At 41.0% G+C, this 72,089-nt stretch overlaps 1 pseudogene; it reads left to right on the top strand.

The window, feature by feature from the left end:
- Positions 1 to 41,146: 41,146 nt before the first annotated feature.
- Positions 41,147 to 52,440, top strand: LOC136379554 (keratin, type I cytoskeletal 19 pseudogene; annotated as a pseudogene).
- The last annotated feature ends 19,649 nt before the right edge of the window (positions 52,441 to 72,089 follow it).

The raw sequence follows: 72,089 nt of genomic DNA, 5'->3' as shown, positions 1-72,089 counted from the left end.
TAAAGTATGTTTCTAGTATGTGATCTCTCCCCACCACATATCACAGAGGATCAGGTTAAACAAAAAACAAACCAAAAAAACAAACAGCAACAACAACAAAAGCAAACAAATGAAGAACTAGTCTGGGGACAGATCTGAGTCAATCTCATTTTCTTCCCTTCAGAGTTAGAGTTGGAACACCAAGAAATGAGTCAATTTGACTTAGCCACTAGACTTTCCAGATTCATGTGTATTCTGAGCCAGAGAGTCTTGTTGGGGAGGTCTGACAAACTAAGTAACAGAAAGTTTGTTCCACCGAGAGAGAGAAGACTAAAGCAAAGACATGGAGAGCAGCGACTATGCCAGCCTGCAAAACCTGAGAGATGGGAACAGTGCTGCCTCAGATCACATAACTTTCAAAGCTCTAAGACTAGCTCTTTATAAGTAGAGTAACCACACAGTTTGTCTTCTAAGCCAGGTGTATTAGGTTCTTAGGGCTGCCAAATTACTACAATGTTGGTGGCTTAAAATAACAGAAATTTATTTTCTCACAGTGCTGGAGGTCAGAAGTCTGAAATCAGTATCACAGCAGCAGGGTCACACTCCCTCTGGAGACTCAAGGGGAGAATCTGTTCCATGTCTCTCCCAGCTTCTGGTGGCTGCCAGCATTTCTTGGCTTGTGGCCACACCATTCCAATCCCTGTGTGCCGAGTTTCCATCTATCTCCTCCTTATAAGGAGGCTTGTGATTGCACTTATGGCCTACTGAGATGTTGGGCAGATAAAATACATACATTATGCTCACTTTGTTAAAGATGGCGCTGCCCATGTGGAAGCCCGTCACCCAGGTGATGGTATTGGTTGCCCTTCTTGCTTGGGATGGGCATGATTATATTAATGTGTGTTGAGAGTGGGCTGTGGGCAGGCAGGATCCGTGTAGCCTGGGGCTTGGTTTTAGGACTAAGCCTTTCCCACCCTTTTTGATGTGGGGTGGTGCACTCTCATGAAGAATCCCATTATGCCTCAGATAAGTGACTTTGTATCAGAGACTTCTTTGTTTGTATATTGGATTAAAGGTTTTGAATCTATACTATAAAGTGGGGCAGACTGGGAGCTTGCTCTCCCTCGGTTCCTGAGATTAGCATTAGAGAGAGCAGAGAAAGGCCATGTGGAGGAGGCCAGAAGAAGCAGCTAAGATGGTAGAATGCTAAAGGAGAAGCCAGTTTGTGCAGAGTTTGTGCAGAGAGAGAAGATGGGGACAGAGGTGAATAAGGCTAGTGAGCTAGAAACCTTTGATTCTAGGAAACATGGATAAGTCAGTAGCTTTGTGAGCATGAATGAGTGGGTTTTGGAGCCCAGTATGTGTTTTTACTTGTCCGCCAGGTGCAAACTAGGATTAAAGCTAATGGCCCACCAGTTCTTGACTCCATTGTTTCATTACCAACTGTCCAAATCTAATGCAAACTTGCATTGGCCAGGCGGTTCTGATGGTGCCCGTGGCTACTGGCTTTACAGGAAGTAATCCAGGAGAGCCTCTCTATACCAAGGTTCTTAATAATCATATCTGCAAAGACCTTTTCTCCTTATGAGGTAAAATTTAGTTTCTAGGGATTAAAACTGACCTGTTATTTGGGGGGAACATTATTCTACCTACCATACCAGCACATCTTTGAGAGAACATGTGAAATGAGGACCAATTTTTAATTCTGTAAGGATAAAAGACAAAATTCAGGTCTGTCCCCAACAGTCTGGATGTATGTTTTCCAAATACACATACATGGCCTAGAAATAAACTTGTAGCCTCTAAACCATAACAAGTCCCATTATCTTGCCTCTGCACTGACTATAATGTTCTCCATGAAACTGCCACAGCCGGTAAATACCAAATTCACTTTCCATCCCTAAGTTCTATAAGAGACTGCCATATCTGTTTAATATATTCTCATTTGTTTTTATTAAACTAGTTAGAAAAATGTTTGTGCTTTACCGTCCAATGATTCCTGGTTAAGACACGAAACAAATTCTGAAGAGTTCAATTCCATCGCCTCTCCCATTCTTTAATATATGGTCACTTCCTTGAAGGAACCCACATAATAAGTTATGTTAAATTACATGCTGAAATCTCTGTTTAATAAAACAAACAAATAAATCCTCTAGGTGTGAGCAAACAAGTGAGGGGGGGAATTTGCAATGACAAAAAGACTCCCTAATGTTCCATGGAATGATGTTATCCAGGGACCTGGCCTCTGGCCACCTGAGCTAAGGCCATGTTCATTGAACTACATGCAAAGCCAGTAATTTTCCCTTCAGTGACTATATCATGATAAAAAGAAACTGTTTTGTGTCATATTGCTTCTTTGTGCAGTAATTTGATTATCACATACCAAAAATCATCACCCATAGCACATTATAGCACCCTTCAAGGCACAATGAACAAATACAGTGGTCTCTCATCTGGGTAGGTTCCAGAACCCCTGCAACAGGCGAAAATCCGCCAAGTAATGACCTTACATCTATTTTATTATTTATATATTTTTAAGGCTTTATAAACCCTCCCCATACTCTTATAAATCTTTCCCACACTCTTATAAACACTACCTATGCTCTTAAACACTTCCTATACTCTTAAACCTACATAATTTTAACAGCATATAAAATTCTATATGGGTACTCAACAGTGAATACTAATGTTTTAATTAATATTTTTATATTGTTTTCAATTTTTTAAGCTAGAAAAGGCTTATTTTACTGCAAAAATAATTAAACTAATAAATATATGAAAATAGCTATAGACCGCAAAATCCTGCAATATAGCGAAATATTCACAATACAAAATTATATATATACAATTTAAAATCCACATCACAGTGAGACCACGAAAAGTGAACTACGATATGGTGAGGGATGACTGTACCACTCTCTGGGAAAACTGCAAATACATTTGCACAACAGAAGATATAAACATAGCAGAATACACAGAAAGAAAGAAAAGCTTTTACTACATTCCCACAGCTTTGAAAACTTAAGCTACATAATATTTTCATTACCAATACAATTGTATACAGTATACCACTGCATGTATTACTCCAGTGGTCACTAAAATGATAATTCAAAGAGCCATTCCAATACAGCCTTCTCATTAAGATTACTCTAATCCTATTAGTTTCATGTTTAGGGTCATAGCATAGCAAAGAGATACCCCTACCTTCTTTCTATGATCAGAGCTTGCATTTGTTTGATATAAAGCACCATTCATGGCTCATCTTTTCATGTTTTCTCCCATTTCTTCTTTTGCAATAACACAGGTTAGGACTGTTGAGTAATTAAAAATAGCTTTAAGGTACTAAATGAATCAGTGTTACAGTTTCAGCTGAAGAACCCAGAGGTTTTTATTCATAGAAAGGCACATTATTCTAATAAAGTTAAGAAATCTTTAAGAAAAAATAAAGTGCTAGGTAAAAAATAATAATAGTAACTGTTTCTTTTCTTGAGAATATAATTTGAAGCATATTTCTTTAGCCTACTCAACACCATATATTATTCTAAGACAGAGATAAAATCTCCTTCCATGAGGCATTTGCAAAAACTTAAACAGAAAAATCTAAAAAAATAAATGAATAAAATATATTGGGTTGTCAAATCTCCAAAAAAGAAAAACACATATTTCTGAAGTACCAATGACTCTCAGTCTTCTTCTTTTTTTTTTTTTAAGAGAGTGAGAGAGGGACAGATAGGCACAGACAGATAGGAAGGGAGAGAGATAAGAAGCATCAATTCTTTGTTGCAGCACCTTAGTTGTTTATTGATTGCTTTCTCATATATGCATTGACTGGGGGGCTCCAGCCGAGCCAGTGACCCCTTGCTCAAGCCAGTGACACTGGGCTTCAAGCCAGCGACCATTGGGTTCAAGCCAGCAACCATGGGGTCATGTCAATGATCCCATGCTCAAGCTGGCCACCTTAGGATTTCAAACCTGGATTCTCAGCGTCCCAGGCCAATGCTCTATTCACTGAACAACTGCCTGGTCAGGCTCAATGGCTCCTCAGTCTTTAAAACAGATTAAGGAATCAGTAAATTACTGTAAATTGAGTAATACACCATGTACAATGTTATATGGCAATTGCCTTTAAAATGACTTAGAAATGTCTGTGAAAGTTCACAGGTGGGAAAAATTACATTGGTTTGGGGAGGTTCAGTCAGGTGACATTAGGAAGGGAGAGGTTCTGTGCATCCCAGTCCTACACAAAATTGAATCCTAAAAGGAAGGTAAAATTTACATCTTGATACAGAAGCACTCAGGAGAAATATGGAAGTTTCATTCAGTACATAGAGGCTAGCTGTGCTAAAACCTAGGATGGAGTATAAGGTTAATAGAGGCTAAGAATGTAAACACCAATTGAAAAGAGACTATGTAGGCTCTTCTGAAGTACACTGAGTTAGGACTGTCTTCTAATATAGAGCAACAAAACTATCAGCCAGGCTAGGAGCAGGGAGGCCTGCATTTAAGTCCATATTCACTCACTAACTAGATGTAAAAATTGAACCAGTTCATTCAGCCACAGTTTATCTTCATTAAGTAAAAATTGGATTAAAAATTGGCATTGTTTCAGAGTCTTCACAGTAAAAAAAAATAAATTATTTGAATAATTATAATTATACTTTGCAAGAAATGCTGATTGAAAAATGTAATAAAAAAGCTATTTTGAACTTAATGCTTTTTAACATATGTCTGTTTCATTGTCCAAAATAGCATCGACATATTCATTTAAAGGGCTTATCACATTACCTTTTTAATTTGCATTTCTTTGAGTAGTATTGAGATTGTGCATCCTTTTGTGTACTTACAGGCCTTTTTGAGCCTTCTTCTATGGAACGCCTATACATGGGGGGTGTGTGTGTGTGTGTGTGTGTGTGTGACAGAGACAGAGAGAGACAGAGAGAGGGACAGATAGGGATAGAGAGACAGGAAGGGAGAGAGATGAGAAGCATTATTTCTTTTTTTTGGCATCTTAGTTGTTCACTGATTGATTTCTCATATGTGCCTTGACTGGGGGGCTACAGCAGACCAAGTGACCCCTTGCTCAAGCCATCGACCTTGGGTTCAAGATGATGAGCTGTGCTCAAACTAGATGAGCCCACACTCAAGCTGGCAACCCCGGGGTTTTGAACCTGGGTTCTATGCATCCTAGTCCTACACTCTATCCACTGCACCACCGCCTGTTCAGGCTCTTTTTCTTTTCATCTTAAACTTTTTATTTGTATTTTCTTTTTTTATTTTTACTTATATTTTAATTTTTTTATTAATTTTATTTATTGTGTTAATGAATTCAAGAGTCCCACTCAATATAAAACCCTCACTCCCCAACCACGTACCCCCCATTACATCCCCTTTGACCCTTTCCCCCTAATTCCCTCCCCTGCTCATCTCTGGGATTTGCTGTCCTGTTATCTGTATCTATGTGTCATGTGTATATAATTTCACCAATCCCTTCACCTTCTTGGTCCCATCTCTTCATTCCTCCTCCCTCTGACAGCTGTCCCTCTGCTCCCTGTGACCCTGCCTCCTTCTCTATTCTGTTCCTCAGTTCACCTTGTTCATTAGATTCCACATATAAGTGAGATCATATGATATTTGTCTTTCTCTGACAAATGGCTTATTTCACTTAGCATAATATTCTCCAGGTCCATCCATGCCACCAAAAAAGGTAAGACTTCCTTCTTTTTCACAGCCATGTAGTATTCCATTGTATATATGTACCACAGCTTTTTAATCCACTCAGCCACTGATGGACATTTGGGTGGTTTCTAGATCTTGGCTATTGTAAACAATGTTGCCATAAACATGGGGTTGCATATCTTCTTTTGAATCAGTGATTTGGTATTCGTAGGATATATTCCTAAAAGTGGGATATCTGGGTCAAAAGGCAGTTCTATTTTTAATTTTTTGAAGAAATGTCATACTGTTTCCACAGTGGCTGTGAGAGTCTGCATTCCCATCAGCAGTGCAGGAGGGTTCTCTTTTCTCCACATCCTCACCAGCACTTCTTGTGTGTCGATTTTTTAGACGAGATCGGGCGCGTTCAGGGTGGTATGGCCGTAGACGTGTGTCGATTTTTTAATGAGCACCATTCTGACAGTTGTGAGGAGGTATCTTATTGTGGTTTTAATTTTCATTTCTCTGATGATTACTGATGTTGAACATTTTTTCATGTGCCTATTGGTTGTCTGTATGTCCTCTTTGGAGAAGTTCTATTCAGTTCGTTTGCCCATTTTCTAATTGGTTTGTTTACCTTCCTGGTGTTGAGTTTTAGAAGTTCTTTTATAAATTTTGGTTATTAACCCCTTATCAGATGTATTGGCAAATATATTCTCCCATTTTATGAGTTGTCTCTTTATTTTGATAACAGTTCCTTTTGCTGTGCAAACAATTTTTAGTGTGATATAATTCCATTTGTTTATTTTGTTCTTTATTTCACATACCCATGGAGATAAATTGACAAAAATATTGCTGTGAGAGATATCAGAGAATTTACTGCCTAAGTTTTCTTCCAAGATGTTTACGGTTTCACAACTTACATTTAACTCTTTTATCCATATTGAGTTTATTTTTATGAATGGTGTAAGTTGGTTGTCTAGTTTCATTTTTTTTGCATTTATCTGTTCAATTTTCCCAAGACCATTTATTAAAGAGACTATCTTCACTCCATTGTATGCTCTTACACCCTTTGTCATATATCAATTGACCATAAAACTGTGAATTTATTTCTGGGTTCTCTGTTTTGTTCCATTGATCTATATGCCCTTTCTTATGCCAGTACCAGGCTGTTTTTAGTATAACTTGATATCAGGAAGCATGATACTTCCCAATTTCTTCTTCATTTTCAAGGTTTCTGAGGCAATTTGTGTTCTTCTTTGGTTCCATATAAATTTTTGGAATATTTGTTCTATATCTTTGAAGTATGCCATTGGTAGTTTAATAGGAATTGCATTCAATTTATATAGATTGCTTTGGGTAGTATAGACATTTTAATGATGTTTATTCTTCCTATCCATGAACATGGTATATGCTGGCACTTGTTTGTATCTTCCTTGATTCCTTTTTTAATGTCTTATAATTTTTGAGTACAAGTCATTTACCTCCTTGGTAAAATTTACTCCTAGGTTGTTTATTCTTTTTGTTGCAATAGTGAAGGGAATTGTTTCTTTAATTTATCTTTCTGACAGTTTATTATTGTTGTATAAAAATGCCCCTGATTTCTGAATATTAATTTTATATCCTGCCACCTTGCTGAATTCATTTATCAGGTCTAGTTGTTTTTTTACTAAGACTTTAGGGTTTCCTATGTACAGTATCATATCATCAGCAAATAATGATAGTTTCACTTCTTCTTTTCCAATTTGGATTCTTTTTATTTCTTTTTCTTTTCTGATTGCTGTGGCTAGGAATTCCAGAAATATGTTGAATAAGAGTGGTGAAAGGGGGCACCCCTGCCTTGTTCCTGATCTTAAGAGGGTTGCTCTTAATTTTTTCCCTTTGAGTATGATGTTGGCTGTCAGTTTGCCTTCATTATGTTGAAGTATGTTCCCTGTATTCCTACTTTGCTGAGAGTTTTGATCATAAATGGGTGCTGGATTTTATCAAATGCTTTTTCTGCATCTATTGATATAATCATGTGATTTTTTTCTCCTTCCTTTTGTTTATGTAATGAATCACATTTATTGATTTGCAAATATTGTAACAGCCTTGCCTCCCTGAAATGAATCCCACTTGATCATGATGTATGATCTTTTTAATGTATTGCTGGATCCAGTTTCTTAATATTTTGTTGAGAATTTTAGCATCTATGTTCATCAGGGATATTGGCCTATAGTTTTCTTTCTTTGTAGTGTCTTTACCTGGTTTTGGAATGAGGATCATGCTTGCCTCAGAAAAAGAATTTGGAAGGCTTCTCTCCTCTTGAATTTTTTGAAATAGCTTAAGAAGAACAGGTGTTAGTTGTTCTTTGAATGTTTGGTAAAATTTGCCTGTGAAGCCATTCAGTCCAGGACTTTTGTTTGCTGGGAGTTCTTTGTTAACTCTTTCGATTTCATTTGTTGTAATCGGCCTGTTTATGTTTTCTAATTCTTCCAAATAGAGTTTTTGAAGATTGTATCTTTATAAAAATGTATCCATTTGCCTAGGTTGTCCAATTTCTTAGCATATAGATTTTCATAGTATTTTTTTTACCATCCTTTGATTTTCTGCAGTGTCCGTTGTTACTTCTCCATTTTCATTTCTAAATTTATTTATTTGAGCCAGCCCTCTTTTATTCTTGATGAGTATGGTTAGAGGTTCATCAATTTTGTTTACCTTTTCAAAGAAGCAGCTCTTGGTTTCATTGATATTTTGTAATTTTTTTTTTTTAGCCTATATTCATTTATTTCTACTCTGATTTTTATTATTTACTTCCTTCAACTTCCTCTGGACTTTATTAGTTGTTCTTTTTCTAGTTCTTTTAGATGAAGAGTTAAGTTGTTTATTTGAGCTTATTCTTGCTTCTTTTGGTATGCCTGTAATGCTATGGACTGCTTTTGCTGTGCCCCATTAATTTTGAGTTGTTGTATGTTCATTTTAATTTGTTTCAAGGAAATTTTTTATTTCTTTCTTGATCTCATTATTAACCCATTCATTATTTAATAACATGCTATTTAGTCTCCAAGTGTTTGAATATCTTTCAGTTTTTTTATTGTAGTTGATTTCTAGTTTCATGCCATTGTGATCAGAGAAGATGCTTGATATGATTTCAATCTTGTTAAATTTGTTGAGACCACTTTTGTGCCCTAACATGTGGTCTATCCTAGAGAATGTACCATGAGCACTTAAAAAGAATGTATATTCTGCTGCTTTAGGGTGAAAGGTTCTGAAGATATCTATTAAATCCAGTTGATCTAGTGTGTCACTTAAGGCCACTGTTTCTTTGTTAATTTTCTGTTTGAAGGATAAATCCATTGATGTTAGTGGGGTATTAAAATCTCCTACTATTATAATATTGCTGTCAATCTCACCCTTTATGTTGATCAAAATCTTCTTTATATATTTAGGTGCTCCTATATTAGGTGTATAAATATTTACAGTGGTTATATCCTTCTGTTGGATTTCTCCCTTTATCATTCTGTAGTGACCTTCCTTATCCCTTACGAAAGCCTTTGTTTTAAAGCCTACTTTGTCAGATATAAATATTGCTACCTCAGTTTTTTTTCATTTCCATTTGTATGAAAACTCTTCCATCACTTCACTTTCAGTCTGTATCTTTTGTTCTCAGGTGGGTCTCTTGCAGACAGCATATGTACAGGTCCTGTTTTTTTATCCATGCACCTACCTTATGTCTTTTGATTGGAGCATTTAATCCATTTCCATTTATTATTGATATATACTTATTTATTGCCATTTTATTCTTTAAATCTATAATCCTCTTATTATTATTTTTTTCCTTTGGACTTTTTACATCAGGCCCCTTAACACTGCTTGCAGTACTGGCTTGGTTGTAATAAGTTTCTTGAGGGTTTTGTTGTTGTTGTTGATTTTGTTTGTTTGTTTTTTGTCTGTGAAGCTTTTTATTTCTCCTGCAACTTTAAACAATAGCCTTGCTGGATAAAGTAGTCTTGGTTGTAGGTTCTTGTTTTGCATCACTTTGAATATTTTTTGCCAGTCATTTCTGGCTTCAAGTGTTTCTGTTGAGAAGTCAGATGTCATCCTTATGAGGTCTACTCTGTAGGTAATTAACTGTTTTTCTTGTATTAGGTAGCACTGTCTGACTGAAATTTGTTGTGGTGTCTTTATGAGGAAAATGGGCTCAGTGGTACTAACCTCCAGGCCACCTGATTTCCTTGCTCTGGAAATTCTTCTTGAGGGTAGTATTTTCTCTCCTGTTGTATGGCCAATGCAGTTGGTCCTTTTGTGGGTACAATTATTCCTTCAGGCTGGCTGGCTCTAAGGGTCAAACGTGATCATGTTTGTTACACACTGTGCAGTGTTTGTCCTATTGGGTGCATTTGTTCTCCACAGTGTCTGGTGCCCACTGGACTCATCCTTTGTGCATGCTGCTTGTGTAGTTAGCCTAGTGTAGGGTTGTTACTGTCTGCCTCACACTTCTGGTTGTTTTGATTGTAGGTGTTCTTGGGTTGGCATCAGCCATTGTTTGTAACCTGCTGTGGGTTACCTGTCAAGCTACTGCTCTGTTCACTATTTGTGTCTGCATTTCCTGTACCTGGGTAGTGTGGGAGGGGTCAACTCTGTATAAGAATCAGCTTCCTCCTGCTTAGAGATGAAAGCATCTCCCTAAAAGCCCAAAGCTCTGTAAGATTTGCCTCCACTTTTCAGCTGTTCCACTTTCTCTTGCAGCTGCCTGATCTTCCCACATAGTTTTCTGTAGAAAGACTGTAGTGAGGGCTCAAATTGGCCTCACCCAACCAACCCATCTATAGGTTGCAGCTTTTTGGGTTAGGGCATCTGAGGTTGGGAATACAACATTATTCGAACCCCCTACTTTAGGAGCTCAGTATGTGGAAAATGGCCCCTACTCCAGAGCCTAATCCCTCAGCCACTGCTGGATTTTCACTTTTTACTCGTATATTTCTTCCCAGCATGGTGAGCAGCAGGTTCAGATCAAGTGGGGCTGACAGTCCCCTTGCAGAAGTTTTTATAGCTGGTAAGATCCTGGTCTCAGGGAGAAAGACTGAGAGAGATCTCTCCTGAGGCTGACCGTGTTTCCTCAGCAAGTAGCTAAGCCCCTCGATCAGACCCAACAATAGGCTCACAGGGACCCACACTTTAAATGTCCATACACTTTAAATGTCCATGCTTCAAGCTTCTTTCCCTTCTGCCTGTGGAAGCTAGTCCAACAGGGCAGGATATCCAGCACCCAGGCCAGTTGACTGTGAAGCTCCACCCTATCCAATGTTCATGAGCTTTTATGCTGGTGCTGATCACAGAGAGTAGAACTCACCTCAGCTGGGCCAGGTGTAAGAAAAGCCGTCCTTAGGACACATCACTAGCAAGGGTTGTTAGGTCCTGGACCAATGCCCTTTGCAGCTGGCCCCTGGATGTGCCATCTCTGGGCCTCCCTGGAGGAAACCCGGCACAGACCAGTGGGGATCACTGCCCGTGACTGGCCCTCAGCAACCTTCTTGGAGCTACAAGCAATCCAGAGTTTGTGGCTGCCTCTGCTGGGCCCCGGTGCACATAGAAATACCAAGCTGCACACCTAGGCTTGTTTTTACCCACTCTGAGCCTGGGAGAAGGTCCACTTTAAAGGCCAAAGTTTCCTGAGTCCCACCTCCTGCATCCTCTGTCTTTTTGCTGCTTATTGGGCTTGGCCACAGAAAAACACTTTTGGTAGAGTTTAGAGCCCGTGGCAATACAGGGATTAGGAAGGGTGGTGGGTGTGGCTCCACTCCTTGGCCCCAGGGGTCAGTCTGTCCAGACATTTTTCAAAGACCTCAGTAGGTTGTGGCCTCAGGAGTCTGGTGAGTGTGGCCGCTGAGAACCAGAAGTGTGGTCTGCCTACAGTCTGGACAGTTTCTACTGACTCTCCCATGTGGCGGAAGCACTAGTTTTAGACTTGCAAGCATGTGGTGGAAAACTCTGGCCTCAACATCAGAAAACTTAGTCACTGACACAACCCCTGCTCCCTGGATGACTTCTCAGAATGGCCAGGTCTCCATGGAGTAGGCAGGACAGACACCCAAGGGTGAGACAGTTGCTTTCCCCCCGGGCTGATGCCCCTCAGAGGGGAATACTCCACCCAAGAAAGATGGTGACTGCAGTACTGGAGAATGACTCAGCACAGGAGTTCTGGTGGCTATTCCCCGGTGTCTCTCCCTCAGCCACCAACTACACACTCTCCTCACACAATTCTAGTCCTCTCAGCTCTCCCTCACCAGAGCCCCAGGTAAGTGGCTGTGAACGAGATTTTCTGTACTGACTCTTTAAGATGAAGCCTGAGTCTCTGAGAGCTCCTGTTTCTTTCTTGCAGACAGAAACCATAGCTCTTTTCACTGCCAAATGTTGTGTGGGTGCCTCTTCTAGGCTCTGGGCTCTAGGCTGGGGCTCCAGGCTTGGGGCTGAGGATCCATACTTCTCAGGGTGACTCTCCCCCCAGTGAGGATCCCTTCGGACCTTCTCTCACCCCACACTCCTGGGAGAAGGGTGGCCCTTTCCGCATCTCCACCATTCCTACCAGTCTCGGTGTGGCTTCTTCTGTGATCTTTGGTTACAGACTGTTGGGCAGATAAAATATATTATGCTCACTTTGTTAAAGATGGCGCTGCTCATGTGGAAGCCTGTCACTCAGATGATGATATTAGTTGCCTTCTTGCTTGGGATGGGCGTGATTATATTAATGTGGGTTGGGGGTGGCTGTGGGCAGGCAGGATCCTTGTAGCCTGGGGCTTCATTGTGGGACTAAGGCTTTCCCACCCTTTTTGATGTGGGGTGGTACACTTTCATGAGGAATCCCATTATGCCTCAGATAAGGGACTTTGTATCAGACTTCCTTGTTTGTATATTAAATTAAAGGTTTTGGTTTCTACACTATAAAGTGGGGCAGACTGGGAACTTGCTCTCTCTCAGTTCCTGAGATTAGCATTAGAGAAAAGAACAGAGAAAGGCCACATAGAGGAAAGGAGAGGCAACCAAGATGGTGGAGTGCTGAAGGAGAAGCCATTTTGTGCAGAGTTTGTGCAGAGAGAAGGAGATGGGGAACAGAGGTGAATAAGGCTAGTGAGGTACAAACTTTTGATCCTAGGAAATTTGGATAAGTCAATAGCTTTGTGAGCACTGAATGAGTGGGTTTTGGAGCCCAGTGTGTGTTTTTACTTGCCCGCTAGGTGCAAGCTAGGTGTAAAGCCAGGAACCACCATCGTGGCCATTCACATGCAGGTTCACATTGGATTCAGACAGTCGGTAAAGAAACAACGGAGCCACAAACTGGTGGGCCATAGTCTTTAATTCTAGCTTGCACCCGGCGGGCAAGTAAAAACACACACTGGGTTCCAAGACCCACTCACATTCAGTGCTCACAAAGCCACTGACTTATCTGAGTTTCCTAGAATCAAAGGTTTCTAGCTCACCAGCCTTATTCTCCTCAGTTCCCCATCTCCTTCCTTATCCCAGATACAAACTCTACACAAACTGGCATCTCACTCAACACTCCGCCATCTTGGCTGCTTCTCCTGGCCTCCTCCACGTGGCCTCCTTCTGCTCTCTGCTCTGCTCTCTCCTCTAATCATCCCAGGAACCAAGAGGGCAAACTCCCGTTTTGCCCACACTTTATACTGTAGCTTCACAACCTCTAATCCAATATACAAAGTAGGGAAGTCTCTAATACAAAGTCACTTCTCTGAGGCATGATTGGATTGTACCACCCCACATCAAAAAGGGTGGGAAAGGCTTAATCCCAAAACCAAGCCCCAGGCTACAAGGATTCTCAACACACATTAATATCACCTGGTCTACGGCCTCCATCTTTAACAAAGTGAGCATAATACATTTTATCTGCCCAACACTAGGATTAAAGGTAATGGCCCACCAGTTCTTGGCTCTGTTGTTTCATTACCATTTGTCCAAATCAAATGTGAACCTGCATGGGCCACGCAGCTGTGATGGTGGCCATGGCTACTGGCTTTACAGACTCCTCTTCATTTAGTTCAAAGTTGGTTTTTCAAGATAATTTTTTTATAAAGTTGTAATCCAATTTAGTTCTGAGAGGTGGAAGTTGGAACGTCTACCTACTCCGTCACCATCTTGGAATCTGCCTATGCATATCTTTTGCCCATATTTTTAATGTGTTGTTTCTTTATGATTTACGTGAAGGGTACTTTTTATATTCCGCATACAAAATCCTTTTCAATTTTTCCCTTTGCAAATGTTTTCTCCAGGTTTGTTGATCATTACTTTCTTTATAGTGTTCTTATAATGAAAATAAATTATTCATTATTTTTTCTCAAGAGAGAGACAACAGGAAAAAACAGGAAGGGATAGGGAGGAAAAGAGAGGGTGAAGCATCAAATTGTAGTTGCTTTCACTTTAGTTGTACCTTGAGCTTCTTGTATGGGCCTTGACTGGGACTGTGGCCAGCGACTTTGGGCTTTTCATGCCAGTGACCTTTGGGCTCAAGCTGGAAGCTATCTGAATCATGTAAATGATCCTCTGCTCAATCCAGCAACCTCACGCTGACAAGCCCATGCTCAAAGCCAGCAACCTCAGTGTTTCAAATCAGGGGCCTCAACATTCCAGGTGGATGCTCTGTCTATTGTGCCACCACTGGCCAGGCAGAAATTCTTTATTTTAATGGAGTTAAATCTATTATTCATTTCCTTTATGGTAGGTACTCTTTATTTTCTTAAGCAATACTTTCTTATCCCAAAGTCATAAAGACATTCTGTATTTTCTACTAAAGACTTTAAAGTTTATTTTTCCTATTTAAGTCCACCTGAGATATGTTTGTTATAGTATAAGATAGGTATGCAAGTTGATTTTTCCACACAGATAATAATTCTACATAATTTTTAAATATTCTTTCTTTCCCCCATTGATTAGAAAAGTCACACATCTACTTTATAGACTTCTCTGTTTGCATGGATGTGTTTTAGCACTCTTTATTCTCTTCTATTGTTGTAGTTATTTATATCTCTGCCAGTACCATACTGTTTCAATGGCTATAGCTTTATAATATTCTTGATATCTGCCAGGGAAATCCCTCAATATTACCAAGTTTTAATAAATCTTGTTAAAAATGCACAAAAATTCAGATACATACACTTACCTCACTAATAAGTATGATATATCACCTTCTCTCTTAGCTTAAAGTTTTTGTTGGGAGGAAGAATAATGAATCAAATTACTAAGTTTAAACATACTCTCATGTGGATGGAGCGCAGAGCACATTCCTAGCAGCTGAAGCTGATGCAATGCTGTGAGAATACTCCAGCTCCCAGAAGCCTCCTGGGCATACCCAGAAAGGAAACTCGTCCACTATAAGGAAGTGACTTAACACTAACCACGCAGCTCCCTGATCTTTTCAGTCATTGGCTATGAAGGACATGCTGTAACACCCTATAGGCTGAACCCATGTATATAAGCTAGCTTACTTCCTGAATAAAGTGGATCTGCATCACTGAACCTGGTCCCCAGAGTCAGGTCTTTGCGTCTCCGTCATCCTCACCCCCGGCAGGATTTGTCCACACTCTCACTTACAAATAACTGAAAATTGATTTTAGCACATCTCTGGGCTCAGAGTCTGAAAATGCTTTTGCCACTCACATAACCAGAAGAAAAAAGTAATGGCTGGTACATCTTAGTCACTTACATGAGAGACATTCCAAACAATAAGTCTAACCCAAGAGGAAATATTCCAACTTTTTTTTTTCCCAAGTGAGAAGAAGGGAGATAGAGAGACGGACTTCCACATATGCCCCAACCGGGATCCACCCTGCAACCCTCACCTGGGGCCAATGCTCTGCCCATCTGGGGCCATGCTCATAACCAAGCTATTTTTAACCCCTGAGGTGGAGGCTGCATGGAGCCATTCTCAGTGCGCAAGGCAGATGCACTTGAACCAATCAAGCCATGGCTGTGGGAGAGGAAGAGAGAAAAAAGAGAGAAGAGGGAGGGGGAGGAGTAGATAAGCAGATGCTAGCTTCTCCTGTGTGCCCTGAGTGGGAATCGAATCCAGGACATCCACACTCTGGGTCAATGCTCTACCACTGAGCCAGCCAGCCAGGGCTGGAAATATTCCATCGTTGGAGACAAGAAAGGTCTTTATTTACCTTCTCATTAAGGTGATGAGCTCAATAAGTGGTGAAAAAAATTTGAAATATCCAACACATCAAAAATGGTTTTTTTTGTTTGTTTGTTTTGTTTTTTACAGAGAGAGGGATAGACAGGGACAGACAGACAGGAATGCAGAGATGAGAAGCGTCAATCATTAGTTTTTCGTTGTGGGATGCAACACCTTAGTTGTTCATTGATTGCTTTCTCATGTGTGCCTTGACCGCGGGCCTTCAGCAGACCGAGTAACCCCTTGCTCAAGCCCCTTGGGCTCAAGCTGGTGAGCTTTTGTTCAAACCAGATTAGCCCGCGCTCAAGCTGGCAACCTCGGGGTCTTGAACCTGGGTCTTCCGCATCCCAGTCTGACGCTCTATCCACTGCAGGCTCTATTTTTTTTTAATAAAACTGCCCAAGGATTACTACACAGACTGAGTTGCTAAAGAGATAACATGTATGAGTTCCTTTTGACCATATCATTTACATGGAAATGTATGAAGGGCATTATTTGAAAACAAAACCTTGAATAAAGTTCTGCTTTATCCTAATATAGATGGCAAACTCATTCAGTCATTTTGCGACGAATTCTTTTCAAATAATATGCCTCTCTACTCATTCAAGTGCCACATTTTTTCTAAAGATTAAACAATGAAAGGAATTATAGTTGAACACATAATTCTACTGGAATAATCAAGCTCATTTGGGAAGTCATTGCTAATGTCTGCAGCTGGGCTGGAAAGGCATTAGTGGGCTCACAGCTACAAGAGCGTCAATGTCAGCAGGAGAACACTCGGATCCTGGGTAACATCTTCCCTTCACAGCAGCTCGCTGAGTTAAGTGGAATGTTGTACTCTAAACTAAATTACCTCAAGTCTATTTGTGAAACTCGGTTGGGTACATGTTTCTTATATAAACAACGGCTGGAGATAAATCTGCCAAAACTGGCATGGTGATTTGTATTTTTAGTTATGTAAAACTTTTAAACCCAGAAATGAAATCCAAGAAAAATATGTAATTTTAGTTTCCCAAATTTGTTGGATATTTAATTGAATACATTACAATGTTTAATACATATATTTACTGTTAGTCTCTTGGTAGTACAGAAATTATACTTATTTCTCTTAACTGCCCCCCAGTGACCAACTTACTTCCAGGGCATTTCAGCTGCTACCAAGTAGAAATTGGTAACAAGGGAATTTAAATAAGTCGCCAAAACTTTTCAATATTGAAGACAACAAATAAGGCACAGTGAGGCCCCTTCTCAAGGGATCAAGACTTAAATGCAGTTAGAAACAAAGGAAATCTCTTTCTAATGTTTTCATACATTTGAGGAAGGGCATAGTTCAAGAGTTTGTGAGCTATAAATTAGACAGTGCACTATAAGGGCTTCACCTATAGAGATATAATGACAAAAAAAAAAATTTTTTTTAATAATTCACCTGACCAGGCGGTGGAGCAGCGGATAGAGCATTGGACCGGGACACAGAGGACCCAGGTTCAAAACCCCAAGGTTGCTGGCTTGTGTTTGGCTCATCTGGTTTGAGCACAGCTCATCAGCTTGAACCCAAGGTCACTGGCTCGAGCAAGGGGTTACTCGGTCTGCTGTAGTCCCAGGTCAAGGCACATATGAGAAAGCAATCAATGAACAACTAAGGTGTCACAACAAAGAATTGATGCTTCTCATCTCTCTCCCTACTGTCTGTCTGTCCCTATCTGTCCATCTCTCTGTCTCTCTGTCTCTATCACAAAATAATAAAATAAAATAAAACTGAAAATATTCAAATAATATTGATTTCCATTTAACAGATAAAGGAAATATGCAAAATTGTGGCAGGAAGGAAGTGAGGTCTTAAGAATGCCAAAGGCCTGTGATGTAGGATAAATCATTCCAATCTCTTCGGGTAATTCTTTTAAACCTCGCTCTATAGTTTCCAGTGTATTTATCACAGACTCCATCATCTGTGCCCCAACCCTCTACCTCTAAGCCACTTTTATCAGTAATGATCCCAGACAGCCCCAACTATTTTTCAGAGAGAACAGAAAATCCCCTACCAGCATAAGCGAAATTGAAAGTGGGAACAGTATATATTTTAGGAAATTGCTCTGTACTCAGGACCTAACTGATAGGAGGAAAAGAGAGCATTTGCTATTAGGTGTCAAGTGTTCTCCTGGCTATAGGTAATCCTTTCCACATAGCATTCGATTTGATAGATGGGAGAATTGAGAGAAGTAAGTACATTGGCCGCTCCTTATACCCCTCCTTCCTCTGACAGATGGTGGGTTTACTGTTTTAGCACCTGTTTCAACCCCCTCCTAGCATGCCACAGCAGGGAAGCTGGAAGATTGTATTTCCATGTCTCTCTCACAGCCAGCATTCTTCTTGGTATTCATCGGCCACCAATCAGGTGTTCTTGTGCAAGACCCTGGTTCAGAACTGAGGCACTTGGAGAGAAAAGCGCTTGTTTCAGACTTTCATAACCTGGGATAGATTTACACAAAGCAAGGCACAGGATACCTATTTTCCTGGTACTGAGGCTGGCAGAGCTGATGGGCTCTGGTGTCAGTAACTATGGTGGCAGCTGCCTTGGTAGGCCAGCTGGTCCTCCACTCTGGTTCTGTCAGTAGTTCAGCCGGAGTGTGCTTCTTCAGAGTTCTCAATGAACCTTTGAGCTCTTGAAATTATTTCTCTGAATAAATATCTTCTGCTTAAACAAGCCACAGTAGATTCTGTTATGTGTATATATTAAAACTCTGGCTGCTAACATAACTTACAGATCTATGAAATATTTTAGAGGTAAACAGACAAGAATCATTGCATGAAATAATCCACTTACACTCTGAAAATTAACAGTGGGTAAAAAATTAAGCCTTGTTTTCTAAAAATTGGTTTACATAGCTATGCAAAAATATCTATAAACTAGAGATGAAAGAGAAACTTTGCCTTATATGCCAAGCAACTAAAGCAATCTTAAAATTATAAGCAAATTATATTCTTAAATTAATTTTCATTGGAGTGGTTATGACCTTGATTGTATTTGTATAGAACAGTAGCGTTCTAAGCAGTGACTAAATTCCTAAGTTATCTCAAAAAATATTGCATAACTTTCACTGGAGCCAAAATACCACAAAATCGTCCTGAGCAGTGGTGGCACATTGCATAGAGCTTCAACCTGGGACTCTGACATCCAGGTTTGAAACCTCAAGGTTCCTGGCTCATCTGGCTTGAGTAAAGGCTCACCAACTTGAGTGTTGGATCACTGACATGATCCCATGGTTGCTGGCTTGAGCCCAAAGGTCACTGGCTTGAAGCCCAAGGTCGCTGGTTTGAGCCTGACGTTGCTGACTTGAGCAAGGGGTCACTCACTTTGCTGTAGCCCCCAGTCAAGGCACATATGAGAAACCACCAATGAACAACTAAGGCACAGCAACTACGAATTGATGCTTCTCATTTCTCTCCCTTCCTGTCTGTCTGTCTCTCTCTCTCTCTCTCTCTCAAAAAAGATAAAGAAAAGCAAATAAATACAATATTGCCATAAAAAATAAATAAACTATCACATCATGAAACTCATGATTATACAAAACAAAAAGAATTTATATAAGAAAATTTAATTTACTGTGAATGCTGGTTCTTGAGAGGACAAATGAGTTTCATTAGATGAAGAAAACAGAAATTGTTATTGAGCTTCTCAACAAAGTATTAGAAGTCATGATACTGATTAATTTTTTTTTAATTTTTTTTAATTTTATTTATTCGTTTTTAGAGAGGAGAGAGAGAGAGACAGAGAGGGAGAGAGAGGAGAGAGAGACAGAGAGAGAGAGAAGGGGGGAGGAGCTGGAAGCATCAACTCCCATATGTGCCTTGACCAGGCAAGCCCAGGGTTTCGAACCGGTGACCTCAGCATTTCCAGGTTGACGCTTTATCCACTGCGCCACCACAGGTCAGGCCTGATTAATTTTTATGTCAAGTTTTTCTTCAGTAAGAAGTAGTACATGTACACTAAAATTATACACAACTTTTCATCTATCATTAGTGAGATTTTTAGGACTCATAAGTATAATAGAGAAGGGATGGCCAAAGATATAGAAAAGGAAACTTTTCTTAAGCAACTGTTAATCTAAAAATGAAAGAAGCTATTCCGTGCCTGAGGGGTTAGCTCAGCAAGCTTGGGATGCCAAAGCCCATATAGTCTAAAGAAAGCACTGGCCCTTAACTGGCTCCTGGGAAATAATATCTAAGCCCTTGGAATATCTTTCCTGGTAAGATTGGCTTTGTATACCTGGGACCTTGGACCACACCAGATAGTTTATGCCAATAAAGATTTACATGGGTGCCTATTTCCATTCTCCTGGGCCCCTGGGCCATGCTATAATAGTTTGACCTCCAAGGGTGAGGGGAGTTAGGTAGAAATTGAATAGGTGTTCCAAGCCTACATGACTGACACCCATAAAAAGCCTAACACCAAGGCTCAGGTGAGCTTTCCTGGTAGGCAGTCTATCACACATGTCACACATTATTGCTGGGAGAATTAAGAGCTGTGTGCCTGACCAGGCAGTGGCGCAGTGGAAGCGTCCCCAAACTATGGCCCGCGGGCCGCAATGCGGCCCCCTGAGGCCATTTATCCAGCCCCCACTGCACTTCTGGAAGAGGCACCTCTTTCACTGGTGGTAAGTGAGAGGACCACTGTATTTGGCAGCCCTCCAATGGTCTGAGGGACAGTGAACTGGACCCCTGTGTAAAAACTTTGGAGATTCGGACTGGGATGCGGAAGAACCCAGGTTCGAGACCCCGAGGTCACCAGCTTGAGCGCGGGCTCATCTGGTTTGAGCAAAGCTCACCAGCTTGGACCCAAGGTTGCTGGCTCCAGCAAGGGGTTACTCGGTCTGCTGAAGGCCCACGGTCAAGGCACATATGAGAAAGCAATCAATGAACAACTAAGGCGTCGCAATGCGCAATGAGAAACTAATAATTGATGCTTCTCATCTCTCCATTCCTGTCTGTCTGTTCCTGTCTATCCCTCTGTCTGACTCTCCCTCTGTCTCTGAAAAAAAAAAAAAAAATCAATGAGCAACTGAAGTGAAGCAGCTATGAATTGATACTTCTCATTCCCCCACCCCTCTCTCTCTCTCCTCTCTGTAAAATCAATAAATAAAATCTTTTAAAAAAATAAAATTTAAAAAAAAAGAGCTGTGCTTGTGACTCCACCAGGACAGAACTGGAAGCTTGAGCCTGGGTTTTCCAAGACTCTGTCCTTTGCATTCTTCCCATGTGTTCATTTCATTTTTTTTATTTCATTTTAAGTGAGAGAGAAAGAGATAAAGATAGGAAGGGAGAGAGATGAAAAGCATCAACTCATAGTTGCAGCACCTTAGTTGTTCATTGATTGCTTTCTCATATATGTCTTGACTGGGGGGCAATAGCAGAACCAATGACCTCTTGCTCAAGCCAGTGACCTTGGGCTTCAAGCCAGTGACCTTTGGGCTCAAGCCAGTAACCATAGGGTCATGTCTATGATGCCACAACTCAAGCCAGCAACCACATGCTCAAGCTGGTGAGCCCACACTGAAGCCAGTGACCTTGGGGTTTTGATCTTGGGTCCTCAGCATCCCAGGTTAACACTCTATTCACTGTGCCACCACATGGTCAGGCTAATTTTAATCAGTATTCTTTCCCTGTAATAAACTGTAACCATGAGAAACAGCTTTTCTAAGTTCTATGAGTCCTAGTGAATCACCAAAACTGAGTGGTTTGGGGTCCCCCGACATAGAAAATTTGATAAAGATAATGTATGAAGTGGAGTTAATAGACAACAAGTCATGGAAGAGAATAGCATAGGCCCGTTTTATCCATAGATGGAGAAAGAAAATTATTTAGATATTCATATGGCCTCAAAGTATCAGCCACAGATTACTTCATTATTACAAAGAGGCAATGTATGTCTACAATAGAGAGCTCTGGTGGTAACTACCTTAACCAAGTGATCAAGTTCTGCACCAATAATGAGAAGGCCTGATGTGATGCAGTGAGAGGTGGATATATAGAATTTGCACTTGTGTACACAAGAAAACCGTATTCACACACATATAAACACACACACACCTGTCATTATTATGTGTACAACTTCTGCAATCCAATTATTCATAACATAAAGGTTGAATTTACTATCAAAAATGTAGGAATTTTGAAAGAGTGATTGCAAAAAATGTATAAGACGACTACTATCTATAGTAGTCTTATACATAACTATACAGCAATTGAGTTTTTTAAGTGGAATGAAAGCATGTGCAAAATTATAAATTTCTTTCATTGTATAACACATAGAATTATGTCTTTGAGCTAAATGAAAGTTTGGAAATTAGTATCACTGCAGAATTACATCCAAAGAGCTCTCTCTTTAGTTAGAGTATTATGCTGGTAACAATTGTGAAAACAGGATGAGATACATTTGAAAAACCAAAACAATCTAACCCATATTCTGGAGAAACTTTGATTCTGGTTGGAAAGATATGACACATTGCTTTGGTAAAGGCTATGATTTGAAAGATTACCAGGATCTGGAAGAATACACACAAAAGTATATGTGAAATCTCCCTTGAAAGACTAAGTTATTGATTTTTCAATCCTAGTGCTCAAGTGTCCAATAAACTTGTGCAGAGAAACACGATGAGAGGTTGAAATGGAATTATGTTTGGAGGGTTTCTACACTGAAAATGTAACAACTGGAAGACAGAAAAGAACTCTGGTCAGGTCCCAGCTCTGCAATGAGTGTTTCATGTGGAGGAAATTATCTAGCATCTCTGAGCCTCAGTTTTCATTATACAGTGATGTTCACAATGATAACTCTGAGGGATGTTATAAAAATAAAATAGCTAAAACATGTAGAAGTCTTTGTCATTAGTTCAGAACTCTGCAAATAGTAGGCTAGGAAAATTGAAGGAGGTTTTGAGGGTTGATTCCCAGCCATATACTACTCCCACTTCTACCTTTCCCATTTCTTCCCGATCTCTACCTCCTTTTACTCAGAGTAGAAAGTGTTAAGGGCTCATGTTAATATTCAAGAAAGCAGCATTTGATCAATCAAAGTTCTAAAGGCTGCAACAGGAGAGGTAAGAACAGACTCATCCACATCAAACATGACTTTGGTAACAGGCAAAGTGCATACCTATACCAAACTCAACTAGACGAACAAGGAACTATTTTGTTCTGACTGATCACCAAGACCGTATTATACTGGATACTTTCCAAGACATCAAGAACTTATTTATTATGAAGTGTTTTTAAACTGAAAAACCATAGTCCTGTAAGTTTTCTAGGAAGGAAATACATTTCCCAAGTTCACTTATTATTTTATAAGGGTGCTTGAATATTAACAAGAAGTGTAGCTATTTAGATAAATACTCTTCAGCCCAAGAATGATAACTGGATCAATTCTATTAAAAAAAAAATTCAAAGCAGCCAAAAATCAAAACCTCTGGCTCAATATAAATTTTTTTAGAAGTATACATTCATTCTTACAGGGGAATCAGGTCTGTACTGATGGAAAGAGAATTGGACAGAGAGCCAATTTGCTGGGCTTAGTCCAAGACTTGGCCGTGGACTCACTTGACTTTAGACAAATCACTTAACTTTTGAGAGTCCCACTTTTCTCTGGGTAAATTAGGTACATGTAAAGCCTTTTCAACTGTAATATTCCATGTATATCATTATTTTAAATTCCTAGTCTAACCTCAATTTCATTTACAATTCTGCCTTTTCTAAAACTGGAAAATTTTGAGTTGGTTCTACAATATAATTATTTCCCATCTATTTGATTGAAATAGATTTTACTTCAGAGTGGAATGCTTTTATGCCTAACCTTTGACATAGAGTGCAGTAAAATTTCTCATCAGACTACCAAAAAGCCAAATACATACTGAGTTTCCCTCAAAAAATGCAATTATCATTGAATACTAATTTCACCAATCAACAGAAAATACCGTGAACTGAGATAGTAAATGCATTTTTTCCAACTGTAAAGTAACTTCCAAAATGACTCCTTTATTGACTTTATTGCAGATTAATGTGTCTTCTCTAAAACCAGTACGTCTCTTAATGCACCTGTTTTAACTGCCATGGTGCCTTTCCTCTGCTTCAGCCTAAAAAACTATATTCATAGCTCTGTCCCATCTTGCCTGACTTGCGGTGGCGTAGTGGATGGAGCGTCAACCTGGAATGCTGAGGTCTCCGGTTTGAAACCCTGAGCTTTCCCGGTCAAGGCGCATGCAGGAGTTGATGCTTCCTGCTCCTCCCCTTCTTCTCTCTCTTTCTCTCCTCTCTCTTTCTCCAAAAATGAATTGATATAAATAAATAAAATAGCTCTGTCCTATCTCTTACCTGTGGACAACCTGAAAGGAAAACAAAAACAGAGGGCTTGATTTCTATATTTAACCTCTCTGTGGTTCTCTCTGTTCTTCTCTAAAAGGGGATTATTAACACCTGCAGCATATATTAAGTCAAATACTTGTCAACAATATCGTTGCCTTTTAATATTTTAGCAAACAATTCACTCAACATCAAAACAATACTCATTATCTGTTTCATGATATTTACCCTTTTTTCTGCAACTTCTGCCTATATTCTAAATAGAAAAATGCTCATCCAATGCCGAGTACTATTTGCTAAATGAAATCTAACCAAAAGGTTTCAAACCTTTACCAAGTGGCCTAGATAACAAGCATCATGCTAAACTCTGGAGATGTAAAGATGAAGATGATACTAAGATACTGCCCTTATTCTCATAGTGTTTCTATTTAGGGAGGAAAATATATCCATAAGTAAAAATTATTAGAAGTATATATGTGCAAATATGTATAGTATTTATTTGTTTATTATGATAAGCGCTACAAAGGCACATTCGAAATACTGTGGCAACACCAAGGAGGGGACAGTTCCTAATCCTGGCGAGAGAGTTCCAGGGAAACTTCACAAAAAATGTGACACTTGAACATTAAAGAAATTACCCAGAGATCTCTACCGAAGGTAGATTAATCAACATGAGCAAAACAGCGGAGGTCAGCAAGTGTGTAGTGAAAGGGGAAGATGAGCGTGATCAGAGTGAACAATTATGGGCAAAGTAATATGAGATGGTCTGATGTCATGCCAAGGATCTTAAATAACATCCTATAGAGAATGTATAAGGAGCAATGCTTTATAGCCAGAGTTATTACATGATCAAGTTTCTGTTTGTTTCAGAATGCTAACTCTGATGACAATATTGTAGGCCAACTGTAAATGAATAGACTGAATATAAAGTATAAAGGAGAAAGACTAAGGAGATATCCTCTTGGGGAACGATAGAAATAGAGAAGCCAGATTCTAGAAACATTGAAGAGGTGAACCTCACAGCACTTGTTGATCAGATGAGCGTACAGATTAAGGTGGAAGGAATTAGAAAGAGGGAAGAACCAGAACTGACTCAAAGATACTAAACTTGAGAAATAGTGGAGAAGGAGCAGTGCTAATGGAAGAAGTGTGGAGGGCACTATTAGACATATAGATTATAAGGTGTCTTCAACACCTCAAAGGGAAATATTCTGTTATTTGCTAGAATGATGCAACTGAACTTAATGAGAGGTGGATTCTAGAGAGATATTGATAAAATATTTGAGACTCACTGGTGACTAAGTAGCATGAGGGTAGGTATGATAACCTAGAGAGAGTTTATATGGGAAGGAAAGAATAGGAATAATGACAGGGAGGGCCCTGACAAATATCTACATGGGAGGAACAGAGAAGGAATAGGAGCTTACGAAGAAGACTGAGAAGTGTTTGAAGATGCTGGAATAGATCTGAGTCTCTGAATGAAATGGGAAAGGATTGAGCATATCATAACAAAAAGGAGTGTGAAAATCTGTTCCAAAAAAAGGTGAGGAAAACACATTTGTGGTTGATTGCTTTGTTTACCAAGGAATTCCCAGAAACACATACCAAAGGGAGAAGGAGAGCTGGACCCATTCAGCAGGTCATAAGGCCTGTACTAACTCTTAGAAAGCTGGACTGTCAGTAATGAACAATTGAGGGAAACCAGCCTGATCGGAGAGGGGCTGGGAGAGATGTCCCTGAGGAGGTGAGGACGAGGCTGAGATCTGAAGGAGGAATGAATGTTAGCTGGGTGAGAAGGAAATGAGATGACACTACAAAAAGAGAAATTATCAGGTTCAAATTCTTTATGGCAAGAGAGACAAAGCCTGAAAGAAAGTCAGTGAGACTTGAGCTCAGAGCCTCGCAAGAAGAATAAGCAGGTGAAGTTGAAGAGGCATCAGAGGAGCAGACCATGGGAGGACCCAGCAGATCATGGTAATTAGAGGCAACTAAACTGGAATTAGGTAGGGAGAGGGATGAAGTTATGTTTGCATTTTGAATTGATCCTTAGTTGGGAAATTTAAGGTGCTCTACAAGTATAGGAGTGTGATTTTCAAAGATGATGAATTCTTAAATGATTCTTTGTAAGATGAAGGTTTGAAGCTAAAAATACTCAGGATTTACACAATGAAAGACAGTAAGAAGGGTGTTTATCTGCCCCTCGATTCATCCCAGGGGCAAAGAGCAATACCTGTTTGAAATGTGGAGGCAAATCATTGGTGTTAGGAGCTACGTATATTTTCTGAAGGACCAGGTAATTATGCCCTTGCTTCCTTTAGAATCCATAAAGGAATCCTTGGAAATAAATGAAAATTGGAAAGCTTCTTCATAACCTCGCTCTGCCTCCTTCTCCAACCTCACTGGCTCCTCTTTCCCCTCTTTACCTATCACTGCAGCCTTACGAAGCCACTTGGTCTCCCATTGACATCAGTCTCTCTCATTTTAGGATCTTAGCCTCTGCTCTTCTTCTCTGCCCAGGTAATGCTTATGCATCTGTGCTCTGTGTCACCATTTAAAAAATGCTCCTTTTAATAAGTCTTTTCTGAATCTTCAACATTGAAATAAACAAATACCCTATACTTATGTCCATGTGCACCAAGTATATTGTTTGTTTCCATCCTGTAGGTAGCCAATTCCACCTTGCAGATGTCATTCAACTGGAAGCTGTGGAGAAGGCGGAGGAAATCTGATAGGCTCTGGGCAAGTAGAGGTCCATATAAGGAAAGAGAAAAATGGTCAGAAGCCAAGGAGATCAGGAACAAGTCAGGAAGTGAAATCTATTAGTCTGTTGTTCAGAGAAATCGTAAGGGATTATTTTGTGAACATAATGCTCATCTATTTTTTTTAAAGCCCTTAGAAGAGTAACACAGTAAAGGGAAGACCATCACCAACCCTCTGCCAAAATCCAGTTAAGAGCATTCACTAGAAATCTTTCCCATTCCTTCAATAACTGATTTGCAAATAGAAGTCTAGCTAGTCATGTAACTGAAGTTGTGTGGAGACTTCAAGGAAGGTAATACTTTACAAATAGAAGAAAGGGATTTTGCTTTCTAGGTGTTTCAGTGAGGGTTGCCTGAAAATAACAAAAATTACAGCCAGTTCGCACCAGTTTGGCAGAACCGATACCCAATTTATTGTTGAGTTCAGTGAACCGGTTGTTAAAATGGCACTTGTATTCAGGGTTCTCTCTAAAGTGGGCACCTGGGCAGCAGCACAATGTGCAAATCACAAATTTATATTTCTTACTCTTTTTAATTTTTATTTATTTATTCATTTTATAGGAGAGAGAGAGAGAGAGAGAGAAAGGGGGGAGGAGCAGGAAGCATCAACCCCCATATGTACCTTGACCAGGCAAGCCCAGGGTTTTGAACTGGCGACCTCAGCATTCCAGGTCGATGCCCCATCCACTGCGCCACCACAGGTCAGGCTATTTCTTACTCTTTTTTTAATGTTTATCTGTGCAACAGTGTATTCTAAGCACCCATAGTAAAGTTCGTTCCATCCATAGTGGAAAAAAAATTGTAAGTGAAGACTTCAATCAAGAAGCAATATGGAGCCTGACCAGATGGTAGCACAGTGGATACAGCATTGGACTGGGACACAAAGGACCCAGGTTCAAAACCCCAAGGTCACCAGCTGGAGCGCGGACTCACCAGCTTGAACCCAAGGTCGCTGGCTGGAGCAAGGGGTCACTGGTTCTGCTGTATGTTAGGTTCAGGGAGGTGTGTAGTGGCTGCCAGAGTTTAACTCTTGAAGGAGCAGGAACAGGGAAGGGCTGATAGGGTCCCTGTGAGGCTGAGAACAAAGAGATCAGCACAAAGCTGGACAACATCCTGCATTCTATTGGTTAGAGACCCTTATCAGAAGTTTATGTTTGAAATTCTACACTAAGCTAAACCCTTCCCCTGTTGCTATGCTGCACTCGACCTCCCTAGAGAATAGCTAACTGCCACATCTGCGTCTGTATAATGCTTGCTCACTTAGGATATATAAGGACCTTGTTGAAAGCACCAGGCACAACTCTTGTTTGCAGCCCCTTGTGGGTACGGTGTCTCCAGACACTTTGAGAGTTCATCCCTGCGCAGGTTAAACTTGGCCAATAAAGTAAGATCTAAACCCCTGAAAGTCTGCGATGTTTGTTCTCGCGCTTGGTGAATGCAACATTGTAGCCCCCAGTCAAGTCACATATGAGAAAGCAATCGATAAACAACTAAGGTACTGCAACAAAGAATTGATGCTTCTCATCTTTCTCCCTTCCTGTCTGTCTGTCTGTCTCTCTCTCTCTCTCTCTCACACACACACACACAAAAGCAATATGGAAATATCTTAAATAACAGTTTTGTTGTTTTTTAGGTATTATTTAATATTTTTATTAATATTGTTAAACTCATAATCTAGTTTTGTGTACCTCTCTTATTGTTGTTATTTAAGTATTAAATGCATGAAATAATAAACTACCTTTCAGTATATCGGTTTTTAATACTTAAAACAGTTGTTAGAGCAGAGAACCAGTTGTTAAATTTTTTGAATCCCACCACTGCTATGGAGGGAATGAAATACCACCTCTGCTCTCATAAGCATAGTGAAATTTGGAGAATAACACTGTGATTTATTGCAACATTTTGATGTTGAGCTGAACTGTGGTTTTTTTCTTTCATTGCTCTCTATAATTTATTATTTTTGTTTTAGATGCATACCACATCACATAACCACACAAACTGGTTACCAATACTAACAATAATACCATTTTCAGCAAATTCTTATACTTATTTGAAGTAATAGAGAAGTCAGACTCTAGCAATTCATAGTAATGTGACCATACAATTTACCAAGTGAGATAGGGTCAGATAGTGATATTGAAAAATCAGTTCCAGAACTTGGAGGATTTTACTAAAGTTACAGAGAAGTTAAAACTGTCAAACTTCCCAGCAACAGAAATGTGAAGATCAACGGTTGGCCCAAATGGTATCATTTTCACCCTGCTCTGGAAATTAAGGAGCTCTGAGCTGATAAAGCCCATAATTTAGCATGTAGGGTAAATTGCTCAACCACTTAACTAGTGAGGTACTAATCTGCCTCCTATGTGAACTCAACTGCCTCCTGACAGTAAAATCAATTGAAGAGATTTACCCTGAGGGGTTGCTTTTAAAAAGCAATGTAATCAGGAGATAAGGGAATTGATAGGGAGTGCATTATCACAGCCTTCCTCCAGTGTGCCATCAGTTGCCAAAGGCTTCCCACAGCCCTGAGCCCAAGTTGCATTCCTCTCAAGCAGGTTTCATTGAACTCAAGGTATTTGAAGGTCAAGAAACCTTTTCTCACATTGATTTAATCTTGACACTTCAAACCTTGAGGTCCAGCAAATTTGCTGCATTGATTCCAGGAGCAGCTATAAAATTATATATATATATTATTTTTTTTAAATATTTCTGCTTTTTATGGTTTACAGAATGCATTGAGCTACCTGCTTGATGTTTGTGATGGCTAACAAACTTGAATGTGCTCTATGGCTTCTTAAAATGAATTGTCTGCTTTGAACTCTAGAAAGTCCCAGAAATCCAATATTCTCATCTTGTAAATATTCCATTAAAAGAAAATAACCATTTGTTGCTTAAATGAGGTAAAGATAGTTGTGGTGCCACTGCCCATTGCCACATGCTATGTCTTGAGACCCCACTTTCATTTCTACAACAGGGAATGCAGTGTGGTGTGCCAGTAAAGGCAAACATTTTTTTTTTTAATATAATTTTATTTTTTTAATGGGGTGACATCAATAAATCAGGATACATATATTCAAAGATAACAAGTCCAGGTTATTTTGTCGTTCAATTATGTTGCATACCCACCACCCAAAGTCAGATTGTCCTCTGTCACCTTCTATCTTGTTTTCTTTGTGCCCCTCCCCACCCCCTATCCCTCTCCCATTCCCCCCTCCCCCCCGTAACCACCACACTCTTATCAATGTCTCTTAGTTTCACTATTATGTCCCACCTACGTATGGAATAATACAGTTCCTGGTTTTTTCTGATTTACTTATTTCGCTTCGTATCATGTTATCAAGATCCCACCATTTTGCTGTAAATGTTCCGATGTCATCATTTCTTATGGCTGAGTAGTATTCCATAGTGTATATGTGCCACATCTTCTTTATCCAGTCATCTATTGATGGGCTTTTTGGTTGTTTCCATGTCCTGGCCACTGTGAACAATGCTGCAATAAACATGGGGCTGCATGTGTCTTTACGTATCAATGTTTCTGAGTTTTTGGGATATATACCCAGTAGAGGGATTGCTGGGTCATAAGGTAGTTCTATTTTCAGTTTTTTGAGGAACCACCATATTTTCTTCCATAATGGTTGTACTACTTTACATTCCCACCAACAGTGTATGAGGGTTCCTTTTTCTCCACAGCCTCTCCAACATTTGCTGTTACCTGACTTGCTAATAACAGCTAATCGAACAGGTGTGAGGTGGTATCTCATTGCCGTTTTGATTTGCATTTCTCTAATAGCTAAAGAAGATGAGCATCTTTCCATATATCTGTTGGCCATTTGTATTTCTTCCTGGGAGAAGTGTCTATTCATATCCTCTTCCCATTTTTTTATTGGATTGTTTGTTTGTTTGTTGTTGAGTTTTATGAGTTCTTTGTATATTTTGGATATTAGGCCCTTATCTGAGCTGTCGTTTGAAAAAATCATTTCCCATTTAGTTGGCTTTCTGTTTATTTTGTTATCAGTTTCTCTTGCTGAGCAAAAACTTCTTAGTCTGATGTAGTCCCATTCATTAATTTTTGCCTTCACTTCTCTTGCCATTGGAGTCAAATTCATAAAATGCTCTTTAAAACCCAGGTCCCTGAGTTGAGTACCTATGTCTTCTTCTATGTACTTAATTGTTTCAGGTCTTATGTTTAGATCTTTGATCCATTTTGAGTTAATTTTTGTACAGGGGGAGAGACTGTAGTCCAGTTTCATTCTTTTGCATGTGGCTTTCCAGTTTTCCCAGCACCATTTATTGAAGAGGCTTTCTTTTCTCCATTGTGTGTTGTTGGCCCCTTTATCAAAAATTATTTGACTATGTATATGTGGTTTTATTTCTGGACTTTCTATTCTGTTCCATTGGTCTGAGTGTCTATTTTTCTAAAGGCAAACATTTGTCAGTGGGAATCACCAGCACTCCATAGCTTACTAGCTATGTCGAATAGGGCAAGTGTTTAACTTCCTGAACTGTTTTCTTACCTGTATCCTTTACCACCTGTCTCCAAAGGTTGTTATGAGAATTGAATGAGATAACAAGGTAAAGTACCTAGTGCAGGCCATTACACAAAAGATTATAAATAATATTTTTCTTTACTCTTTTCTTAATCTAATGTTTGGTCTGAGTGTTGAGTAACAAGCACACCTGAAGGAATGTCAGGAACAAACACCTACCCCAGAACTGAAATTTCCACTGTTCTCTCTCGACACATTCTGTAAGCTAGCTACCTGTAAAGCCAGTAGCCAGGGCTACTATCACAGCCACCTGGCCTGTGCAGGTTCGCATTGGATTCAGACAGTTGGTAAAGAAACAACGGAGCCAAAAACTGGTGGGCCATCATCTTTAATCCTAGCTTGCACCCGGCGGTCAAGTAAAAACACACACTGGGCTCCAAAACCCACTCACATTCAGTGCTCACAAAGCTACTGACTTATTCGAGTTTTCTAGAATCAAAGGTTTCTAGCTCACCAGACTTATTCACCTCTGTTCCCCATCTCCTTCCTTCTCCCTGCACAAACTGGCTTCTCACTCAATACTCCACCATCTTGGCTGCTTCTCCTGGCCTCCTCCACATGGCCTTTCTCTGCTCTCCTCTCTGCTCTCCCCTCTAATGATAATCTCAGGAACCAACAGAGCAAGATCCCGTTCTGCCCCCATTTATAGTATAGAAATCAAAACCTTTAATCCAATATACAAAATAGGGAAGTCTCTAATACAAAGTCACTTAACTGGGGCATGATGGGATTGTACCACCCCACATCAAAAAGGGTGGGAAAGGCTTAATACCAAAACCAAGCCCCAGGCTACAAGGATCTTGCCTTCCCAGAGCCTGCCCCCAACACACATTAATATCACCTGGGTGACAACTTCCATGTGGGCAACGCCATCTTTAACAAAGTGAGCATAATATATTTTATCTGCCCAACATTATCTATTCTATCAACTCTTCCAAATCTTTGTCTCTAACTTTGTCTCCTCATACACCTACTCATCTCTACTTGTGTCTGTCACCATTATTTGGGAGAAAAGGATGTTAATGCAATTGTGGGGATTATGATGTCTAGTGTTAAATTATGGTTATTTTGTAAAGTTATAAATGTATAAAGACTTTTTTATAGAAAGTTCTATAGCTGGTCAAGCATAGTAATCTAGAATAGGAATAATTAAAATATTCATTGGGTCTTACTGAGGGTCTGTCACCAAACTCCTACCAATCAAATGTCAAAGAGCTTTTCCATTAGACCAGAACTAGAAATTGGAAAACAATCTGTGATGTGGTTACCTGCATCATACAAGGATCTTGAGTTTAAAAGAGGCAGGAATTTTCCAAGAAGACAGAATAATAATCAGATGCCACTTAAATGTGAATCAGACAGAAGGTTAAGGAGCAAGGAAGCTAGGCAATATTAAGAAATATTATCCCTATTAAGTTGTACCATCCCTTTAGGGTTAAAACATAATTATCTTGGATTGGATTACTAGAAAATTAGCCTCTTTGAAGTCAAGCAAGCTGAAAACAGCTTTATAGAATGCTAAAAATTCAGACATGAAAACGACTTTCAGTGTTACTTAATCATCCAAAGCTTGGATGCCTGGTATAATATCCCAAGAAATGATGCCTCTATTCCAGAACATTTCCAATGACTTCAAAATAAGTCACATACCATTAAAAGATTTTTCTGTGTCTTGAACTAAAACTGTCTTCTAGGAAGTTCTTTTATTGGTTAAAATGCTAACACTCGAGTCTTAACAAAAATTCTAATTATATGTTAACATGATAACGTTTCAAATATCAGAAGATAATTATCACATCACCCAAGTTTTCTCTTTTACAAAATATTTATTCTCATTTCTTTTAACAGATAGTTTACATGTCATGGCTTAACCACTTCAGTTACTCTTTTATATCTCTTGGCTACTCAATCTGTCTAAATCCTCTTCAAATGACCCACTGAAGCAGAGAAGAAACAAGGTTATAACCACTCTCTTTCTAGATATCTATGTGTATTCTTACAACCTCTAATGACATTCCTTCTTGTTTGAAAGCCTCATCATACCATTAGTCGATTGTGTATGTACTGTCAGCTGAAACCTTCTATCTCTTAGAGTAGAATTTTTGTAAACTAACAAAGAAACATTTATTCAGAACCATTAAATTTCAGCATATTGGATTCAATCTACCCCCCAGATAATAAAGATTTTTTGGCTATAGATTCTGTTATCCACAACCTAGATGAGTAGACCTATATCTTTTTCAAAATCATTAACAAAAATATAAAAAATATAAAAAATAACAAAGAACAGAAACTTTCCTCCAGTTGAAGAGAAATCCACGATTTTATTTGAATATTGGAATCAGTCTGTATGTCTGATTCCACATCTTGTCCACAAATTAGGGGGACTTAGATTTCTTGATAAAGTACAGATATGTAGTATCATTTTGGTTGCACTGCCTTCGCAAGTTCAGAAATCCCATCAAAGAAACCAACAAAACCAGTCTAGTATGAACTTGTGTTAACCCATTCTATGTCCCAATGATCATTTTCCAATTCTGGTAGATCCCAAATCTTTGCCAAATAAGCCACCTCCACTGCTAATGTGGTCATTGTTAGATTCAGGGAGTACTGACATGCTGGGGCTGCCAAGAGTGTACAAGGTCCCTGTGACACTGAGAACAAAGAGTTCAGCAACATCTTGCATTGAGTCAGAGACCCTTATCAGAAGTTTATGTTTGAAATTCTCCACTGAGTAATACCCCCCCTATAACTGCGCACGACCTCCCTAGCCAATGACTAACAGCCACATCAGCTTCTGTATGATGCTTGCTCATCCTAGACAGCCACCCTATAAAAAGGAGACATTTTAGAAGCTCGTGGCTGCAGTGTGCCCCCGTGTGGGTTGCCTGCAGTCCCTGCGCAGGTTTGGGAAGATGCAGTGTTCCCCTGTGTGGGTTACCTGCATCCCTGCGCAGGTTTGGGGGGGCTGCACTGTGCCCCTGTGTGGGTTAGCTGCAGTCCCTGTGCAGGTTTGGGGGGCTGCAGTGCTCCCTTGCATGGGTTGCCTGCAGTCCCTGTGCAGGTCTGCAATAAAACTTATAAAATTCACTTTGTGTCTGCTGTGGCCTATCTCTCCTAGGATGTAACAGATGAAGGTTCCACCGAGATAGACCGTGTAAGACCCCTCCTCACGGAGTGGGCTACAGCAGACATTGGTAGCTGGCTAGCCTCTGGCAGTTGCCATTTGGAAACTGAATTTGGCTGATTTGAAACATTTGGAGTCTTGAGACTGTTTGGTAAATAAGCTTCCTCTTTGAATATTTGGAAACAGAGCTCTGGTTAGAAAAGGGTGTAGTGGAGCAGGCGGGACGCCACCTGATTTCTCCCCACCCGGTTGGTCAGGGAACGCAGGACGCTGCCTTCTCCCTTTGGTTTTGGTTTAGAACTTTTGTTTGTTTTGTGTGCATATTTGGTTTGTTTGTCTTCTACTGGAATGGCCAACTTAAGAGCAGACTGGCCAAACCAAGGATTGCTAGACCCATAGAAAACATAGAGAGTCTAGCGTACTATCACCAGCACCCACCTGCAGGCAGGTGGCATGGTCAGTATGCAGCCAGTATAGTAGCAGAGGTAGAGAAAGAAAAGGCAGCCAGGCTGCAGCTGGCTGCAGGAGAAGTGGCAGGCTCCCCTCACAGCTTCAGGCATGTGCCCCTCCTCCTTGGGCACCGGCTCAAGGGCTGAGCCACTGCTTAGTCAGGCAAAAGATAACAGTACAGTAAGCTAGAGGTTATCTGTTGTTGTATTCCCAATTTTGCTCTCTTAGTCAAGCCCCTCAGTGAGATCTTCTGAGCATGGCTTTTAAGGTCTATAATGACCAAGGAAGTAACAGAAAAGGCAAATAAGGCCCAAAAGAAGTCAGGAAATACCAACTTTTGGCTCCAGCGCCCTAAGGGGCTTTATCAAGGTCCTGCTCCAGAGTGGAAAGAAAGGTCATTGAACTGAAGCCTGCCAGGCTTCCTGGCCCCATCAAGGGACATGTCTGTGCTGTGGAAAGAGGGACATGAGAAGGTAAGCTGCCCCCTTGCTCCATGGAGGGAGGGTTCAGTCTCTTCCAGCCCTGCTCCAGCTACCTGTGACCTGACCTTGCCCAGCGTGCTGGGAATTGCCACTGAAGGCCTAAGGACATCGTTCAGGAGCCTAAGGTATTTCTTCCAAGTAGCAGATAAGCTAATAACATGAGGGCCATCTACTATGCCTTGCTTGAATATTTAAGTTTTATTTATCCCTCAAAGATATCTACTGTGGGTATTGACAGTCTGGTTTTATTGCTTTATGTTTAGTGTATCCTTTATTTCTCTTATCTCAATGCCCCATGCCTATTATAGGCTGGAACCTGCTGCTAATTCCAGCTAGAAGCAGTGGTCACTAGGACTTAAACTCTAACTGCAAAGTGTAGAAATGTAACACCCTTTCCCTAAGTACTTACAGGTTTTATAGGTTACTCAGCAAACTGTTCAAAGACTGTCCAAGAGGCACTTCTAGCAGTACACCACCCAAGGACTGACTCCCACCTAGACAGGTCCAGACACCATGATCCTGACAACTCCCACTACTGCCAAGGTAGAAGGCATACCTGCCTGGGTCCACCGCAGCCGGCTGAAGCTTGCAGTCCCAGCAGAGACACCTTTGTGGATAGCGAAGACTGACCCTGCCAACCCTTGTAAGCTGACCCTGAGAAGGACCGCATGCCCTGCTTCAGCCACAAACCAGAAGTTAACTGGTCCACACATGGAGACTTTGGGGAGGGAGGGAAACTAAGGTAAAGGAAAGCCAAGTAAGTCATCTTAAGGTTTGATGCATGTACTACTATGAGTCATACAGAAAGGGGGTGTAAGTCCCTTGGCTGAGAGAGAAGCTATAAGGTAAATGAAAGTTATGTATGTGCTCATAGCTACCACTATAGAATAATCTGTGAATATTGGTCATGTGTCCAATAGGCTACTTATGAAAAGGACACCTCCAAAAAGCAATCTTTAAAAGAGGATTACTTAGTACTAACTTAGTCTTTGCTGAAGGTTAAGGTTTTTGGGAATTAAGAGTTCTGATGAATTAGAAAGGAATTGTATGGTTTTGATAATAGAAGGTATAAGGTGTAGAGGTACTTTTGAAAAGGAAAGGAAAAAGCAAGTTGTTATGAAGGCCAGTTATTTCTGGATAAGAAAGTGCATAAAAGTTGAAGGTTTGTGTAAGTTACAGAAGGTTTGTGTAAGTTGCAGAAGGTTTGTATAAGTTGTAAGAAGTTAGTACAGAGAAGAAAAATACAAGGCAGAAAGAAATTAGTCCGTAAAGCTTGTAGTACTAAGAGCACACTATCAGCGTGCCAGCACATACTAGGGAGGACCCCTGACCTAATTAGCTTATAGCTACAGCTAAAGTAGAAAATTCTCATGAGCCCCAGCCTTATACCATTCTCCCCACTGATGAAGAATCAAGGATTTGATTTATGCCCCAAAGAGATGGGGGAATGTTAGATTCAGGGAGTACTGACATGCTGGGGCTGCCAAGAGTGTACAAGGTCCCTGTGACACTGAGAACAAAGAGTTCAGCAACATCCTGCATTGAGTCAGAGACCCTTATCAGAAGTTTATGTTTGAAATTCTCCACTGAGTAATACCCCCCCCCCCCGTAACTGCGCACGACCTCCCTAGCCAATGACTAACAGCCACATCAGCTTCTGTATGATGCTTGCTCATCCTAGACAGCCACCCTATAAAAAGGAGACATTTTAGAAGCTCGTGGCTGCAGTGTGCCCCCGTGTGGGTTGCCTGCAGTCCCTGCGCAGGTTTGGGGGCTGCAGTGCTCCAGTCTCTTCGGAGGCGTGGGTTGCCTGCAGTCCCTGCGCAGGTTTGGGGGGATGCAATGTTCCCCTGTGTGGGTTACCTGCATCCCTGCGCAGGTTTGGGGGGGCTGCAGTGTGCCCCCGTGTGGGTTAGCTGCAGTCCCTGTGCAGGTTTGGGGGGCTGCAGTGCTCCCTTGCATGGGTTGCCTGCAGTCCCTGCGCAGGTCTGCAATAAAACTTATAAAATTCACTTTGTGTCTGCTGTGGCCTATCTCGCCTAGGATGTAACAGTCATGCATAAAAATAACATTTTTTTTTATTTTTCTAAATAAATACTAATATATTTTAAGATAAAAGTATATGATATCTGAGATTATGTTTAAATTATCAGCAAAAAGAAAAGGTCACAATAAATTAATAATTCATATGGTTAAATATTAACAGAAAGGCATATTGTTTTTATAAAGATCACCTTTAAGGGTTTTTTAGAATAATTGCCCAACTCTACTCCCACATCTTGCCCAATTTCTGAATTCCTCTGCAATAGCAAACACAGTTCAGTTAATTTGTTTAAATTTATTGAGTACCCTAAGGTATCATTTGCTTTATAAGATTTGTATTCATTTGAACTGCTAATTCTCTCTCATCTCTTAATTTGTTCTGAGTTTGTAGTTTCCATTCAAATCTTTGCCCTTCCATATAGATGGAATTATATGGTTTGTTCCTTTTTTGACTGTCTTATTTCACTTGGCATAGTGTCCTCAAGGTTCATCATGTAGTTTATGTCAGAATTTTCTTCCATTTTGGGACTGAGTGATGTTCCGTTGTGTGTATATGCCACATTTTGCTAATCTGTTTGTTCGTCCATGGACTCTTGGGTTGCTTCCATGTTTTGGCTGTTGTGAAGGATGCTACTATCAATGAAAGTATACAGATATCTCTTTGGGACCCTGCTTTCAACTGTTCTGCATGTATATCCTGGATAGAGTTGCTGTACTATATAATAGTTCTTCTTTTTAAGGAGCTCCTGGGCTGTTTTCTACAGCACTGTACCATTTTACAGCCATTTTGCATCCCCACCAACAGTACACAGGGTTCCATGTTCTCCACCTCCTCACCAACACCTGTTATATTCTGCTTTGTTTTGTTTTTCCTAATAGTACCCACACTAATGGGTACAAGAGGATATCTCATTATAGTTTTGATTTACAGTTACCTAATGATTAGTGATGTTGAGCATCTTTTCATATGTTTGTTGATCATTTGTATATCTCCTACAGTGAAATGTCTATTCAAGTCCGTTGCCCATTTTTGAATCAGGACTTTTAAAATTATTGTTGAGTTTTAGAAATTATATATTCTGGATATTAACCCCTTATCAGATATATTATTTGCAAGTATTTTCTCTTATTCTGTGGGTTGCCTTTTATTCTGTTGATATTGTCTTTTGATGCCCAAAAATTTTAAATTAAAAAAAATCCAACTTGTCTATTTTTTCTATTGTTGCCTGTGCCTTTTGTGTCACATCCAAGAAATAATAAGCAAAGGATTTTATAAAAATGTTATCCCAAAGTCATCTCATAATTGAGCAGGTGATAAAAATAGATAGCATTGCTTTTTAAATTCAATAAATACTTTATCAGATATAAAATATGACTTTTTTTCTGAGAACTTTAAAAATACCTTTTAATACAACCTTTCTTTAAGAGACATTACACTTCGTCTAGATTTCTTCAAGAAATCTTACATGATCAGAAAGCATTTTATTCTAATTCTAATTTCTGGTAATATTATTATGCAATACCATTTTAAATTACGGTATCTGCAATAGCTTGGGTAAAGTTTCCCCTTACATAAGCAAATAACTCGAATATTTAGTGTTATGGTTTTTAACTTGTGTTGAGGATTAGCTTTGATTTCTTTTCCATGTTCTTTCCCCTTTCAACAAATAGTCTAGTAAAAATGGTATTGTTTCAACAACTTTAAAAACAGAGGGAAAATAAAAAATTAAAGTCCAATTAGAGGCTTCACATAATTCCACACATAATTTTAGAATGTGGAGGGTATCAAGGTGGGTCTGAAGAGCAGGGACAAAACTGGCTAATCCCTAAATGAGAGGGTCTGTGTATCCTACAGATTAGTACAAAGGCTAACTTCCTGAGGTGGGCAAAGGTAAAAACAGGGGAAGGTCTAGAATTATGGAGGCCCCAAAACAAACAGTATTGACACAAAGGAAACACCAAGAGTGAATTGTATTATAACCAATAGGTTAATTACTCTTGGTTTCTTCTACAGTCTTTGCTATAAATGGAAAAACACATGAGAGTGGGGGTCTGAGCCCCCCATGCATCTTTTCTGGCATGGGTGGGGGTGAGCCACCATTTTCTTCTGGGTTGGCTGGAGTAGAGTGGTCCTTGTCTATACATTTCTGTCTTGTTGAACTGAACTGCCCCTTTCCTGATCCTTTCGCTAGAGACAGCAGGGTTTTTGTTTGTTTCATCTGTGCCCTGTGGCTTTTCCATTTTGTGATTTTCCAGCTCCACCTCTAGGGTATATGAGCCAAAAAAGAAAAGCCAAAGAACTCATCATCATTTTCCCTTAGGTCTAGAGTACCCAGCGAGTCTACCTTCTTCCTTCCAGCTTTCAGAGCCTTCTTATGTTTCTTTTATACATGATGTCCAGAATTTTTAGTTGTGTCCATTCCATCTTTCCACAAGTAAAATCTATTCTTCTGTTGTTTAGCCCCTCTGAATCATTTTACATGCACAGCATATATTTGGGTTTTGTTTTGTGAGCCAAATTGATTTTTTTTCTTTAATTAAGAGAGTTAAATCCATTCATGTTAATATGACTGATAGATTTGGTCTCATTTTTATTTATTTATTTTTCTATTTAGACAATTAAATTTAACAGGGTGACATTAGTCAACAAGAGCACATAGATTTAGAGCAAACATCTCCACATCATTTGGACAGTCAATTATGTTGTGTACCCATCACCCAAAGTCAGATCATCCTCCATCACCTTATATTTGTTTCTCTTTATGCCCCTCCCAACTGTTGTCATTTTGTAATTATGCATATTTTGTTGTATTTGCTGTGTCTTTGTGAGATGTATATAGTCTATATGTTCTGTTTTTTTATTCATTTATTTATAATTTATATCTAGGAAGGTTCATATTTGTGTTCTAGTGGTTATCTTTATATTTGTTCCTTTTTAACCCTTTGAGTAGCAAGGTTTTTTTCATTCTCACTGACCCCCAGGAGTGAGTTTTTATTCAAAAATTGAAATTAGTTCCAGTTACAGTTTTATTAATTTAAAGTCATGTTTGATTGATAACCAATTTATGGAAACAAGTAGAACATGCATTTGCCTTTTTTTAATGTTGACTTACACATTTTAAAAATAAATCGATCGTACTCTGGAGAATCAGGAGGCTTGAGGACATACATGAACGTTCATACTACTCAAAGTTAAAATATCTCTATTTTCCCATTTTCTTATCTAAACTTTTACTATTTGTTTTATACTATTTTTAAGCATCATTTTATGCCCACCTAGTTCCTACACAACCATGGGCTTTTTCTGTCTTTTTTATTTCCTTCTTTGTTCTACTCCATTTTTCAGCTGCTTAATTTTTACTTTGTCACAGTATATAATATTTCTACCTGCATCTTCTTTCTATGTTTATCTCATATGGTTTTAGTCTTATATGGACATTTACATATTTTAATTCACTCATCCTTTAATGCATTAATTCCTTTGCTGACGATTTCTCAATCATTACTTGGTTGAAGTTTGTTCTCTACTAAATTCCTCAAGAAAGGCTGCTGAGTGAAAACTCTCCTAAGCGTTTCCTCGTGCACTGGTGGTGGGAATGCGTGTTGGTGCAGCCACCGTGAGAACAGATTGGGAGGTCCTCGGGGGATTGAAAATGGACCTTTCTGGTGACCCAGCAATTCTACTTCTAGGTACAGATCCAAATAAACCTAAAACACAAATTCAAAAGAATATATGCATCCCTATGTTCATTGCAGTGTTGTTCACGGTGGTGAAGATAGAGGCAGCCCAGGTAGCCATGAGCAGCTAAGAGGATGAAAAGCTGTGGTACATGTATGCAGTGGGGTGTTGCTGGGCCGTAGAGGGGATGAAGCCATACCATTTTCAGCAGCATGGGCAGATCTGGAGAGCATTGTGCTGGTTGAAATGGGTCAGTCAGAGAGAGACAAATACCATATGATTTCACTTATATGTGGGATCTAAAGAACAGAATAAACAAACAAAATAGAAACAGACTTATAGAGAACAGACTGATGGTTGCCAGGGGGGAGGAGGGTTAGAGAAATTGGGTGGAAAAGGTGAAGGAACTAAGAAATACAGATTGGCAGTTACGAAACAGTCATGGGGATGTAAATTGCAGCACAGGGAATACAGCTGATGGTATTATAATAACTATGCATGGTGCCAGGTGGGCACTGGAAATAGCAGGGGGACACTTCGTAAAGTACATGATAGTCTAATCACTATGCTGTACACCGGAAACTAATAAAAGTAACATTAAATGTAAAGTAGAACTGAAAAATAAAAAGAAAGCCATGGTCGCCCCCTCTGTTGAGTGTGGAGATGAAGCTGATGTGGGAGGCGCACAGGGACGGGCAACGCTGCCTTTCGCCCAGAAGCCACTGTGCAGCCTCCTTCTCGATTTTCTCTTTCTTGCTCTAAATATATTAAAGAACTTTTATTTTATGTTATTGTCAGTGGCATTGTCTGCAAACCTGAGCATACTTACGCCTTATGGGCATTATTCTCACACTTAGAGACCAGCAATTTTCAGCCTTTTTTATCTCAAGACACACTTAAATGAATTACTAAAATTCTGCAGCATACCAAAAAATATATTTATCAATCTGAAAAAAAATAGGTATAGTTTTGTTTCATTTGTAATAGACAGCTATTGTTGTGTTGGCTGTTATGTTTTTATTTGACAATTGAAGGGAAGGAGTCATTACCTCTGACTAAATAGCCAGGTGTTGCACATTTCAAAAATCCTTCCAGCACATCAGTGTGCTCCGGCACACCAGTTGAAAATCAATGATATTTTCATCTTCACATATTTTTTATTGATTTGTGGCCCCTTTTCTCCACTTATATATATCTTTTGAAAATCTGAGTTTTCTGGAGATCTCTCTACGCAACAGTCTTAATTTCTTTTCAGAATTGCTGGAGTGTTATCAGATGGATAGTTTTAAACTTTACAATATTCAAAATCAGAATAGTATTTGTAAGAAGTTCCCAAATCTGCTGTCATCTTCCCATTGACATAGCATGACATTATATCATGCTTATGTTTTCCTTCATCTTTTTTGAAATCTACCCTCATGAAGTCTGTAGCACACGGCCTACCACACCAAATTAACCTCAGTAGTTATCATGAAATCTAAGATGTCACAGGACTTCTCCCAAAGCTTCTGTTCTTTCACTTCGTCAACAAGTATCTCCTAGATGTCAGAGGCAGACCTCAAGAAACTATCCTCCTAATGGCCTATCTTATGGGGGATTGTTTTCAGTTTCTCAGAGAACCTCATAAGCTTGCATGCACTCAGCTTCTTAGCAGGTTAAAAGTCAAGCAGACTTTTTAATATCTGAAGTGCCTCCATCATGAATGTGTCTTGACAAGGTCATCTTTTGAGTCTCTATCAAAAGCATAATGTCTCTTTCTTCTATCTGGCCAGGAAGCTTAAAAAACACTCCTCCAACAATATAATTTCTGATTCCCCCTTCAATTTTCCTCAACAATAGTCTACACCAGTGGTCCCCAACCCCCAGGCCACGGACCAGTAGCGGTCCGTGGGCCATTTGGTTCTGGTTCGCAGAGAAAGAATAAATAACTTACATTATTTTCGTTTTACTTATATTTAAGTCTGAACGATGTTTTATTTTTTAAAAATGACCAGATTCCCTCTGTTACATCCGTCTAAGACTCACTCTTGATGCTTTTTTTAAGACTCACTCGGTCACGTGATACATTTATCTGTCCTACCCTAAAGGCCGGTCCGTGAAAATATTTTCTGACATTAAACTAGTTCGTGGCCCAAAAAAGGTTGGGGACCACTGGTCTACACCATTATAAATTTCTCGACTGGTCTGTGTATCCTTGACATATAACTACTTCTCTGAACTTTCATCACAAAATGTCTTTCTTTTAAAGGTGTACTATCACCATCTTTCCATTTTGAATTACATCTCAGTGAATCTCAATGATAATTCTGAAAGTATTTCAACTTCTCACCATTAAAATATCACTATGTCTTTGTTCATTTCTTATGTTCTACAGAGGCAGATAAGTGTTGGAGGCGATGATTTTGGCTTTTATTACCATTGCTGATTTTTCATGAATCACTAAGCATCTCCTACATTCCTTGTTGCTATCTTCATTTTCCAAAATTATTGTCTACACTAGTCTATTTGATTATTTGTCTTCTTCTCCTTCATATTTAGTTTAAATCTCAATCATATGGTTTTGAGATCTATCTTTACACTAGTCAAAAACTCACCATTCTAGGGTCTCAGTTATGGCTGGAAAAAAAATCTAAATTCTATTTCAGCAACACCTCTACTCAGCCATCCATTCAACGTCAATGTATTTGTTCCCCAGACATCTACTGAGAGAGCACTCTGTACACGTGCTGTGGTAATAACTGGGAATGCAATAGTAGAAAGACAGACAAGGTCCCCATCCTCTAATGAGTGTGGTAAAATAAGTAAACAGGTAATTTTAATACTCACCTGTGGTTTCATTCCCCAGACAAGAAGCAATAAGGACACCCTCTGTGTATCCAAAGTTTTCCATTTCTTATGAAACTTGTACAGCATTTTTACTAACAAAAGTCTTTTTGATAGACACAATCAACCTTACATGAGTCAAGAGAATGAGATGATTTGTGGGATTTGATATATTAGTGAGAACTCTATGTCACATTTCATCTACCTGATCCAGGAAAAAAGAACACTGTCCAATTTCTCATGTCAGGTTTACATACAATTACCTTCATGGGACTGATTCTATGGCCTGAATGAGAAGACACCCATCACCGTTAAGCATCTCTCCCTATCTGACCTTACAAAAGGCTTACCTGCATAGACAAGGACCTAATAATTTACTGATTGCTGAGGGGAGCATGGGATGCTACCATTTCTTCATAAGACCCAAATTCCCCTTTTCTGGAAAGGTCCCAGCCACACAGTATAATTCAAGCTAAAGTATATATACCTTGCTTCCTCCTGTGTCCAAATCTGCCACTTACCAGCAGTTTTTCTCTCTCATTTCTTCATTAAAACTTTCCTCCTTCCTTTTTTCTTTGATCATTTCTTCCCATTAGATGGGTAATAACTCATTACCTCTCATTAGTTAGAGTCTAGGGAGCCTTGTACCTCCATGCTTACTCCTTTATAAAAATATACACTTTCTAAAGGAAGGAAAAAATCCTTACTCATCTTGATATAATCCCTTCTCCAGATGCCTTTAACACTGGCACAGGGCCTGGAGGTTTACAGGCAACCAGTCAATACCTACTGAGGTCACCTGGGGTGAGCAGAACAGAGAGAGCTGAGAGCTCACATAATTGGCCGGGCCTCAGGCAGGAAGACAAATATCTTTTAGGCTTAAACACACACTTCTGCTCTAATGCACATACTGTAGATTGTCACAGGAAATAAAGCCCTTTAGAGTCTCCCTTAGGAAATATCCCTTAAACTCCTCGAACTCATACTGTCATCAGGAAGCCAATCACACGGCCCCTTTCCTCTTACCCTCTGCTCTCCTCTGTTTGCAGCTTGGTACCTAAACTCTCTCCATCCTTCAGGAGCACTAATCACAGCAAAGGTAAATCTAGCAACCACTTCTCAACAATTTTCTGCTACTTGCCTATCTGTTTTCTCTAGACTTCTCAGTTAGTATGGAAGACTATCTTCTCACAGCTTTAAAAATCCTAAACATAATCTACTACACATTATTCCTTCTAAAATATAAGCAGGAAGTAGCAGGTGTATATGGCCGGGAAAGTGGAAAGAAGTTGCTGGAAATGGAGGTGTTGGATGTAAAACTCAGTGGGTGTCCCCTGCAAGATAGAGAACCCTGAATATAAATGTAATAAAATTTCTGTGCATATCTAATTAGATGACTGGTAGGAACACTTTATATAGGCCATTTATATTTCTGATTGAATATGCACTTATTTTGCATAAAGATAACTAATTATCACCAATAAAACGTTCCATAAAATTTTTATTTTTGACCCGAGTGAGAAATATCTAACATACTAAAATTGTGTCAAGAAATAAAACGTAAGTTTACATTATCCTGGACCCTCTGGGAGGACGAAGTGAAAGTAGCTGGCCAGGATTACTGGGAGGACACTCCTGGGGAGAGGAACAGGCCGGTGGCCACGTCTAATCTTGTAAACATGCCGCTAGCCGAACATTTGCTAAACAAATAATGATAATTGCTAAGAAGAAAGTCCATATTTATGTCCTTATACCAATATGACTGGTGTTCTTATAAGAAGAGGGAATTTAGACACAAGCACAGAAAGAAGATTATGAGAGTGCAGCCACCTACCAGCCATAGGAGAGAGGCTTCAGAAAAAAACATTTCTGCTGATAACTTGATCTTGGACCTCCTTCAGGCAGTGAGAAAATAATTTTCTATGGTTTAACCACCCAGCCTGTGATATTTGTTATGGCAGCCCAGGAAGCTGATACACATGGGGAGGGGGTGATGGGGACAGCTTTTCCTTTTGTTCACTCATGGAACACATGATAGATTTAGCCTTACTGGTTAGTGTGTCTTCCTGCTAGGGCTTTCCGTGGTTCCTAAAATTCCTTATCCCTTTATCCATTTTCCTAACTCAACATATTCCCTTGCATATTAATATTGACAATAATGGATTATTACAAGGAATAATTCATTTGAAGTGGAGGAATTCTTATGAATAAATTTTCTCTTTATTGTAGCATTTTGTTGCTAAAACTACAGGTCAAATTTTGTACCTATGATGGAGTAAATTATCTTGATAATTTGGAAATATGATAAAATATGAAATAATATATAATATGTATCTAGAAGCTTAAGAATATTTTGCTATGTGACTATTACTGGCGATTTTGAAGACTTTTACTTGATTTAATTAACTGGCTTTTTGTTTTCTTGGAAGTTTTGTAAATTGCTAACTTTAGAGTCTTCTCATTGATTCTACCCTGATCCAGGGGTCTCCAAACTTTTTACACAGGGGGCCAGTTCACTGTCCCTCAGACCATTGGAGGGCTGCCAAATACAGTGGTCTTCTCACTGACCACCAATGAAAGAGGTGCCCCTTCCAGAAGTGCAGTGGGGGTTGGATAAATGGCCTCAGGGGGCCGCATTGCGGCCCACGGGCCGTAGTTTGGGGACGCCTGAAGACTCTACTATCGTTTTAAGTGGAGAAGTTCTTTAGAACAAAAGCTAGGAATTTGAACACTATCAGTTAGTGCCATGGTTTGGAAAATGTCTGACTTCTCCAAATAGAGTAGAGGGGAGTCACTCTATTATTATTTTTAAAGGGCATGGGGGAATCTAACTATTGAATTTTTAATCTCAATGTTACATAACTTGCTAATTTACATTAAGTTCGAGCTATTTGAAAGCATTCTTAGAAATGGATATTTGACATGGTATTCTCATTTTTAAAGCAGCTTTGCAATAAAAAGGCCTTTCCTTTCTCAGTCCCAACCTCCATTTTTTGGGCTCAGGTGAGTGAACAATTGAGTTAAAGAACTTCAGTGCTCATGCCACATCTATTCATACATAATATAGTGTGTCCATAAAGTCATGGTGCACTTTATTTATTTATTTTTTTGTATTTTTTTTTTCTGAAGCTAGAAATGGGGAGAGACAGACAGACTCCCGCATGCGCCCCACCGGGATCCACCCGGCACGTCCACCAGGGGGCGACGCTCTGCCCACCAGGGGGCGATGCTCTGCCCCTCCGGGGGCCTCGCTCTGTCGCAACCAGAGCCACTCTAGCACCTGGGGTAGAGGCCAAGGAGCCATCCCCAGCGCCCAGGCCATCTTTGCTCCAATGGAGCCTCGGCTGCAGGAGGGGAAGAGAGAGACAGAGAGGAAGGAGAGGGGGAGGGGCGGAGAAGCAGATGGGCGCTTCTCCTGTGTGCCCTGGCCAGGAATTGAACCCGGGACTTCTGCACACCAGGCCGACACTCTACCACTGAGCCAACCGGCCAGGGCCTGATGGTGCACTTTTGACCAGTCACAGGAAAGCAACAAAAGACGATAGAAATGTGAAATCTGCACCAAATAAAAGGAAAACCCTCCCAGTTTCTGTAGGATGATGTGGCAGCTTGTACGCATGTGCAGATGATGACATAACACCGTGTATACAGTGGAGCAGCCCACGGCCATGCCAGTCAAGATGTGGATGGTACAGAGGAAAGTTCAGTGTGTTCTGTGGCTCGCTAAATTCGAATCCATGACCAAAGTGCAATGTGAATATCGGCACATTTATAACAAAGCGCCACCACATAGGAATAACATTACTTGGTGGGATAGGCAGTTGAAGGAAACCGGCAGTTTGGCGGAGAAACCCCATTCTGGTAGGCCATCAGTCAGTGAGAGTCTGTAGAGGCTATACGGGATAGCTACCTAAGGAGCCCTAAAAATCTGTGCGTGAGCCCACATTGAACTGCACTGAATAGGTATGAAACTGGGAAAGTTTTCCTTTTATTTGGTGCAGATTTCACATTTCTATCGTCTTTTGTTGTTTTCCTGTGACCAGTCAAAAGTGCACCATGACTTTACAAACACACTATATAAGAACCAAGGAAGTCAATGGAACAAGCCTAAGGATAGTAAAAGAATGTATAACACAAATTAAGATAATTTGTTTATGGAAAATCCTGCTCCTTTTTTCTTACCCTTTACTCTGTCATGCGTGCGCCCTCCACCCCAGTTGCTCCCTGGTTAGTGACTGGCACAGTAATCGCAGGAGAGTGACTCCCCTCTTAGAAAGACAAGTAGCCTTCCATGTCCTGGAATTTCAGGTTGGCTTTGGTGCCCTGAACCCTCATACTGAGAGATCACAACCCAGGTTGGGAGCAACTGGCTGAGAGAAAAAGCTATTTGTTTTCCTTTTGAACTATTAAAAGACTCTGCTTGTGGATATATTTTAGACAAGAGAGGGAGGATGCATGAGACACTGTTCTGTTTTCTGCTGTAAAATGGAAACAGTTCAAAGAGTAAAACCTTTTGTGATGGTTGATGTCTCTCAAAAATAAGCTAGACCTCCGAAGTTGGGAGATGCTTTCGGTCTCAAAAACTGAGTCAGAAAAGTATGTTATGTTCATCTGTTTATTATATCTCTGTTCTGATTAAACTCAAAATTTCGCTATAAAAAATTTTAAGACAACTTTAGTGAACTTTTTAAAATCACTATAATTGAATAAATAACAAAATTTGTAATTTTAAAAACAATTTCAATAAACATTTCTCTTTTAAAAATCCAATATTAAAGGAGGAAAAGTATTCAACCTATTGATTTGAAAAAATATATAAAAACAGATAGAGAAAATAATTTTAAGACTGAGTTTTTATAGTTTTGAAGAAATAAACTTTCAAATTAAACGAATATTTTTTAGAAAATCATCCAAGGAGAATCAAAAAGATAGTGATTCCATATACAACCACAAAATAAATTGAAGTATTTGTCAACATAATATATACTTCCTTAAAAGATTTCATTGTCTTATAGATTTACTATTGATTTTTCAAATATTTTAAAAAGTGGTAATTTCCACATCATTAAATGCTCCCAAAGCCTTAGAAACCTGAATAGCTGCACAATGCTCTTTATAAATCTAGCAAAATACAGATTTTATAAACTGTCAAGGAAATACACTTACTCTATAAAGCAATTTTATCTATAAATATAGATTCAAAATTTCTAAATAAAATGTCACTCTATTGTCCAAAAGCAGATATCCATTTGATAATATAAGCTTTTTTCTCTCCTAAAGCAAGGATGACACTATACTATGAAATTTATTAGCATAATATTTTAATAGATCCAATAAGAGACTCCAAATAATGATCTACTAGTTGGAAAACTGGCCCTCATACACATAGGGCAAAGAGAGGCAGAAGAAAAACGAAAACCTCTCCAGATTAGTAGGTGGTAGAGTCAAGAATTAAGAAACTATTTAAAAAAAAAAGAATTAAGAAACTTACCAGGCTTGTCTTGGACACTGCAAGAAGTAAATCTTCAAAATCACCCACCAGAATCTTAAAAGTGTATAAAGAGACTTTAACGGGTTCGCTCATATCTGGAGGTCACAATAACACCTTACTCTCCAGCTTGCATCCTTGGGCCATCTTCCAGTGCAAGAAAAGCAAGTGGATGCACATTCCAAGGACAGGGAAGGGATGAGGAGCCTCTATTTGCCTGGCTCCAGATCATGGTCACATATGACCCCTCAATGACCTCCTTCAATATGACCTAAGCAAGTGCTTTGAAGAAACACTCAATAATAAACAAAAGACAATGCTGACATAAATTCCTAATAAACTGTTAGAGAAAGATCTTTTTATAACTTGATAAAGAATCTTTATCTTCGACCAATATCCATCTCCATCCTTAACATCTAAACACCAGAATCTTTCCCATTAAAATCAGAACAGCACGAGGATGTTTCAACTATCTAGCCTGGAAGTTCTGGTCAATGTATTCATACATTGAATAGAAAATGAGTTATAAGTATCAAAAAAATAATAATAATAATAGGCCCTGGCCGGTTGGCTCAGCAGTAGAGCGGCGGCCTGGCGTGCAGGGGACCCGGGTTCAATTCCCGGCCAGGACACATAGGAGAAGCGCCCATTTGCTTCTCCACCCCCCCCCCTTCTTCCTCTCTGTCTCTCTCTTCCCCTCCCGCAGCCAAGGCTCCATTGGAGCAAAGATGGCCCGGGTGCTGGGGATGGCTCCTTGGCCTCTGCCCCAGGCGTTAGAGTGGCTCTGGTCGCGGCAGAGCGACGCCCCGGAGGGGCAGAGTATTGCCCCCTGGTGGGCAGAGCGTCGCCCCTGGTGGGCGTGCCGGGTGAATCCCGGTGGGGCGCATGCGGGAGTCTGTCTGACTGTCTCTCCCCCTTTCCAGCTTCAGAAAAATACAAAAAAAAAAAAAAAATAGAATAACATGAGAACTTATTCAAACGTCTCTTGGAAATAGGTGCAAAAAAATTTATTTAAAAGACAAATGTACAAAATCAATTGCTTTCCTTTACACCAGTGAAACTCCTTGTCTCCATGCCATTGGGTGGTACCTGGCCACCTTGACTCTGGCTGTGGCTATGACTTGCTCAGGCCAACGTGTCACTAGCAAACTTCACACAATCAGAATCGTGAAAAAATGCATGTGTGTGTTCCTACTTCTCTTGCCTCCTCTTTTTGATGAGTCAGCATGTCTCTGCCTTTGCCATAAACTGCATGCCCAGCTATATTGGTGAAAGATGAAATTAATCGGGCTAAGTCAGCCTGGTCACACCAGATAGCTTGCCAGAATAGCTGTCACCAGCTGACCTCTGTATATTTGAGAGCTACTTGTCCTGGCCACCTATCCTACCCACAGCTGACCCACAGACCCATGAGTAAATTCAGCCAAGACCAAACTCCCCAGCTGGCCCACTAAGTATCAAGCAGAATAACTGCTTATTACTTGAAACCACTAGATTTTATGATTATCTGTTAATTAGAATTATTATCACAATAGATAATTGATATCTGAACTATAATATTTAACTTTTAAAAAGGTCTACTCAACTCCGCCTGCCGACCACAGTTCCTCCTGCCAGTGTTGGTGACTTCCTATAGCTATCACCAGTCGTCTGCTTCCTCGTCCTTCAGGGGCCTAGACGGTGGCGCCATGCCCTTTGGAGCGGGAGGCAACTACCGCGCGCCTAGCATCCACCGGGGATCCGGGGGCTACGGCGTATCAGTGTCCTCCACCCGCTTTGTGTCCTCGTCCTCTTCTGGGGGCTACGGCGGCGGCTATATGGGCGCCCTGGCCGGGTCCGATGGGCTTCTGGTGGGCAACGAGAAGGTGACCATGCAGAACCTCAACGACCGCCTGGCCTCCTACCTAGACAAGGTGCGTGCCCTGGAGGCGGCCAAGGGCGACCTAGAGGTGAAGATCCGGGACTGGTACCAGAAGCAGGGCCTGGGCCCGCCCGCGACTACAGCCACTACTACTGCGGGACAAGATTCTTGGTGCCACCATCGAGAACTCCAAGAATGTCCTGCAGATTGACAATGCCCGATTGGCTGCGGATGACTTCCGAACCAAGTTCGAGACAGAGCAGGCCCTGCGCCTGAGCGTGGAGGCCGACATCAATGGCCTGCACAAGGTGCTGGGCGAGCTGACCCGGCCATAGCTGACCTGGAGGTGCAGATCGAAGGCTTGAAGGAAGAGCTGGCCTACCTGAGGAAGAACCACGAGGAGGAAATCAGTGCTCTGAGGGGCCAGGTGGGTGGCCAGGTCAGTGTGGAGGTGGATTCCACTCCCGGCATTGACCTCGCCGAGATCCTGAGTGACATGAGAAGCCAGTGTGAGGTCATGGCTGAGAAGAACCGGAAGGATGCTGAAGCCTGGTTCACCAGCCACTCGGAGGAGCTGAACTGGGAGGTCGCTGGCCACACAGAGCAACTGCAGATTAGCAAGATGGAGGTCACCCTCCAGAGTCTGGGGATCGAGCTGCAGTCTCAGCTCAGCATGAAAGCCGCCTTGGAAGGCACACTGGCGGAAACAGAGGCTCGCTTTGGAGCCCAGCTGGCACAGATCCAGGCGTTGATAAGCAGTATTGAAGCCCAGCTGAGTGACGTGCGCGCTGACACCGAGCGGCAGAACCTGGAGTACCAGCAGCTCATGGACATCAAGCTGTGACTGGCGCAGGAGATCGCCACCTACCGCAGCCTGCTCGAGGGCCAGGATGCCTACTACAGCAACCTGCCCGCCGGCAAGACTGCCTGGTCCGACCTCCTGGGCTTCCTGCCTCCAGCAGAGGGATGGATGCTTCTGGGTAGGGGCATGGGGGGTGAGGGACCCTTACCCTTGGCTTTTCCTTTGACCTGTCAATAAAAGATTTTGGTCCAAGGGGGGGAAAAAAGGTCTACTCATAGTAACTATAAAAATCTGTTTAAAAGCTACTGAGCATAAGCCTAAGATGACATATGCCAATCTAGCATGTGGACACCTGTAAAACCTTAACGAAACATGCAAAAGAAGATTGGAATAAATTGAAGAGACAGTCCTGCCTTACCTGTGGTGGCGCAGTGGATAAAGTGCCAACCTGGAACACTGAGGTTACTGGTTCAAAACCCCGGGCGTGCCTGGTCAAGGCACATATGGGCATTGATGTTTCCTATTCCTCCCTCTTTTCTCTCTCGCACTCTCGCTCTCTTCCCCCCCTCTAAAGTGAATACATGTAAGTAAATAAATAAATGGAAGAGACAATCCAATGCAGAATGGGAAGGTTACTATGGAAGATCTGGAATACACTCACCCCTACACATGTCAGCAGTAATGCATTAGTAGTAGTAGTATTCATATTTTAGAATTTTTAAGTAATTCTATCAACAAAATAAGCAAGATATAAACCAAAAGAAATTAAATAAATAAATAAATAATAGAGTCTTCATCCACTACATTTTTTTTAATTAAGTGAGAGGCAAGGAGGCAGGGACAGACTCCCACATGTGCCCCAACTGGAATCTATCCAGCAAGCTCTCTATGTGGTGGGGATAGGGGGGTGGGGGAGGTTCTCTGCCCTTCTGGAGCCCCTGCTCTGTTGTTTGGCAACCAAGCTATTTTAGCACCTGAGGCAAGTCCATGATGCCATCCTCAGCCCAGGGGCCAACTTACTCAAACTATTCGAGCCTTGGCTGTGGGAAGGGAAGAGTGAAGGCGAGAGAGAGAAAAGGGGAGGGAGAGGAGTGGAGAATCAGATGGTAGCTTCTCCTGTGTGCCCTGACTGGGAATAGAACCAGGACTTCCATATGCCAGGCTGACGCTCTACCACTGAGCCACCAGCCAGGGCCTATCCCCTATATTTTATTATTTTATTAAGAGAGATCTATGTTATTATGGAATTTCATTTGATTTTCTCCTTGTAACTTTCCTAAAACTGCTTTCTTTCACCTACCCATGTTTGGCTTTAACATGTTGAGTCTACAATGAAGCCATTGATGGAGGTGGAGGGATGGGGCAGATTTTACAGAGCCTCTAGTTTGAATAAGGAGAACTCACATGTTGAAGAAAACCTGAAAAATCTTCCTGTATCGATCACTGTTGCCCAACAAATCACCTCCAACTTAATGGCTTACAATGGGTTCATGTTCTTTGGATTGACTATTGGGCAGTTCTCATTTGGGATGGCTCACCTCCGCTCTGCCTGGTGTTGGCTGAGCTCACTCCCATGTCTGTGATCAGATGGTGGAGGTGGGGGTTGCTGGCTCTTTCCAGGAAGTCTCATTCCTCTGTGGCATCTGTTGGGGCTTTAACTTGGTACGTCAGTTCCCCACTGATCCCACAGGCTAACTGGGCTTCCTCAACGGAGGACTAGTTCCCAGATGGTAACAACCAAAATTGCAGGGCCTCTTGAAGCCTAGCCTCAGAAGTCATCCAATGTCATTTGGGCCACATCTTATTGTTCAAAGTAACTCACAAGCCAATGTAGATTCAAGGTGAGAAGGGGATAGATTCCACCTCTGATGCAAAGAGCAGCAAAGTCATACTGCAAAAGTATGTGGGGAACTACTGCAGCTATCCTTCAAAGAACTTACCATATCTCCTTTACATAATTCATTCGCTCTTATGTTTAAAAAAAGGAGTTTGAAGTTCTTGTCCTTGTGGAGGTCACAGGTGATGGGAAAGATAGGTGCTGAAGAGTGAATGATGTGTACCGGGAATGGTACGCAGAAGTTCCCCATCAGATGGAAGACCAGTACAAGCTGACCTAACCTGGAAGGGAGGTAGTGGGATGGACCTGGGCTTGGAGAGGGAAAGTCAGGGAAGACTGTCATTTCCTGTATATAATAATCAGCTTTCCACATCCTGTGACTCCCTGGTTCCTAATGCTTCATTATACTGTCTATGTAGCACATTCTTTCTCCCTAGCCAAATAACTGCATGGTTCAAACGTGGGGGGAAATACTGCCTTCAAAGAAAGTCTAGAACAGTCCTGGAAAAAGGAAGAAATGACTTTTGTCAAATAGTAATACAATTTTTTTTATCATGTCAAATCTCTTAATTTGCAGAATTTATTATTAATGAAGAAAGCTGAGTTTTTCAAGTGTGTACTTATCCTTTTGATTTACAGGCCTCCAGGCTGTAAGTTCCCAGATGCCTGAAGCTGGTTTTCACTGAAGTGTTTTCCTAATAAAGGTATTTTTTTGTGGCCCAAAATGAAACCACATGGTGGTGCATTTTGTCAGAAGATCCAGATCGATGAGCTGAGATGCCAGCGTTTGAAAACCTGGGAGTTGACTTACTAATCTATATATAGCACGCTGAGAAGAAGACTTAGGGCTTTTGATGGCTGTTCAAAGAGTGTTTGAGATGAAGAATCCAGTGGGAGAAGGCATGAGACAGGAAAGCACGTCGAAGATTTGTCAAACAACTTGCAAGAAAGCTCTCCTCTAAAGCCTTGTTCTCTTCCCAGCAGGTTTGCTGGAAATGTGCTTTTTATGTTGATTTCAAGCTGTCCTGTGATGAGTCTGTGAGGCTGACACTCCTGGGGTGTGGTGAATGCTGTCAAAGACACTAGCAAATAGCAGCAGGCTCTCTCAACAAGAAGTATGGCCAGAGTTCAGAGTGCTGTCAATTGGTTAAGAATCATTTAATCAAGCCTGACCAGGTAGGTGGTGGTGCAGTGAATAGAGAGTCAGACTGGGATGTGGATGACTCAGGTTCAAAACCCTGAGGTCACTGGCTCGAGCGCAGGCTAATCTGGTTTGAGTAAGGCTCACCAGCTTGAGCCCAAGGTCACTGGCTTGAGCAAGGGGTCACTCCCTATGCTGTAGCCTCCCCTCCTCCCCAGTCAAGGCACATATGAGAAAGCAATCAATGAACAACTAAGGAGCCACAATGAAGAATTGATGCTTCTCATCTCTCTCCCTTCCTGTCTGTCTGTCCCTATCCATTCCTCTCTCTATCACCAAAACAATTTTTTTAAATTTATTTAATCAAGATATTTTGGAATCCTATTATGCATTAGACACTATGTTAGGTTCCAGAGATACAATGTTGAATGCGATGGGCGTCATCCCTGCCCTTCAGAGATTATCGTCTGTTGAAGAAGATGGATGGTGATAATGGCAGTTCCAATGTTCTGTGAAGAGAACAGTGGTAAGGAAATACAGAAAATAGTGGAAACACAGTAACAGGGTACCTACTCTAACTTGAAGACTTCCTGAGAGAAGTACCATTTAAGCAGAGGAGGGAGGATGCACAGTGGTTAACTGAGAGAAAAAGAGGATTTCTGGTTAAAAGTGGGAAAAGGCATGAACACATAAGCCGACAAGGGGAAAGAGAATGAAAAAGAAGATACCAACAAGAAATTTTAACCTTACCTGTGGTGGCGCAGTGGATAAAGCATTGACCTAGAACACTGGGGTCTCTGGTTCAAAACCCTGGGCTTGCCTGGTCAAGGCATATATGGGAGTTATGCTTCTTGCTCCTTCCCTCCCTCTTCTATAAAATAAATAAAATCTTAAAAGAAAAGTACATCAAAATTATATTTTTTAAAAATTTTTCGGCCCTGGCTGATTGGCTCAGTGGTAGATCGTCAACCTGGCATGCGGGAGTCCTGAGTTCAATTCCCGGCCAGGGCACACAGGAGAGGCACCCATCTGCTTCTCCACCCCTCCCACTCTCCTTCCTCTCTGTCTCTCTCTTCCCCTCCCACAGCCAAGGCTCCATTGGAGAAAAGTTTGCCTGGGCGCTGAGGATGGCTCTGTGGCCTCTGCCTCAGGCGCTAGAATGGCTCTGATTGCGGCAGAGCATGCCCCAGATGGGCAGAGCATCGCCCCCTGGTGGGCATGCTGGGTGGATCCCAGCCGGGCGCATGCGGGAGTCTGTCTGACTGCCTCCCCGTTTCCAACCTCAGGAAAAAAAAAAAAAAAAAGTTTAAAAAAAATTTCATAATTTGGAAAGCAGATTGATAAGCCAAAAATAACTTAGCTGAATAGAGAACACTGACTCTCAACTAGCAGAAAGAAATATCAAAGAGCAATACCATTTATGTTGCTGAACTCCACAAAGACTGAATTGGTGGCACTTGGTACCTCAGGAAGCAGAAGTGAAGATGGTGTCAAAGCAGTTGCACCGAGTGCAACTCGGCTAAGAAATTCAATTTCCTCCTTTACTTTTCCCAGCCTGGCATCAGCCTATCACTTACCCTGGCAAGACACTAAAAGCTATTCCTTTGGAGAGAGTAAGTCTCTGGATCAAAGACACATGCCTCAGCTCAAGACACCTCACTGGACAAGGCCTCACACTGAGTATTGAGAGCCCCAGCTCTCCTGAACCACTCAGCATCGTAAACACAGACTCACCCTCTCTATGACTGAGTCTTCTCTGAGGAATCTTGACAATTGAAAAGGCAGAAGTAGTTTATTGTTGGGGGTTCCTTAAGCAAATGGCACAAGGTCACCTCCCAGTGAAGACCACAGTCGACAAGCACTCACAGCCCCTGCACACACAGAACTTCCAAACAGGTTTTCATGCCCCACGCTTCATGTGGAGAGTTCAGGATGATTGTAGAAAATCAACTAAAATAAAAGGCAGATATCTATGCTAAAGCAAACAAATTCATCAAAAAAAGCAAACTAGAAGAAACAGAGGCCGCAAACAGGGAAGGAATCAACTTCAGCAAAAATTTCTTAATATCCTCAGCAAAATAAGAGAGGGTAAGAAATAAAAGAGAATGCTATCTTTCATTTGCTAAGGAAACAAAGTTTAGAGTCCTCCTTGATGCCTTGCTTTCTGACAAATTCCCATCTGTCAGCAAATCCTAAAGCTCTGCCTTCAAACCCTACACAGAATTAGAACACTTGTTATCTCATTCATTCCCTGCCACTGCTCAGTGCTAGTGAGGCCCATTCTCACCTGGATTACTGCAGGAGGCTCAGAATGCTTCTCCTCGCTTCTATCTGTCCTAACACAGGGCAGCCAGAGTGATGCTTTTAAAACATAAATTAAATAATATCACTCCCTCCTCTGAAACCCACTTCAGCTTCTGCTTTCAAAGTAAAAGCCAAGTGCCTCCAGGGGTTTAAGGAACTCTGAGCAATCTGGACCCACCCATGCCATCCTACCCTCACCCCAGGACTGTTACTTTTCAGTCCCCCTGCTGACTCCCTTGGTTCCCCTCCAACACACAGGCAAACACTGCCTTATGGACAAGGCTTTAGCCCTTCCACTTGCCCAGAACACTGTTCCCGCAGATAACCTTTGGTTGACTCATTTATCATCTTCAAGTCTTTGTTCAAATGTTGCTTTTTCAGTAAGGCCTACACAGCCCCTCTCCTCCACGCTTCTAATCCACCTCACTCATCTGTACTTTTCCTTTTTCCAGAGTATATACTACACTATTACATGTACTTATGGTTCATGATCTGCCACTTTTCACCAGAATGTAAGTTCTTCAAGAGTAATGATCTGTATTTTTCTGAATAATGCATCCAGCATCTGAACACTGCATGGCAAACAGTAGGCTGCCATAACAAAGTCCCACAAACTGACTTAAATATCAGGGCTGGTTGGCAAGGCATATTCAAGAAAATAAAATGAGTTTTGAGCTGGCAATTTCAGTGTTCCAGGTGGACACTTTATCCACTGCACCACCACATATGCACAGCCTTTCCCGATGTCAGCATCCCTCCCACCAGAGTTGCACATTTGTTAAGACTAATGAACCAAAGATTCCAGGTGGCCACAGAGTAGGCAGATGTTACAACAGCCACCTCCCGGACCAAATTGGATTACAACTTAATTTAAGAACAAGCATCATGAAAAACCAACTTTGGATGAAACGAAGAGGCCTCTACTATAACCAAGGATCACAGAAGAAGCCACACCAAGTCTGGTAGGAAGTGCAGAGACGTGGTGGGGGCTGCCCTGCTCCCAGGAGTGAGAGGTGGTAGAGTGCACAGAAGGACTCTCACTGCAGGGAGAGGGACCCTGAGAAATGGGGGGGGGGCTCATCCCCAGGCCCGGAGTCCCAGCATGGAGCCCCAGTGACTGGAAGAGGCAACCAGACAGCATTGAGTGGTGAAAAGAGCAGGGTTTCTGTCTGCAGTGGGGAGACAGCTTTCGGAGTGGCAAACTCAGCCTTGAAGGGCCCACGCAGAAAATCTTGCTCGCGGCCACTTGCCTGGGGCTCCAGGGGCAGGAGAGCTGAGAGACTGGAGTTGCATGAGGAAGCACAGGGAGAGCCATGGTGATGGTGACCAGAATGCCTGCATCGAGTCAGTCTCCAGGGCTCAAGTGGACACATACAGAGGAGGAGTGATCCCTTTGTCCTGCACCAGTCTGGGGAAAGGCAGCTGCCCCACCCCCAGGAATCTCTCCATATCCAGCCAGGGGGAAGGGTCCTTTAAAAAGACAAAGAGCAGGGGGTAGGTCAGGGACTCGGGTTTCTGTTGAGACCCGAGCTACACCTCCACCCTCCACTGCTGGGAATGTGCCCCGCCCCCAGAGAGCTGGCAGGCAGGCCATACCTCTGGAACTCAGAGGCCACACCCACTGCACTCTTGATAAAGTGACAACTGAGATCAAAGAGCAAGCCAGGTCCACTGCCCCCACACTAATCCCTGGAGTTCCCTGCTGGGCCCAGCAAGTAGCAAGAATTAGAGACAGCAGAAACAGAAAATCAGAGGAACTCAGACTTTCCTGTGGCTTACCTTGTTGGGAAAAAATAAAATTCAGGTATCCAGCAGAGGCTGAGGGATTAGGCCCTGGAGTAGGGGCCACATTCCCTGTACTGAGTTACAGTCCAAGAGAACCCTGAAGTAAGGGGTCCCACTAACATCATAGTACCAACCTCAGCTGCCCTAACCCAACAAGTTTGCAATCTGTGCAAGAGTAGGTTAGGTGAGGCCAGTCGGGCCCATACTACAATCTTTCAACAGAGGACTATAGAAAGATGGGCAGCTGCAAGAGGAGCTGGAACAGCTAAAAAGTGGAGGCAAATCTTTCAGAGCTTCAGCTTGTATGGAGCTGCTGACAGCTCTAAGCAGGAGGAAGCTGATCCTTATAGACAGGTTAGCACCTCCCATACAACCCAGGTACAGAAACCACCCACACAAACAGCAAAAAGAGCAGTAGCTGATGACAAGTAGCCCACAGTGGATTACAAACAACAGATGATTCCAACCCAAGAAGATCTAGAACCAACACAACTGATAGCTGGAAGCAGAAAACTTAAACCATAGACTCAGCTAGCTATTCAAACAGCACACCAAAAGGAGGAGTCTATACACAGAAAAAATGGGAAGACAGAGAAATGCAACCCAAATGAATTAACAAGAGAAATCCCTAGAAAAAGAACTGAATGAGATGGAAGTAACCAAATTACCAATGCAGAGTTTAAAATAATGATTTTTAGGTTGCTCAAAGATATTAGAGCAACAATGGATGTACATAATGAGCACCTAAATAAAGAAATAGCAAGCATCAAAAAGGACACTGAAATCATAAAAAAGAATCAAACAGAAATGACAATTATAATATCAGAAATGAAGACTACACTGGAAGAAATTAAAAGCAGGCTGGATGAAGCAGAGGATCAAATCAGTGATTTAGAGGACGAGATGAACAAAAGCATGGAGGCAGAGCAGCAAGAAGAAAAGAGGCTCAAAAAGTCTGAAGAAAATCTAAGAGAGCTCTGTGACAACGTGAAGAGAAACAGTATCCACATCATAGGGGTACCTGAAAGAGAAGAGAAAGAACAAGAAATAGAGAATTTTGTGTGTGTGTGTATTTTTCTGAAGCTGGAAACGAGGAGAGACAGTCAGACAGACTCCCGCATGCGCCCGACCGGGATCCACCCAGCACGCCCACCAGGGGGTGACGCTCTGCCCACCAGGGGGCGATGCTCAGCCCCTCCGGGGAGTCGCTCTGTTGCAACCAGAGCCACTTCAGCGCCTGGGGCAGAGGCCAAGGAGCCATCCCCAGTGCCCGGGCCATCTTTGCTCCAATAAAGCCTTGGCTGCGGGAGGGGAAGAGAGAGACAGATAGGAAGGAGAGGGGGAGGGGTGGAGAAGCAGATGGGTGCTTCTCCTGTGTGCCCTGGTCGGGAATCAAACCCGGGACTTCTGCACACCAGGCCGATGCTCTACCACTGAGCCAACCGGCCAGGGCCCAAGGGATAGAGAATTTGATTGAAGAAATCATAGCTTAAAACTTTCCTAAATTGATGAAGGAAAAAGTCACACAAGTTCAAGAAGCACAGAGAGTTCCATTAAAGAGGCACCCAAGGAGGCCTATATCAAGACACATCATAATTAAAATATCAAAATTAAAGAAAGAAAACTAAAAGCTGTGAGAGAGAAGCAGTCAATTACCTACAGAGGAGCTCCCATAAGGATGACATCCAACTTTTCAAAAGAAACACAGACAAACAACTTTTCAAAAGAAACAGAAGCCAGAAGGGAATCACAAGAAATATTGAAAGTAATGAAAAACAAGAGCCAATAACCAAGACTTCTTTATCCAGCATGGTTATTGATTGTTTAAAATTTAAGGATAAATAAAAAGCTTCCCAGAAAAAAAAAAAAAAACCTAAAGGAATTCATTACAACTAAACCAATGCTGCAAGAAATGTTAAGGGACCAGCTATAAACAGAGCAAAGGAAAGAAAAAAAATCTAAAAAAAGAGGACTGTAGATTTAAAGAATAAAATGGCAATAAACAACTACATATCAATAATAACCTTAAATGTAAATGTATTAAATGCTCCAATCAAAAGACATAGAGAAGCTGAATGGATAAGAAAACAGGACCCATACATATTGCCTACAAGAGACTCACCTCAGAACAAAAGATACACATAGACTGAGAGTGAAGGGATAGAAAAAAGTATTTCATCCAAACGGAAAGAAAAAAAAAAAGCTGGAGTAGCAATACTTATATCTGACAAAATGGACTTTAAAAAAAAAGGATATAGTAAGGGTTAAAGAAGGTCACTACATAATAATAAAGGGAGCAATCCAACAGAAAGGTATACCATTATAAATATCTGTGTCCCTAATATAGGAGCACCTAATATATAAAGCAGATTTTGATTGACATAAAGGGTGAGATCAACAGCAATACTAAAATACCAGGGGCTTTTAATACCCCGCTAACATCAATGGATAGATCCTCAAGACAAAAAATTAACAAAGAAACAGCAGCCTTAAATTACACATTAGAATGACTGGATTTAATAGATATATTCAGAACATTTCACCCTAAAGCAGAAGAATATACATTCTTTTCAAGTATTTATGGTACATTCTCTAGGATAGACTACCTGTTTGGAGACAAAATGAGTCTCAATAAATTTAAAAAGATTAATATCATACCAAGCATCTTCTCTGATCACAATGGAATAAAATTAGAAAATAATTACAATAAGAAAACTGAAAAACACGCAAACACTTGGAGACTAAATAGCATGTTATTAAATAACAAATGGATTAATGATGAGATCAAGGAAGAAATCAAAAATTTCCTTGAAACAAATGAAAATGAACATACAACAACTCAAAATTTATGGGACACAGCAAAAACAGTCCTGAGAAGGAAGTTCTTAGCATTAGAGGCATAGCTTAAGAAGCAAGAAGAAACTCAAACAACTTAAGCCTGCACCTAAAAAATTAGAAAAAGAGCAGCAAGTAAAACCCAGAGAAAGTAGAACGAAGGAAATAATAAAGATCAGAGTGGAAATAAATGACATAGAGGCAAAAAAAAAAAATACAGAAGATCAATAAAACCAAGAGCTGGTTCTTTGAAAACATAAACTAGATTGATGAACCTTTAACCAGACACACTAAGAAAAAAAGAGACAGAACTCAAATAAAATTAGAAATGAGAGTGGAGAAGTAACAACTGACACAGCAGAAATACAAAGGATTGTAAGAAAATACTATGAAGAACTGTATGCCCAAAAATTAGACAACCTAGGTGAAATGGACAAATTCCTTGAAACATATAATCTTCCAAAACTCAATTTGGAAGAATCAGAAAACCTAAACAGACCAATTACAACAAATGAGATTGAAACAGTTATAAAAAAACTTCAAGCAAAAAAAAGTCCTGGGCCCAATGGCTTCACAGGTGAATTTTACCAAATATTCAAAGAAGAAATAACTCCTATCCTTCTCAAGCTATTTCAAAAATATCAAGAGGAGGGACAACTTCCAAACTCCTTTTATGAGGCAAACATAATCCTCATTCCAAAACCAGGCAAAGACACTAAAAGAAAGAAAACTATAGACCAATATCCCTGATGAACTTAGAAGCTAAAATTTTCAACAAAATATTAGCAAACTGCATCCAGCAATATATGGAAAAAATCATACATCATGATCAAGTGGGATTTATTTTGGGGAGGCAAGGCTGGTACAATATTTGCAAATCAATCAATGTGATTCATCACATAAACAAAAGAAAGGAGAAAAATCACATGATAATATCAATAGATGCAAAAAAAAAAAGCATTTGATAAAACCCAGCACCCATTTATGATCAAAACTCTCAGCAGATTGGGAATACAAGGAACATACCTCAACATGATAAAGGCCATCTATGACATACTCACAGCCAACATTATATTCAATGGGCAAAAATTAAAAGCAATCCCCTTAAGATCAGGAACAAGGAAAGGGTGCCCCCTTTCACCACTCTTATTCAACATATTTCTGGAAGTCCTAGCCAGAGCAATCAGACAAGAAGAAGAAATAAAACTCAAATTGAAAAGAAGAAGTAAAACTCATTATTTGCCAATGACACGGTACTGTACAGCAGCGGTTCTCAACCTGTGGGTCGTGACCCTTCCAATGGCTTTAGGCGACCCCTGTGTTTTGGTCATTCGACCCCCGCCGAGGTCGCGACCCACAGGTTGAGAACCGTTGCTGTACAGAGAAAACCCTAAAGTCTCAGTCAAAAAACTACTGGACCTGACAAATGAGTTCAGCAAAGTGGCAGGATATAAAATCAATATTCAGAAATCAGTGGCACTTTTATACACCAACAATGAACTGTCTGAAAGAGGAATTAAGGAAACAATTCCCTTCACTATTGCAACCAAAATGATAAAGTACCTAGGAGTAAATTTAACCAAGGAGGTTAAAGACTTGTACTCAGAAAATTATAAACAATGATAAAAGAAATCAAGGAAGATACAAACAAGAGGAAGCATATACTGTGTTCATGGATAGGAAGAATAAACATCATTAAAATGTCTATACTACCCAAAGCAATCTATAATTTCAATGCAATTTCTATTAAAATACCAATGGCATACTTTAAAGATATAGAGCAAATATTCCAAAAGTTTATATGAAACCAAAAAAGAACACGAATAACATCAGCAATCTTGAAAAAGAAGAATAAAGTGGGAGGTATCGCATTTCCTGATATCAAGTTATAATACTACAAGGCCATTGTACTCAAAACAGCTTGGTACTAGCATAAAAACAGGCATATAGATCAATGGAACAGAACTGAGAACCCAGAAATAAATTCACGCCTCTATGGTCAATTGATATTTGACAAAAGATGTAAGAGCAAACAATGAAGTAAAGACAGTTGCCTTAATAAATGCTGTTGGGAAAATTGGACAGGTACATGCAAAAAAAAAGAAACTAGATCACCAAATTACACTAGTCACAAAAATAAACTCAAAATGGATACAATTTAAATATAAGTCATGAAAACATAAACATCTTGGAAAAGATAGGCAGTAGGCTCTTCGATATCTCTCATAGCAATATATTTGCTGATTTATCCCCAAGGGCAAGTGAAATAGAGGACAGGATGAACAAATGGGACTAGATCAAACTAAAAAGCTTTTGCACAGCTAAAGACACTATGAACATAATAAAAAGACAAACCACACAATGGGAGAACATATTCAACAATACATCTGATAAGGGGTTAGTAACCAAAATTTATAAAGAACTTGTAAAACTCAACACCAGGAAGGTAAACAATCCAATCAAAAAATGGACAAAAGAGCCCTGGCCGGTTGACTCAGTGGTAGAACATTGGCCTGGCGTGCAGAAGTCCCGGGTTCAATTCCCAGCCAGGGCACACAGGAGAAGCGCCCATTTGCTTCTCCAACCCTCCCCCTCTCCTTCCTCTCTGTCTCTCTCTTCCCTTCCCGCAGCCGAGGCTCCATTGGAGCAAAGATGGCCCGGGCGCTGGGGATGGCTCCTTGGCCTCTGCCCCAGGCACTAGAGTGGCTCTGGTCGCAACAGAGTGACGCCCTGGAGGGGCAGAGCATTGCCCCCTGGTGGGCAGAGCGTCGCCCCCTGGTGGGCGTGCCAGGTGGATCCCGGTCGGGCGCATGCGGGAGTCTGTCTGACTGTCTCTCCCCGTTTCCAGCTTCAGAAAAATAAAAAATAAATTAATTAATTAAATAAATAAATAAATGGGCAAAAGAACTGAATAGACACTTCTCCAAAGAGGACATGCAGATGGCCAATAGGCATATGAAAAAATGTTCAACATCACTAATCATCAGAAAAATGCAAATTAAAATCACAATGAGATACCACCTCACACCTGTCAGAATGGTGCTCATTAACAAATCAACACAGAATAAGTGCTGGTGAGGCTGTGGAGAAAAGGGAACCCTCCTGCACTGCTGATGGGAATGCAGACTTGTACAGCCACTGTGGAAAACAGTATGGAGTTTCATCAAAAAATTAAAAATGGATCTGCCATTTGACCCAGCTACCTGACTTTTAGCAATATATCCTAAGAACACCAAATCACTGATTCAAAAGAAGACATGCACACCCATGTTTATTGCAGCATTGTTTACAATAGCCAAGATCTGGAAACAGCCCAAGTGCCCATCAATGGATAAGTGGATTAAAAAGTAGTGGTACATATACACAATGGAATACTATACAGCCATGAAAAAGAAGGAAATCTTACCTTTTGTGACAACATGGATAGACCTGGAGGCTATTATGCTAAGTGAAATAAGCCAGACAGAGAAAGAAAAATATCATATGACCCCATTCATATGAGGAATCTAATGAACAATGTGAACTATGGAATGGAATAGAGGCAGAGGCAGGGTCAAAGGGACCAGAGGGAAAGGGGAAGAAAGGATGGGATCAGAGAGGGGAAAAGGACTTGTGAAATTATGTATACATAACACAGAGACAAAGAGAGCAGGACAGCAAATCCTGGAAGGAAGGGGGAGGGTATTGGGGCAAAGGGGGTATCAAGGGGAACAAGGGGTTGGGGGGAAAGGGAGATAGATTCAATGGGACACTTGAATCTATGTAAACACAATAAATTAAAATAAAAAATATATATTTGAATAAATAATGGCTAAAAAATTGGTAAATCTGATGAAAACTATAAACTACGGATCCAAGAATCTCAACAAACTTCAAAAACAGTAAAATAAAGAAAACCAAATGAAGGCACATCATAACAAATTGCTGAAAACCAAAGTAAAGAGAAATTGTTAACAACAGTAGAGAAAAGGGGTACCAAGCTAAAGATTAACATAGACTTCTCAACTGAAATGTTTCAAGTGAAAAGAAAATGAAATAACCTGTTTAAAGTACTCAAAGATCTATATACTACAACAAATATTAAGGGAAGATTTTCAAGCTAAGGAGAATGATATGGGATGGAACCTCAGACTTACAAAAAGCAATGATTAGCATCAGATATTTGTAAACATCTGTGGAAATATGAAAATACTTGTTTTTATCCTTTAAAATTTTTTTTAAAGATGATTGACTACTAAATGCCACTGAATTGTTCACATTAAAATGGTTAATTTTATCTTCTGTGAATTTCACTTGAGTAAACTATTTTTTAAAAGAAAAAATAAAAGAAAATGAGTTTGGTCTGACAGAGCATAAAGCACGGCGCAGGGACTATTAATGGTGAGAGTGAGATGATGAAGTTAGAACACAAAACATTCAGAGCTTCACGACACAGGAAAAAAAGAGTTGGACTCTATCTAAGATCAATGGGGAAACTCCAAGGGGGTTGGAAATGGTTTCAGATTTGCCTCTTAAACAAACTCTAAGACCATGAACATGAGAGTACGTTCTGGATATACACTGGCCACAGTAAACCCAAGGGCGGTTCTCCAGTAGATACTGACTCTGCAATTCAGCTTCTGAGCTCTTTCCCCAACCAAGCAGGTCCCTGGACACCCATCTGGTCAAGTTCCTGGTAACCATGAGACAATTGGTCTGGCCTGTAGGCTAAAAGGTATGGGGCCAAAGAACATCAAAAGTCCCAAGATCTGAGGGTGAGGCTATAGTCTGAATCCAAACAGACATTCCAAAGCAAGCCATATTAAAAAAAAAAAAAAGGCAAGCAATGCAAGCCATGCATCTAAAGAGGCCGGAGACAGAGACTAAGAGTGAGTCCCAGTGGGGTAAGCAGGAGTGGGGCCAACGGGGCCAGTGGAGCTGATGGGAAGCTGACTGAAGAGATCTGTGAATTACTGAAAAGCAGGGATCTTTTTCCAAGGGCGCTGTGATAGTTGTCTATTGCCATTTTACAAACCACCTACAAATGAATGACTTAAAGTAACAATGATTTGATTTGCTCATGGTTCTGTGGAACAGCAACTCGGCCTGGTTTCAGCTGAGCAGCCCTTCCATTTGGTTTGCCTGAGGCCACTTCCACAGCTGCAGTCACAGGGCCCTGGGCCTGGGTGGTCTAAGGTAGCCTCACTTGTGTGCCGGAGACTCCGCTGGGTTGGTCTATCTCTTCTTTGCATGACCTTTCATTCCTCTTGTAGGTGAGGCCATGTTTCCCCATGTGGCAGTTGCAGGGTAGCCTCCCAAGAGACTGAGAACTGAAGCTTCAAGGCTTATAATTAGACTTCTCACATCATTTCGGCCACATTCTACCAGTCAGAGCAGGTCTGATGGCCAGTCCAGACTCAGTGAGCAGGGATGGGACCGCCTCTCAGTGGGAGGGGCCTGCAAACCACACAAGAAACGCAGTGCGCACAGGGAGGGGAGAAGCTGGTGCAGTCCATTTATGATGTATCCCGGGAGCCAGTAGGAGGGCAGGTTGGTCCAGAGGCCACTGGAGCCCACAAAGGACAAAATGGCAAGTATCACAGCTGCTCATTTCTCAGTGACTTGAACAGCAACAGGACACGTCTGCTTTCCCAAAGGAGGCAAAGTAGACAGGATCCATAAGTGTTATGGTTTATTGAGTGCCATCAATAATGTGAAAAATTTCATCCCCAGGTGCTTTAAATAAGATTTGAATTGCAAATAAAAATTGAAGGGGGGGGGATATAGTCAGTAAATTTCTCTTTCTTTATATTTCATTACCAAGTATTTATTTCAAATTAATTTTAATTCATTCATCTATTTAATAACTTTACCTCAAAAATTCCACCTATGAACTAACTGATAGTTACCTTCTAACCAACATTTACAATTGTGCCAGTCATTCCGACAGGAACAGAGAGAAGGATTATCTCCCTCTATAAGGTGACTCACTCTGAGTGTGTTTAAAGCTGGAAACAGCTACCATCCTAACACTCCGCCTCAGGTAGGAGCCACTGTCACACAGCCTCTCACTAGCCAATGTCCTCTATTTCCAAGGCTTTTGGAGTGAACTTTTTTGGGTATCAATAGTCTGAGCCAGTTTGAAACATCCATCATAGAAAAAGAAAGGAAAAAAAATGTCTGCCTAGCACCACTTGTTAGAAGGTTGTTTCTTTTTCCATTGCCTCCCCTCTCAGCCGTTGGCCTGAGGTACCCAGTTCTTCCTTACAGAGAGTACACAGAGAACTGAGAAACAGTAATATACAAACTTCAAAGATAATAAGTAGAAAGAATGTTTTTATTTATTTATTTATTTTTATTTTTTTATTTTTTTATTTTTTATTTTTTGTATTTTTCTGAAGGTAGAAATGGGGAGAGACAGTCAGACAGACTCCCGCATGCGCCCGACCGGGATCCACCTGGCACGCCCACCAGGGGCAACGCTCTGCCCACCAGGGGGCGATGCTCTGCCCCTCCAGGGCGTCGCTCTGCTGCGACCAGAGCCACTCTAGCGCCTGGGGCAGAGGCCAAGGAGCCATCCCCAGCGCCCGGGCCATCTTTGCTCCAATGGAGCCTTGGCTGCGGGAGGGGAAGAGAGAGAGAGGAAGGAGGGGGTGGGGTGGAGAAGCAAATGGGCGCTTCTCCTATGTGCCCTGGCCGGGAATCGAACCTGGGTCCCCCGCACGCCAGGCCGACGCTCTACCGCTGAGCCAACCAGCCAGGGCCAGAAAGAATGCTTTTTAAAAAGTAAAAAATGGCCTTTGCCAGTGGCTCAGTGGATAGAGCATCAGCCTGGCATGTGGACGTCCCAGGTTTGATCCCCAGTCAAGGCACACAGGAAAAACGACCATCTGCTTCTCTCCCTCCACCCTAACTCTCCCTCTTTCCCGCTCACAGCCAATGGCTCAATCCGTTCGAGCATGACCCCAGGCACTGAGGAAAGCCCAGTTGGTTTGAGCGCTTGAGCTTCAGGCACTAAAAATAGTTCCATACTCGAGCATCAGCCCAAAACAGGGTTGCCAGGTAGATCTGGGTCAGGATGCATATGGGAGCCTGCCTCACTCTCTCTCTTCCTCTCACCTAAAAAATTTTTTTTTAATTTTTTAATGTCAAATATATGTTTGGTAGTCTGTTTCACACTTGTTCAACATTATGTTAACCATTTGTTAGTTCAATTCATGTTCATCAATCACTTATTCTTCAGTGGATGTTTCTTGCTCAGCTTCACCCTGTTTGAGCCACAGGGCTGCCAGGAAAACAACCACCTTCTCTGAGCTGCAGGACTTCACAGTCAGCAGGTGGAAGCAGTTGCAGAGTGCTGAGTGACTGGCCAAGTAATTGTAAAAGGCTTCTTCCTGGTTTTCACCTCTTCACATGAAAAACATGAGCAGAAAATCAAATCCACTCATAAGATTATGTGTATGTGACTGGAACATGTCTAGCTTAAAAGAGAAATAAATATTTAGTTAGGTCAATTTGTATAAATCATTAGGTCAAACTAGATTTCTGAAAATGCAGCATTGGTAAGTAGAAGTCAAGAAGTTTTGTTGTCTGGTTTTGTCATTTTCAAATCAAGTCAACAAAATGTATATGGAGCATTTGCTGGATGCAGGAAATGGACAAAGGAAGGCAAACACATCCCCCATCTTAAGAAGCTGTCAGTCAAGCAGGAAGATGAATTGGGACCAATTTTCAGTAGAGTGTCCAAATCAGTGAACCAATAATCTGCACTCTTCTCTATCAAAAAGGTTATAGGATCTGAGTCAAGAAAATAAGAGAGGGCCCTGGCCGGTTAGTTCAGTGGTGAGTGTCAGCCCAGCATTCAATTCCTGGTCAGGGCACACAGGAGACGCAACCATCTGCTTCTCCACCCTCCCTTTTCTCTCTCTCTCTCTCTCTTTCTCTCTCTCTCTCTCCCCGTGGCTCCTTTGAGCAAGTTGGCGTTGGCACTGAGGATGACACCGTGACCTCACATCAGGTTCTGGAATGGCTCCATTGCTGAGCAACGGAGAAGGGGCCCCAGATGGGCAAAGCATCGCCCCCTAGTGGGCATGCCGGGTGGATCCCGGTGGAGGTGAATGCAGGAGTCTGTCTCTGCCTCCCCGACTGTCACTTAATTTAAAAAAAAAAAAAAGAAAATGAGAGAGGTTTTTGCATAAAATTAAGGAACAGAAAGCAACTTGAGTTTTCTATTTTACCACAGAAATGTTATGAGAAAAAGACAAATCTAGTACATATAATTTTTCTTAAATGGCAAAGAAAAAAATGTGCCCAGTTGGAAACTAATGAAGACTTTGGGAAATATTATTTTGAAATAAGCCTTTGTTAAGTTTAAGCGAAAATAAATAAGAAGCTCTGAGTTAAATACATCCCAGATTATCCAAATTTTTCATGGCTTTAGTGAACTGTTAATAATTTTCTTAAAATACTGAGAACAAGAAAGAGACCACCAAAGTCTATGAAAAAATGCCAGGACATTTTCACAAGCCACACAAACATCTAATGTATGCAGCTTTGTTTTCTCACTAAAAAGTACCAGGCAGTGGATGGGAAGATTACAGAAATGGTTTTTAAAACATCTACTATATAATGGCATCATGACTAATATGCTCCAGGCTTTTATGAAAAAAAAATTGTATTAGACAAATCTGGGAAATGTTTTTGATAGAACGCCAGAATTAATTAATGGAACACGGTAGGTGTTGATTTTATGTCATTATAAGTTAAGCCTTTTATTTTGTAGTCAAGGAATGAAAAATAAATATCAAATTGGCCTGACCCGATCTCCTGATTTAATAGCTTCATTTCCAGAAATGCCAGTGAAAAATAGCACAAACGTTTGCCTATGCCACTTCCTCTTTATTATATGACTCTTTCATTTTCCCTTTTTCACAAGGAATGCAGTGCCTAACACAGCTTAATTACATTTGGATTTAACAGCACAAACCACATTTCCTCACAAGAAATTGCTTGTTACAGGCAAGTGAGAAGGATGTGTCCTAGAACACAGGCCATAAAAAACATGCCAAGGCCACCACAATGTCCTGTGGATCCTTGCACCTAGTGCAAAGGATACAAGAGTGCTCTATTTTTCACTCATATGAAGATAATGGACGTTGTACACCAGGCCAGGGCAGTGATGGAAATACACTCTATGTCCATGTTGAGAAAGAAATAGCATCTCTGGGAGATTTCTGTTTAGCCCTGATGACACTTTGCTTTCACCACATAGGTTTATAGTCTCTACATTCTTCCTTTTCCTTAACACTGAGGAGGGTGTCCGAGAATTTCCTCCAGGCCTCCTGGGAAGTGTTCAAGGTACCCACATCATGGAATCTCCTTAAGATAAAAGGTGCTTAAATGTACAGCAGTTTAGGCGCTGCCCACAGAGGTTCCCTGAGTCTGTCTCTTGCTTCAACAGTCTTTCAGTGAAACAGACCCAGGGACAGGGGCGCCCCTCCTTCCAGCCTGCGACCACCTTCCAACTGCTTTTCCAGTCGCAACCTTCAGAACCATCTCGGCCATACTGGGCCTTTAAGACCGGCCAACACCATTTTTCAAGCTTAACTCCTTACATCTGAGCAACTCTGCATTCCCAAATTCATCAGAATTGCTGCACTGAGGAGGAGGCTGCTGTGACCACCTGGTCAACCTGCACCTGCGGGCCTCCTACCCACACCTCTCTCTGGGCTTCCATTTTGAACACGCAGCCTGTCTCTGGAGGCGGGGGCCATATCTTCCCAGACAGCAAGAGAGTTGGCACCTCTTGAAGATTCAGAATCAGTGCGGAGGCTGTGCCCTCTTCCACGATGAGCAGAAACCTTTCCAAGATGAGTGGGGTACAACTCAGGACACCATGGAAGCCACCATGCTGTGGAGATCCTGAATCAGGCCCTTTTGGATGTGCGTAACTTGGTTCCTACCCACACAGACCCTCGTCTCAGAGACTTCCTGGAGAACCACTTC

Source organism: Saccopteryx leptura, chromosome 8, assembly GCF_036850995.1.
Source record: "Saccopteryx leptura isolate mSacLep1 chromosome 8, mSacLep1_pri_phased_curated, whole genome shotgun sequence".
NCBI lineage: Eukaryota > Metazoa > Chordata > Mammalia > Chiroptera > Emballonuridae > Saccopteryx > Saccopteryx leptura.
This window is presented reverse-complemented; position numbering and strand designations above follow the sequence as displayed.